Raw genomic sequence first — 60,948 nt, 5'->3', positions numbered from 1 at the left:
CATTATTTTGAACAATACTCCAATGCTCCTTGATTCTACCGCCATTGTATTCAGATTCCACTTCATCATCTGCTTCCGCCATATTCCCATTTCCCTCAACTCCAGTACAGTATCTGGCCGATCTCAACCAACTGACAGGTGCATATACCACAACCTATCACTCTCACATCCATTCCATTTCCTCAATAAATATTCTAAACCCATTTCGATGTCTGGTCCTTAAACTTGTGAATTATCCATTTTCTTTTCACAGCAATTTGTATATTTGTTTCCAACCCAATGTATCTACAACTAATGTGCATTTATTCAGATGAAATTACAGGAAAAGCAAGACTCTTTCCATTCAAACTGTGGTCTAGTCTCAGGCAAACTATTGATGTAGCTAGCTTGAGCAAGGGTGTTGCATGATTGCATATGCATTAGAGAAAACACTCATATTTCAATACTAACCTACTATCAGTTAAGTGACTGCATAATATGCTACGGTTCTGTCATCAACATGATTCAATTTTGACGAACAAGTGCGATAGGATATCCGGTTTGACCGGAAATCCTATATTTGGCGTTACTACTGAAAGATATGGCTGCATACATTGTATTAGCCTGCTAACTCGACGTTTACGTTTGACAGAAGCTTAATTCTTCGACCAACGTTTTGAAATTGTATGATAACAAGGAAGTTATATCGCTTCTGTCGACACAAAAAAATCCTTAACCATGCCAACAACGGCTTTCTGAGTTTTGTAAATCACGTTAGCTAGCAAGCTATACAAAGGATAAACCAGTTAGCCAGCTGCTAGCCTAGCTAGGTGGCTAGCTAGCTTAGCTCCTTACGAAGTGTTTACTGTTATTTTGTGACCAGCTAGATAAAAAAAAACATAGCTGGATACATTTGCTGGTGTTACAAAGAAAAAGCGCCTATCGGGTAACTCCGAGCCTCAATGCCCGAACAAGGCCCAAGGATGAATGGTTTTTCCCTCGGCGAACTATGCTGGCTATTCTGTTGCCCACCCTGTCCCAGTCGCATCGCGTCTAAACTAGCCTTTCTCCCACCCGAACCCACGTACTCCGTGCACACCGATGCTAACGGGACGAGTAGCCTGCATCTAACCGAGCGAGCAGACTGGCAGTACTCCCAACGTGAACTGGACGCTGTCGAGGTGTTCAACACCAGAACCAGTCGGGGAAACCGTGTGGGGTGCATGTTCGTACGATGCGCACCCAACAGCCGGTACACGCTGCTCTTTTCCCACGGTAACGCAGTGGACTTAGGCCAAATGTGTAGTTTCTACATCGGCCTCGGTTCGAGGATAAACTGCAACGTCTTCTCGTATGATTATTCGGGCTACGGTGTCAGCAGCGGGAAACCGTCAGAAAAGAATCTGTATGCGGACATCGAGGCTGCCTGGCAGGTGCTAAGGAACAAGTGAGTATAGCCTATACAGCTAGTGTCAACAAGCTCACATGCACGCTACCTAGCTAGTTGGGTTTATTGTCTTGGGCTTTGTTATTTAGCTAACGTTTGCTAGCTCGTCTATTTTTGCTAGCTACTGTACCCCATTTCCATGACAACCACTATAACATGCCTACACAGCTGAGAGCAGAGCATTAGCTATTCATTTATATGGCTGAGAGGACTAGAGACGTTAGATAGGTGGTAGCTAGTTGCATAGTGATTTGGTACTTAGCACCTATTCAATTGATTTTGTGACATGCTACTCTGAACATATCCAGGAGCTTCCATGTTTAAACTTTGATCTGTGCAGGCCAGACAACTCATCTTGACACCCACATTGGAACTTTAAACAGTATGCCCCTTCTACTTAATCAGGTAAAACCTGCTGAATGAGTCCAAAAACGTGCTGTGATTTATTTAGATCTTCCAGAAATCATGAAAACAGGTTTGACTGTCTACTAGCTGTGTCTCCTCTGTATGCCGAGGACAGAGAGCTTTAGTTATAGGCTAGCCATAGCAGATAATAAAATAAAAACAAATATGCCATTTAGCAGACGCTTTTATCCAAAGTGACTTACAGTCATGTGCGCATACATTTTTACGTATGGGTGGTCCTGGGGATCGAACCCACTACCCTGGCGTTACAAGCGCCATGCTCTACCAATTGAGCTACAGATGACACTAGCTTACTAGCCCAGCTATGAGATGCTTATGTCAGGGCAGGATCCAAACAAGGACGGCCTGGTGTGCTGTGTCATCTTAGTAGTTAGCTTACTGGAAATGATGCAGTGTATTAGGCTACAGATGAACTTCATAGGGTGGTGAAAGTGCCGGTGATCAGGTTGATGCTGCTTTCCAACAAATATCAAGGGACTTCTTCTAGGAACATGGTTGATGCTTGACTGCCGTTTGACCAAAAACAGTCTCGCTCTTAGTCTTATTCATAATCTCATCATGTAGACTAGCCTACCTGCGCAGTTTACCCGCACTATATCTGCCAACTGTTGGCTAGAGCGCACGTGCCAAGACCAGAGTAGGCACATTTGCAATTTAAGTCAACAGTATTCGTGACAACTATCAGTAGAGTTGAAAATACGATGGAAACACATTGAAATTTATCTTTAAAAGAATTGGTGCATGAAAACTAAAGCAAAAAACTACATAATCACATACTGATATTTATCAGCAAAAAGTCAGTTTGGTGGCTCACCACTGGTGGGAAAATGTGCATATTTGTCTAGCAAGGGGGATAGAGCGAGTGCAAAATTCAGGTAGAAGGAGCTAGGGAGAAAAGGAATTGGACAAATGAGTAGTATGTTGGAAACTGGGAACCTCTCCCACCATAACTGGACCACTGGGAACCTCTCCCACCATAACTGGACCACTGGGAACCTCTCCCACCATAACTGGACCACTGGGAACCTCTCCCACCATAACTGGACCACTCACACCAGGGGTTATGTTTATGAAGGAAAGAAGAACATCAGGAGACTGTGTGAAAGGTTGAGCAGTGAAGAAGTGTCTTAAAAGTTTCTCAGCTCTTAAGGATGTTTCCCTACTGGCTCCTTTCACATTGGGATAGGGTCAAGGCCAGGGATCAGTTTGGGCTGCGTTTCGTTTCAAAAAGATGTTCCCTCTTATCCCCTCTGCACTCGACCACTCCCCTTCATGGATCTGATTGGATAGATGAAAGTAACACGGTGACGTAGGTGGAGCTAAGCAGGCACGTGCACAGTTGGAGCCCTAGGGTTGCCAGAGCATCTGCCCTTTTTCCCCTCCTATAAAAGAAGTGCCCTTTTTGATTGGTGCCCTTTTTATAAATGAATTACTTTTTTTATAAAATGTTTTGCCTCTTTTCTCTCAACTTTAAATGTAACAAATTGCCTGTCAAACTAGATAATTTCTCATGAACTCATTAATCTTGATAAAAGTCACTTCACTTCTGCCACCGCGGGCTTGTCCTCATAGCATGCACCAGCTTCCCACCTGCGCCGCGCGGCGAGTTTGAAATGAATACTGCCTATAGGTTACTTTGGAACTGCTAGCATGTGTTGTCTGATTCATCTAGCCTACATGAGAAATGATCAGCTGATATAGTATACCCACCCCAGGAGTAGTTCTAACAAAGAAGTAGTGTTTCTAACTCCCTTTTTTAATCTGTGGTTCTAGCTTGCTTCGCAATTTTTTTGTTGTTGTAGAAAATAAAGGCCTATGTTAATAAAATCTATATGGTGAATTGGGCTACAGGAGCAGTAGAAAGGTATGAATGAGCACCTGCCCCATCAAAGGTCTGGAGCTAGACCTGTTGATTCCACCACTAAGGCCCTATTCCCTCATATCACATCTATGGAAGGGAGTGAATGAGAGCACTAGTGAGGTTACAGCTGTTTGGAATGGAATGCAGCCTGTGTACAGCAACAAATAGAAAACGACAGTCATTACTGCGCCAAGCTTAGTCAACATTAGATTGTTCTGCTAGTAGTCCAAGCATATAGTAAGATTAGGCTGGATAGACTTTGAATGCATAATGGTTTCACTAGCTGACCAATCTCACAATTTGATGTGTTACGCTCTTAAGAATACTTTTTCACCTTATCAGTTATTTTAATACATTACTTAGCATTTTCTTGGATCCATTAGTGTCCCTAAGAATGTTGAAATATTATAAACTGTGGTAATGCAACCGATTCATTCTATAGGCTACATTAACAGTGACTCCGGGCTTGATAACTCAAGTGAGAGTCTTTACCAGTTCAAAGCCAGGGAGAAAAGCCTTTCAAATCAAACCGTGATCCTTATTAGTTCGAGGAATAACCCCTTTGAAAAGCGTTGTAATTAATACAAGTTCCTCCAGCCGAGTACGAATAACTTTGTCCAGAGATGCAGCCTAATCTATTGCAAAGCAGTTTTAACCAATATCAATACCTGCCACATTTTATAGCCTGGGTTCTCTGAGAGTTCACCGACTAACAATCAATAGGTTTGAAGCTTTCTACAGTGGGGCTTTTGGCAGGCAGTGACACTATCAGGCAGGTGCACAGATAGGGGTATACCTCTGACCTGCCCCTCCCAATCGCCAAGTGCCATTTTGGGTGGTGGTATAATTGTATTTATTTTGTATACTGTTTTTTGCGTTGTTCTGCACCCATGTCGTCATGACGTCAAGTTGGACAGACCCCTACCCTGTCCGTTGATGCTGCCCTAACGTGCCTGGTTGTGCCTTTTTCCCCAGTCTGCCCTGTATGGAGATTGCGTGCTCTGTGTATCCAAACATGCACATGCAGCACCCCTGATAAATTAGAAATAAATTGGCAAAGTTATAGACGTACTGCTGTCTGATAAGAAGGAAATGAATTTCAGAATAGCCTCCTACACCTACAATGTAGCCACGGAGGATCAACAGCTTTAAAAAAAAAAAAGCCTAGCTGTCGATTGGATGTAGCCCAATAACAAGGCATAGCCTACAGTCAGAAACAGTCGGAATAGCTGTCAGTGAACAGCATGCAGAGAAAACAGGCCTTTTGTAATATTTCCAATACAGTCGCGGAAAACAACATGTTGGAAAGCAAATGGCTCCTGCTGAAAAGAGAAGACTAACCTGTCTGCTGTAGGCTACCAACATTTTATCAACTTCCAAATAGGTCTATTGGGTGAACATTGTTTTACAAAGTAAATCCAAAAGGTAGGCTTTTGGCACGAGCTCGTCGGCCATAGCAGGACGGTGAGCTGCGCGTCATGGGGTTAGTCAGTGAAACTGGGAAGGTTTTTCGGACACACACACAGTCTGGCAACCACTGGTCTAGACTCTAGCTAACCACCATATACTAAAATATCCACACTAGCCAGCCATATATCATGAGTTAGAAGATTATGACTATTAGTCTATATTATTAAAGTTATTATTTAAGTGCATTGAAGATAAATCACAACCAGTAAAAATATTATAGTGCTAGCTAACTATCATATTTACATTCATCGTCAACATCAATGACCAGTAGATAGCCTACCCTCTTTTCCCAACGTCAATCATGTCTTTAGGAGGCACTGGGCGGCAGGTAGCCTAGTGGTTAAGAGCATTGGTCCGGTAACAGAAAGGTCATTGGTTTGAATCACCGAGCGGACTAGGTGAAAAATCTGTCTGTGCCCTTGAGCAACCCCCTTAACCCCAATTTCTCCTGTAAGTTGCTCTGGATAAGAGCGTCTGCTAAGTGACTAAAATGTAAGTAACTAGTTTGCAATTTGTGATGAGTGAGTGTGTTGCATAAATAAATAGGCCTACAGTGGGGAAAAAAAGTATTTAGTCAGCCCCCAATTGTGCAAGTTCTCCCACTTAAAAAGATGAGAGGCCTGTCATTTTCATCATAGGTACACGTCAACTATGACAGACAAAAATAGATTTTTTTTCCAGAAAATCACATTAGGATTTTTAATGAATTTATTTGCAAATTATGGTGGAAAATAAGTATTTGATCACCTACAAACAAGCAAGATTTCTGGCTCTCACAGACCTGTAACTTCTTCTTTAAGAGGCTCCTCTGTCCTCCACTCGTTACCTGTATTAATGGCACCTGTTTGAACTTGTTATCAGTATAAAAGCCACCTGTCCACAACCTCAAACAGTCACACTCCAAACTCCACTATGGCCAAGACCAAAGAGCTGTCAAAGGACACCAGAAACAAAATTGTAGACCTGCACCAGGCTGGGAAGACTGAATCTGCAATAGGTAAGCAGCTTGGTTTGAAGAAATCAACTGTGGGAGCAATTATTAGGAAATGGAAGACATACAAGACCACTGATAATCTCCCTCGATCTGGGGCTCCACGCAAGATCTCACCCCGTGGGGTCAAAATGATCACAAGAACGGTGAGCAAAAATCCCAGAACCACACGGGGGGACCTAGTGAATGACCTGCAGAGAGCTGGGACCAAAGTAACAAAGCCTACCATCAGTAACACACTACACCGCTAGGGACTCAAATCCTGCAGTGCCAGACGTATCCCCCTGCTTAAGCCAGCCCTGCTGTCCAGGCCCGTCTGAAGTTTGCTAGAGTGCATTTGGATGATCCAGAAGAGGATTGGGAGAATGTCATATGGTCAGATGAAACCAAAATAGAACTTTTTTGTAAAAACTCAACTCGTCGTGTTTGGAGGACAAAGAATGCTGAGTTACATCCAAAGAACACCATACCTACTGTGAAGCATGGGGGTGGAAACATCATGCTTTGGGGCGGTTTTTCTGCAAAGGGACCAGGACGACTGATCCGTGTAAAGGAAAGAATGAATGGGGCCATGTATCGTGAGATTTTGAGTGAAAACCTCCTTCCATCAGCAAGGGCATTGAAGATGAAACGTGGCTGGGTCTTTCAGCATGACAATGATCCCAAACACACCGCCCGGGCAACGAAGGAGTGGCTTCGTAAGAAGCATTTCAAGGTCCTGGAGTGGCCTAGCCAGTCTCCAGATCTCAACCCCATAGAAAATCTTTGGAGGGAGTTGAAAGTCTGTGTTGCCTAGCGACAGCCCCAAAACATCACTGCTCTAGAGGAGATCTGCATGGAGGAATGGGCCAAAATACCAGCAACAGTGTGTGAAAACCTTGTGAAGACTTACAGAAAACGTTTGACCTGTGTCATTGCCAACAAAGGGTATATAACAAAGTATTGAGAAACTTTTGTTATTGAGCAAATACTTATTTTCCACCATAATTTGCAAATAAATTCATAAAAAATCCTACAATGTGATTTTCTGGATTTTTTTTCTTCTAATTTTGTCTGTCATAGTTGACGTGTACCTATGATGAAAATTACAGACCTCTCATCTTTTTAAGTGGGAGAACTTGCACAATTGGGGGCTGACTAAATACTTTTTTTCCCCCACTGTATGCAAAAAAATAAAAAAAATACATTGCTACAGAGGCAGTTTGTACAGTATGTTATACATTTAGAGATACGAAAGTAGATCTTTTTATTTTATGGTGCTTTTTTTATTTTTAGCACCTGCCCCCTGAAAGGTCTGTGCACGGCCCTGCACACTATCAAGGTGTTCTACAAAGGAATACGGGCCTTGGCCTAGCTCCCTTGTTATTTCCAACAGTTTTCAGGCTACCTTTTCTTATTGGGCTATTGTCGCTTGGCAGCAGTTCCCATGCAAAGTGGTGTCAAACTGTTTTTATCTGGGCTTGTTCGACACAATCAGCCTTTCAGGAGAATGTCAGCTGTAATTGAGTGAGCAAATGAATGGCTCTATCAAGTGGGCTGCTGCTGCCCTGAGATGTGCTTCAGGAGAAGCCGGTGTGACACGTTGAAAGCCTGCCTGCAGCGCCTGGTGAGAAAGCCCCCTTCAGTCACAATGGCCTGGTGAGAAAGCCCCCTAGTGTGGGAATGCACGTGTGTGTGTTTGATAATAGACAGTACTGTGCAGCCGTCTTCATCGACCTGGCCAAGGCTTTCGACTAGCCCTTCATTGGACACTGTGTTAACAAACCTCCAAACGAGCTTCAATGCCATACAACACTCCTTCAGTAGCCTCCAACTGCTCTTAAACACTAGTAAAACTAAATGCATGCTTTTCAATCGAACGCTGCTGGCACCCGCCCACCCGACTAGAATCACCACTCTCGACGGGTCTGACCTAGAGTATGTGGACAACTACAAATACCTAGGTGTCTGGTTAGACTGTAAACTCAACTTCCAGACTCACATAAAGAATCTCCAATCCAAAGTTAAATCTAGAATCGGCTTCCTATTTCGCAACAAAGCCTCCTTCACTCATGCTGCCAAACATGCCCTCGTAAAACTGACTATCCTACCGATCCTTGACTTCGGCGATGTCATTTACAAAATAGCCTCCAACACTCTACTCAGCAAATTGGATGTAGTCTATCACAGTGCCATCCGTTTTGTCTCCAAAGCCCCATACACTACCCACCACTGTGACCTGTACACTCTTGTTGGCTGGTCCTCACTACATGTTCGTCGTCAAACCCACTGGCTCCAGGCCATCTATAAATCACTGCTAGGCAAATCCCGCCTTATCTTAGCTCATTGGTCACCATAGCAGCACCCACCCGTAGTCTGCGCTCCAGCAGGTATATCTCACTGGTCATTCCCAAAGCCAACACCTCCTTTGGCCGCCATTCCTTCCAGTTCTCTGCTGCCAATGACTGGAACGAATTGCAAAAATCTCTGAAGCTGGAGACTCTTATCTCCCTCACTAACTTTAAGCATCAGTTGTCAGAGCACCTTACCGATCACTGCACCTGTACACAGCCCATCTGAAATTAGCCCACCCAACTACCTCATCCCTATATTGTTATTTATTTTGCTCTTTTGCACCCCAGTATCTCTATTTGCACATAATCTCTTGCACATCTAGCATTCCAGTGTTAATACTATTGTAATTATTTTGCACTATAGCCTATTTATTGCCTTACCTCCATAACTTGCTACATTTGCACACACTGTATATATATTTTCTGTTGTATTTTTGACTTTATGTTTTTTTACCCCATATGTAACTCTGTGTTGTTTTTATCGCACTGCTTTGCTTTATCTTGGCCAGGTCGCAGTTGTAAATGAGAACCTGTTCTCAACTGGCTTACCTGGTTAAATAAAGGTTAAATAAAAAAATAAAATAAAAATTGTGTAAGCCTTTCACTCATTCCTCTTTAAACCGCAGTTTGAGTGAAACATGATTGCCTGCCTGTCTCCAAGAATGTATAACTTCCGACCACTATTTCAACTAGTTTCCATTTGCATTCTATTCCGCTGCCTTCCGATGGGTATATGCAGGAGCTTCTCCACCATAAACCTCACAGCCATCCTGTCTTGGGGATCTGCCACCATGTTTGTTATTCGTGTCAGTTAAGCGCAACCGTTGCATCTTTACCAGTGTTGCAGCCAACTTCATGTCATTCAGTGCTCTGTGAGCTTTTTTTGGCCTTATTTTTTATACAGCTATGATTACAGAAGAACAAATTACTTACACGTGGTATTTCATTTTGTGTTTGCTCACTGTCACACACTGATCAATAATCCTGGCGCTGAACCTCTTCCCTCAAATGAACATGAATGAAAAATAGGATCACAGAAGAATAACACCTGCTCAACCAGGCCATCTCATCTCCCATTCCAAACATGTCTCTAATTAAAAATGGATTTGACAGATTGTCTGAATGCCATTGAAGGGAGAGCCTTTAACAACTCTTCCTTTTGTGCATTAAACATTTCATTATGCCCTGACCCTCCTGAGCTGCCTGCCCATGCATGAAAACACTGTTAATCATTTCTCCGCTCTTTGGGGGGGGGCAGGAGTACCTGCGGAGAAGATTTATGTTTATTCAATATCTTTTTAATCACATTTGGTGGGAAACCATTAAGATTGTGCCTAGAAACAAACGCACGCACGCATTAGGCCTACCTCGGGCTGCTCTCTTGAATTGGACAAAGTTGACTAGTGTTCAGTTACTGAGATAGTGAGCAGTATTGATGTAGCTGACGGCTCACTTGATGCAGTGTGTGTGTGTCCATTACCTTGCAGGTAATGACTGTCTCAATCCTGTTGAGTGGTTGTAAAGCGGTAACGTGTGTTGTCAATAGACAAGCCTCAGCGGAGGAGAGCTCGTATCTCCCAGAGCCTTCAACACAACCACCCTGCCTGTAACAACATACTGACTTCACATCCCTCGGATGCTGTTGATTTTAAAGGGAGAGTTAACCCAAAATATCAGTCTGTCTGCCGGTTTTAGGCTTAAAGGGGTCTGTTGTGTCGATCCCACTATATGCGTTCAGAGAAATCCGCAAGCCTCAATCCCAGATGAATTGGATAAATTGGCAGTGGCACCATATTATTCCATTTCATTAAATGGTGCCTATATTTTCCACTGTTTTGTTGTTGTTGGTATACATGAAGGCATCTGTCATTCTTTGATACAGGGGTGGGTGGTGAAGTAGGCCCTTGAAGCAGGGTGCACGTTTTGGTTTTTGCCCCTGCACTACACAGCTGATTCAAATAACCAATTCATCATCAAGCTTTGATTATTTGAATCAGCTGTGTATTGTTAGGGCAAAAACCAAAACGTGCAGTTCGGGAAACCCTGCCTTGAAGTATGCCATGCAATTAGTAGGCCCTATTGTATAGGCTAGGCCTAGGTTAGCCTACATCATGAGACCCATATACTAGAGCTGGATGGTATACCGTATTTTACTATATACCGGCATTGATGCACGGACCAGTTTGGGTATTTACTTTACTTTCTATAACGCTATTTCAATGTTTGGTTTGTTAAATGTGATACGCCACTCCGTTGTTATAGTTTACTCTGCTACTTGAGTCGTCTCTCTCCCTCTCGCTCACCAAGCCCCGCCCCCTGTCACTCAAGGAGTGCAGTTGTTGCTCGACCACAAGATAATTTGCTGACTGTTCACTCTTCAGTCTGCATGATCAATGCAGCAGATGCAACAATATGTCGATGACAACGATACTGCATTTCCACTTTGTTTCTTAATATAAATCCACAAATGCATTCTATAATGACACTAATAGTTTGTGTATCTTACTGTCTGCAAACAGTTTGTTTTTGCTTATCAAGTTGTGGCTAAAATAAATCGTGTTAGCCGCTAATGCTAATCTCTAGTTGGATCAAATGTACTGAGTCGGCGAAAACGTAGCTAGCTAATACAGCCTGATACCTGTGATGGTGTAGGCCTAAATCGGCATGTTTGTGCAACTATATTCTAAATCAGAGAGGAGTAGGCAAAGCATGAATATGTTAACTACATGAAGTAAGAGAACATTTTAATGTAACCAAAGATTATAGGGTCCCACTCCCCTGGGAAACATTGACCAACATTTAGGTTCTTACCCTGTCACAATAACGCCTCCATAGAGAACTTATTAGTATTCTAATTCCTAATTCTATGAACGCCTCCCTGGCTTTTTCATTCCTTGTCATGTCAAACAACACCGTATTCAAAGTACCCACTATTACATTTTAACTATAGAATTGGAATATTTACATTTAAGTCATTTAGCAGACGCTCTTATCCAGATCAACTTACAAATTGGTGCATTCAACTTAGGATAGCCAGTGGGACAACCACTCCTTTTTTTTAATGTGGGGGGTAGAAGTATTACTGTTATACTGTTATACTATATATAATCATTCTATTTCCATGATTCCAACAGTTCACCCAAGTATATTGATCTAAATCGCAAGTCAAATTGCAATTGCAATATTTGGTTAAAAATAAGGTCTAGTTTTCTTTTGCCCTGCCATATACAGTGCTTTCAGAAAGCATTCACACCCCTTTTTCCACATTTTGTTGTTACAAAGTGGGATTAAAATGTATTTAATTGTAATTTTTTCTCAACGATCTACACAAAATACTTAAATGTCAAAGTGGAAGAAAAGTTCTCACATTTTGAAAAATAAAATATGAAAAATAAAACTCTAATATATCTTGACTAGATAAGTATTCAACCCTCTGAGTCAATACTTGTTAGAATTAGAAGCTGTGAGTCTTGCTGGGTAAGTCTCTAAGAGCTTTCCACACCTGAATTGTGCAACATATGCCTGTTATTCTTTTCAAAATTCTTCAAGATCTGTCAAATTGGTTTGTTGATCATTGCTTTGACAACCATTTTCAGGTCTTGCCATAGATTTTCAAGCAGATTTGGGTCAAAACTGTAACTCCGCCACGCAGAAACATTCACTGTCTTCTTGGTAAGCAACTCCAGTGTAGATTTGGCCTTGTGTTTTAGGTTATTGTCATGCTGAAAGGTGAATTCGTCTCCCAGTGTCTGGTGGAAAGCAGAATGAACCAGGTTTTTCTCTAAGATATTGCCTGTGCTTAGCTCCATTCATTTATTTTTTATCCTGAAAAACTCCCCAGTAGTTAATGATTACAAGCATACCCATAACATGATGTAGCCACCACTATGCTTGAAAATATGGAGAGTGGTACTCCGTAATGTATTGGATTTGCCCCAAATGTAATACTTTGTATTCAGGACAAAACGTTAATTGCTTTGCCACATTCTTTGCGGTATTACTTTACTGCCTTGCTCCAAACAGGATGAATGTTTTGGAATATGTTTATTCTTTACAGGCTTCCTTCTTTTCACTCTGTCAATTAGGTTAGTATTGTGGAGTAACTACAATGTTGTTGATCCATCCAACAAAATGTGGAAAAAGTCAAGGGGTGTGAATACTTTCTGAAGGCACTGTACATATGACTTGGGGTGACGCCAGGTTTCCAGAGACTGAGAAGGATTCTCCAGGATATTTCAAAGTAATGAGACGAGCCTGATGCTGCTCACCGGGATTTTCTCTCCAAGCTACATTCATATTAATGTTGTATCAGTTGTTTGAATAGAGATGTGCAGGCCTCTGTCCTCGTGCATTATACGGTTATTTTCAACACAGCTTATGGCAGCCACAGAAAGTTAAGGGACAGATTCCTCGAATGTCATCGCTATCAGATTAAAATGAAAAGAAAGCAGAAAACCCTCCTTTATTGGTTTCATTCTTTTATTACTTCTAGTCTTTTTCGCTACCATCCCTCACTGTTGCCGGGGTAGCGCTGGCGGGAGTGGACGCGTGCCCTGGCATAGATGAAGTGTGATTTTCCCCGTGCCCTGAGACAAGATTACCGCCCTATTTAGAGGAGATGGGCTGATGGCTAGGGAAGGGCCAGGCACAATATCCCCAAGCTTACAGAAATGATTTGATCCGTTATAATACCCTACCTGTATAATCTATTCAAATCCTACCTTATGTAGGCCTTCTGCTACTGAACATGGATCTATAGGGGTTTGCCAACTGAACATGCAGGTCACTCAGTGCATTAAAAGTACTGATAAGAAAAGTGAGGATGAAGTTTTCATGATGTCAGATCATACACCAGAAGTCCACAACATGGCCTTAATGTATTTTTTGTGGGGGGGGCAGGACAGAGTTTGAGAAACCCTGGGCTAGTACACTACTTTGGTTTTGGCCGGTGTCGCTTGGTGCTCTGCCCAAACGAGTGCACTATAGGGAATGAGGTGCCATTTCAGACTTGCCTGCTAATATAGGCCTTCTGATTTAGACTGGTCTACCTAGCTAGCACAAGATGGGCTACCCCAACTCCCCTAGCCTTGGTAATGTTCTGCAGGCAGGTGTATGTTTGCCCGGATTACCACAGGTGCTGCTTTGTAAACAAGGTCACCCTCCGCATTAATCTACCCTCAGGTACAGTACTATAAATCCTGTGGCTGCCCTACCCTGCCTAGTAACACACCGGCTGCATTTAATTCCAAACAGGTTTTTCCCCTTGCCCTCGCTTGCTCAATGTTTCCGAGATGGTCGTGCCATGTTATTGTCATTTTCAATTGCGTTATGTCATAAGTATGTTGAAATAGTGGTGATGAGACACTTGACGTACACCATGACACGGAGTTGTAGTCATGACTCACTTGTTGTTGTGCTCTGCCTGACCCCCTCAGGTCAGGTTAGAGGGAGACAGACTTTACAGCGCTCGTTACACGCCGTGTTGGCCTTCTGCTTTATGGGCTTGTAGTACACGTCTGTAGGCAGTAAATCTCCTTCTGTATCATCACACCCCGACTCACCATCACCCCTGGCACTGTCTCTGTAGGACAGGTTGGGGATGGGAGAGAAGGGAGTGTGTTACACTGGTTAACTCCTGGGATTAAAGCAAAAATCGGCATGGTTTAGGCCTAACTCAGACGCCAATACACTCAAAGCCTAGGCCTACAGCTTAACCACAAACAAATGACTCTCTTTAGAGACAAGTTGGATGTTTTATCAGTGTATCCTGATAACCCATTGATCCTGTGCTTGTCGATGTACGCCATTGTGATGTCAGTGTTATTAGACTTTTGTAGCAGATCAGAGGAGGATGTAGATCTCCCAGGTTCTTTCAGGACCTCCCATAATCCACTGCTCAATTCATGGAATCACCAGGAGGTGCCCTGAAAGGTCAGCGTGCTTTAGCCTGAAATATTGGCCTGTGTGTCATGGTTAGGTCTGGCTACCTGTTAATGACGCTGTTGCTTGACAGAGGGACATGTCTCTCCCCAAAAGGTATGCTTATAAACCATTAGTAGGTTTTCTTTTAACCTTCATTTGGTCTTATTTATTTGGCCTACTTTAGTGAATGTCCTGAAGTCACTACACCTAAAGTGCATTTGGAAAGTATTCAGACCCCTTGACTTTTTCCACATTTTGTTACGTTAGTTTTATTCTAAAATTGATTAAATCATTTTTTCCTCATCAATCTACACACAATACCCCATAATGACAAAGCAAAAACTGGTTTTTAGAAATGTTTGCAAAAGTATTAAAAATAAAAAGGACATTCAGAGACTTGTCCTGAAGCCACTCCTGCATTGTATTGGCTGTGTGCTTGGGGTCGTTGTCCTGTTGGAAGGTGAACCTTCGCCCCAGTCTGAGGTCCTGAGCGCACTGAAGCAGGTTTTCATCAAGGATCTCTCTGTACTTTACTCTGTTCATCTTTCCCTCGATCCTGACTAGTCTCCCAGTCCCTGCCGCTGAAAAACATCCCCACAGCATGATGCTGCCACCACCATTCTTCACGGTAGGGAAGGTATTGGACAGGTGATGAGCGGTGCCTGTTTACCTCCAGATGTGATGCTTGGCATTCAGGTCTAACAGTTCGATCTTGGTTTCGTCAGACCAGAGAATCTTGTTTCTCATGGTCTGAGAGTCCTTTAGGTGCCTTTTGGCAAACTCCAAGCGGCCCGTCATGTGCCTTTTACTGAGGAGTGGCTTCCTTTTGGCCACTCTACCATAAAGGCCTGATTGGTGGAGTGCTGCAGAGATGGTTGTCCTTCTGGAAGGTTCTCCCATCTTCACAGACGAACTCTGGAGCTCTGTCAGAGTGACCATCGGGTTCTTGGTCACCTCCCTGACCAAGGCCCTTCTCCCACGATTGCTCAGTTTGGCCGGGCTGCCAGCTCTAGGAAGATTCTTGGTGGTTCCAAACTTCTTCCATTTAAGAATGATGGAGGCCACTGTGTTCTTTGGGACCTTCATTGCTGCAGAATTGTTTTGGTACCCTTCCCCAGATCTGTGCCTCGACACACCTTATACAGACAGGTGTGTGCCTTTCCAAATCATGTCCAATCAATTGAATTTACCACAGGTGGACTCCAATGAAGTTGTAGAAACATCTCAAGGATGATCAATGGAAACAGGATTCACCTGAGCTCAATTTCGAGTATCATAGCAAAGGGTCTGATTACTTATATAAATTAAGGTATTTCAGTGTTTTATTTTTAATACATTTGCAAAAATTTCAAAAAAACTGTTTTTGCTTTGTCATTATGGGGTATTGTGTGTAGATTGAGGATGTTTTATTTATTTAATCCATTTTATGATAAGGCTAACGTAACAAAAAGGGGTCTGAATACTTTCCGAATGCATTGTACATAGCTAACTCAGTTACACACCGACTCGTACTGGTACTCCCTGTATATAGCCATGTTATTGTTATTCACTGTGCATTTATTCCTTGTGTCACTATTTTATTTTTATCTTTAACTCTGCATTGTTGGAAAAGGACCCGTAAGTAAGCATTTCACTGTTAGTCTACACCTGTTGTTTACGAAGCATGTGACAAATAGAATTTGATTTGGTGTCCTATTGAGAGCTTGACAAATAACCTTCCTTCTTGTTGCTATGCTACATGCTGTAAACTAAGTATAGGCTTAGATATTTGACCTTATTTCTTTTCCAGTTTGAATCCCTGTAATAAATCATATACAACAGGCCGTTAATTGTTGCAAATAAATGAAAATGATGAATAAGCAGAACTTCAAATCACTCCTACTCACAACTTCACCTGGCCATGCACATCTTTGCTACTCAAGCTCTGTCAGAACCCTCCTTCTTTCAGAACATACACAATGCACATCAATAAACAACGCTCATTACAGTTCTCACACAGCCCCATCATTTAGGCTTAGCCCCATGCTGCACGGCTGTTTACGTGCTGCTAATAACATTGCACTAAATTATTCATTGGCGGGAGGCTTAGCTTTATCAATCCCGCTGAATTAATTTGACAATTTTCCCCACCCATAGAGCACGTGAACGTTGAACCGTATCCACGAGGGGATTCAGTCATTACGGCAAAATAATTGAAAACTATTTAGAAAAGGAAGGGGTCTGGAATGTACGTTGTGCCAGTTTCTAATCCCCCACAGCTGTCGACATGTTAGGGGGATTTGGGACAAGGATCAATCACACTCACTGTCATGTTCACAGTGTCTTCTCAGAACCCCTCAGTGGTGTTTTATCATCCCTATGTGCTCCAGGGACTACGGACTTGACATAGCATAGTCCGTTTGTTTCCTCGAGAGGGGATGTGCTTTTTAATGCTCCTTTTTATAGAAGCGTTAAGGCTTTTTAACACCTGGGTCCCTTTGTGTTTTCAGGCAAGTAGGGTCAACATGCCAAATAGTTACTATGTGGGTCAAGTGCACCAGAGTACTCCATAAACCCTTAGTCTGTACCCTTGGCCCAACTGCTCCCTCAGGATGCTCATCCTGTCTCTTCTATGTTCCCTTCCCACCGTGGCGTGGTCTAGCTAGCCTCAAAGCTGTGGCTGGTGCTCTGTGGGAGAAGTGGATTCTAGTATGGACAAGACACTAGAGTACAGGCCAAGGGAAAGAGAGGCTGAGTTACAGTTCATGGTAATGCGCCCACATCCAGCAGACTTTCCAGGTGCAGGCTGTAGGCTACTCGGACCTGGAGTTTTTCCAGACCATATGACCTGACAAGAGAGAACTCCAGGCCCTGGCTTTGCAAAGAAAGGAAAAGACCTTCACACTGTAGATGCTTTGAGATTCAACGCAGCACCCTTCCGCCCCACAGTGGTGGAGTATAATTTGAGCCTAGATGTTGATGTGCCTTCGTGCCCCGTTTCTCTGTACTCTCCACAGCCTGTGGCGAGTTGTCAGAGCTGTCTAGGTGGTCTCTGCGAGGCTATGTTTTCCAGTGAATCCTTTGAATCGTGACAGGAGAGAAGACCTCACACTCCAGTGATGGCCTTCTCTTCTCTCTCACCTCCCCTCAGGCTGTCCATTCCAATGCCTCAGGCATCCATGGACATATGACCTGACCAGTTCTGAACCCCCCCTGTCCTAAAATACTACCTACTCATGCTGTTTAACAAGTTGTTAATGGAAGTCTTTAACCCAGCATGTATTCATTCCTATGTGATAAATAATAATCATTCTTAAATACAAGACATGACAGGGACATTGAATGACAATTGGTGCATAACAAGATGATGATGTAGCTAGATGGAAACAGGTTAATAAGATGAAACGTGACTAAAACCCAGATACAGAAAATAAAGAATCAAATAAAAACCCAATTACGACAACACAAAGAAAAGACAAACAGCCAATATCCAGGGAAGGACAAAATGGTAGGAAATGAAAAAACAAAAATCTCTCGTATTCATTATTAATGCATTGAGAACGTCGAATGGGCTTGTAGAATGCCAAGGCTAGGTCTCGCTAAATGTCATCAGAAGTTCAAATTAAATTGTCTGTTTCGCTGAATACCCGAGGCCCTTGCCCCTTTGTCCTCTCCACGTAGCTTACATCCTTGGAAATGTCCTCTCAACACATTTGCACATAGGCTGCACCATGGTTTAAAGTGGCTTCCTCTCCTAGTCTTCTCCTTCGTCTGACAATTGGGGGTTGAAAGTGTTGTTGGTAGTGTCTACTTGGGATTTTCCTTCACCAGTCCAGTTAATTCACGAGTACAGATGAAGGCAAGGAGATGAGAAAGCGAGAGGAACCTACTTCACACTTGAGATGCACATCTGGAGTTTGAGAAATTCCTAGACAGGATGCTCTGAATAACAACCAATCTTCAAACAAACCTCTCTCTTCAAACAAAAGTGCTCAACGCCGACTATTTCTAACAAACTATTCTTCCAATTAAACGTATTACGATTTATTGTGATAGGAAACACCAAAGAAATCCACCAGGACGGGTGAGCTGGCATTTGCAGTCATATTTCCACAACAAGATTGGTTTCGTGAGGTGTCAAGTCTGAGGATCTAATTCACCTCTAGAGAACTGAGGTATTTTCAGGGTAAACTGTAAACACTGACAACTGGAGGGAAGTTTCTGCCTGAAAACATCTGCAAATGTTTGTTTTGGCTCCCACAAGCCGTTTCACAAAACTGAGACTACTGTATAAGGCCCATTATCTCGCGAACACCCTTCTCTAGCGACACAAAACATTATTTTAGTTTCTGTCCAAGGCACTATTTCTGCTACCTCTTAACTCGCGCTATTTTTCTGGTTCTAGTGAATGCTCTTGAGTGAACTCGGTGCTGGCTTTGACTTCAAGGTTAAGGAAGGTTGATTTAAGTATTTATATTTAGCATGCTATGATGATTAGCCTACTATTATAAGGATTCAGCAGCCCACAAGAAGTGTAAGAACTTTTGAGTGAGTGCTTGTTAGCATTTTCTTGACTTGACAAGGTTTCCCTGTACAACTGCTTTCATTCTTACTCTGCTGCCTCAGTCTAACTGTTTCTCACTCTTCATTTATGGTCAAAAGTAGTGCAATGTATGGGGGGGGGAAAGGTGTCATTTGAGATGCAAACCTAGCCTATATATTGGGCTACATTTAGTTTGTTATGTAGTGGACTTTTTGAGGTCGATTCAGTGCTGGCCTGGACGTCAAGGTTGCCCTGTCGTGCTAGCCCCACTTTCTTTTCCGTTGAACCTCACCACTGGATGTTTGTCTAGGCCTGTTCTCAATGCCACAAGTTTGTGTATGGAAACGCTGGGCTTGGCTACTCTTTCGAGTATCTCTCTCTTTTCCTCTCGAGTAGTTCCCCCTCTCACTCTCACACACATTCTGTAGCTTTCCATTCAGTCCCTCTGGTGTTTGGACAAGTCTTTTCACTAAACACTTTCTCTTTTTCATCCTCACTCCACATAATGTCACTGCTTCTCCAAGCGGTGGGTTATGATCAATTCCCTGATTAGCATGGAATGAGAGAATGGTCTTGTTTTGTCGGACTTCAAACGCAATTAGATTTTTCCCGTCCATTTTTCTCACTCGCACGAACAGCCCTTTTTCCAATCACACTTTGGCAGTGGGATGTCTTTCTTTAATTCCACATCTGAAATCAAAACGTGTGACTCAATGTGACTTTTTGACATATTTTTCTCTCAATGCCTGACCTTTACCCTGGTCAGGGCTCATTATTCCTGAAGCTGGAGACCCACATGGTTTGTTTGCAGGCATTTTGATTTTCTTCTAGCCCGTACTAATATACCTCATTCAACTAGGTTTGAATGTTCACTACATTGGTGTTAGAAGTGGGATGGCGTCTGATGTTCTTGAATGTTAATACTGGGCTGGAACAAAATCCTGTACACCTTGTTGCTTTCTCCAGAACTGGGATTGATGGAGAACACTGCCTTAGGGACTACAATAACAGCTGTGTCTGCAAACAAAGATGTCCAGCCTGTGATGCCTTAGCAGGGGAAATTTAAAGGGAAGTGGACTTGTCTCTTCCTTTTAAACATCCCTGGTTAATAAATGCCTGCAGCATACTTAAAGCGGCAATCAGCAGTTGAAATGATAACTAAATCATTTCAGGGGGATGGAGCTGGAGAAATGGAACCACTCTCAAATTCATAGACGGCGCTATGGATGCAAGGACTGGCCATCCATGATATCACAATTAATAGTTTTAACCATGTTTTGATGTTATACAGTGTTTTTTGTTTACAAACATTGGAGTAAAACAAGCTTATATTTGGGGTTCTGATGGGGTACGACAGTTGAACTAAGCTAATGAGGCATTTATAAGTTATATTCTTTAAGAATCAGTGGGTACAGTGAGGGAAAAAAAAGTATTTGATCCCCTGCTGATTTTGTATGTTTGCCCACTGACAAAGAAATGATCAGTCTATAATTTTAATGGTAGGTTTATTTGAACAGTGAGAGACAGAATAACAACAAAAAAATCCAGAAAAAATGTTATAAATTGATTTGCATTTTAATGAGGAAAATAAGTATTTGACCCCTCTGCAAAACATTACTTAGTACTTGGTGGCAAAACCCTTGTTGGCAAGCACAGAGGTCAGACGTTTCTTGTAGTTGGCCACCAGGTTTGCACACATCTCAGGAGGGTTTTTGTCCGACTCCTCTTTGCAGATCTTCTCCAAGTCATTAAGGTTTCGAGGCTGACGTTTGGCAACTCGAACCTTCAGCTCCCTCCACAGATTTTCTATGGGATTAAGGTCTGGAGACTGGCTAGGCCACTCCAGGACCTTAATGTGCTTCTTCTTGAGCCACTCCTTTGTTGCCTTGGCCGTGTGTTTTGGGTCATTGTCATGCTGGAATACCCATCCACGACCCATTTTCAATGCCCTGGCTGAGGGAAGGAGGTTCTCACCCAAGATTTGACGGTACATGGCCCCGTCCATCGTCCCTTTGATGCGGTCAAGTTGTCCTGTCCCCTTAGCAGAAAAACACCCCCAAAGCATAATGTTTCCACCTCCATGTTTGACGGTGGGGATGGCGTTCTTGGGGTCATAGGCAGCATTCCTCCTCCTCCAAACACAGTGAGTTGAGTTGATGCCAAAGAGCTTGATTTTGGTCTCATCTGACCACAACACTTCACCCAGTTCTCCTCTGAATCATTCAGATGTTCACTGGCAAACTTCAGACGGGCCTGTATATGTGCTTTCTTGAGCAGGGGGACCTTGCGGGCGCTGCAGGATTTCAGTCCTTCACGGCGTAGTGTGTTACCAATTGTTTTCTTGGTGACTATGGTCCCAGCTGCCTTGAGATCATTGACAAGATCCTCCCGTGTAGTTCTGGGCTGATTCCTCACCATTCTCATGATTATTGCAACTCCACGAGGTGAGATCTTGCATGGAGCCCCAGGCCGAGGGAGATTGACAGTTATTTTGTGTTTCTTCCATTTGCGAATAATCACACCAACTGTTGTCACCTTCTCACCAAGCTGCTTGGCGATGGTCTTGTAGCCCATTCCAGCCTTGTGTAGGTCTACAATCTTGTCCCTGACATCCTTGGAGAGCTCTTTGGTCTTGGCCATGGTGGAGAGTTTGGAATCTGATTGATTGATTGCTTCTGTGGACAGGTGTCTTTTATACAGGTAACAAGCTGAGATTAGGAGCACTCCCTTTAAGTGTGCTCCTAATCTCAGCTCGTTACCTGTATAAAAGACACCTGGGAGCCAGAAATCTTTCTGATTGAGAGGGGGTCAAATACTTATTTCCCTCATTAAAATGCAAATCAATTTACAACATTTTTGAAATGCGTTTTTCTGGATTTTTTTGTTGTTATTCTGTCTCTCACTGTTCAAATAAACCTACCATTAAAATTATAGACTGATCATTTATTTGTCAGTGGGCAAACGTACAAAATCAGCAGGGGATAAAATACTTTTTTCCCTCACTGTACATATTATAAATGTATAAGTCACTTTTTTTTGTAGCTACTGTAGATTGCCTCTTTAAGGCCAAAACCATGAGATTTCCTCTTGGATGGAAAAGTTAGATTTGGCTCGGGATCATGTTATTAAAGCGCTCTTGGCTGACTGGCTGAAAAGCGAGGGGCACGTCGTTCACTCACTTCTCTGTTTCTGTGTTTATTTCTCAATTACACTATTTTCCTCACTCACCTTCTCTCTCTCTCTCTAGCTGCCTCTTTCAAACACACAAACATTGTAATTTGAACGATTGTGGGGTCGTGACTCGTGTCGTGTGATATACGTGGCTTATTGATAACGACTCTGTTTCCTACTGTAGGCAGTTGGCTGCCTAGTGATTGAAACATTAACTATCCGATGTGAATAGATGGCAACGATGTTTCATTTCCAAGTGCTTCTGAATAAGCTCAACTGAAATGCACCCATTACGCATGATCCACATCATTACTCTACTCTACTCTAGTCTATCAATCCATTCCAAATCTTTATTCTAGACATGACACGGGCCTCGGGCGGCAGCAGAACTGCTAGGACCAGGCCTGACTAACACAATCATTTGCCTCTAATGTACTTGCGTTTGCGGTGGACCTCAGCCTGCTCAAAGTGAGCCGCTGCTGTTAGGAAGAGTCCAAACTGTCCAACTCCTTGGAGTAGCTTGATATGCATCAGCCTCGTTACTATGTCTTCAAGAAGGAGCGATCTGGAAGCCGTCAGCCTCGTTACTATGTCTTCAAGAAGGAGCGATCTGGACGCCATCAGCCTCGTTACAATGTCTTCAAGAAGGAGCGATCTGGAAGCCATCAGCCTCGTTACTATGTCTTCAAGAAGGAGCGATCTGGAAGCCATCAGCCTCGTTACTATATCTTCAAGAAGGCGCAATCTGGAAGCCATCTTTACTCTGTCCAGTTGGGGTACACTTAGCTGAAGTCCCTTATGAGGACCTGGTGTCTTTAACGTGAGTAAAAATAGAAACGCACATTAATGTCCCAGCAGTTTGAGGATCTATGAAGTATATTTGCCTTTGAAGTTGGAGCAAATCGACTGGCATTTCCATCAATGAATAAAAAGCATTATTTTGCAATGGATATTTTTTTCCTGCCGGATAATTTGGACGGCAAAAATTATCGGCTTTTCTTTTTTTTTATCAGCCAAAAGCTGGCATTTATCGGCTAACGGGGAACCCTGGCGCGCACACACACCCACAAAAACACACCCACCTAATCACGCACCTCCTTTAACCCTCAGTCTCCTTAGCTGTGCCTAATTGTACAGCGTCATTTCATGGGCAAATGTACATGTACCTACGCACCCTCCACATCCTTAGCCATGCCTAACTGTAAGGCGTGTTACATCTTTGCATGTAATAATAATATAATATGCCATTTAGCAGACGCTTTTATCCGAAGCGACTTACAGTCATGTGTGCATACATTTTTAGGTATGGGTGGTCCCGGGGATCGAACCCACTACCCTGGCGTTACAAGCGCCATGCTCTACCAATTGAGCTACAGAGAGTTCTGTGGAGAGTTCTGTATGCCTTTGATTCTCCCCTATGCGTTACACACTTTCTTGGAGTTCTCAGAGTTCATTCTGAAAAGGCCAACAAAGCAGAAGGTGACGTTGAGAGCAGTCTCAAGGTACACGATGTACAGCACTCCCTTCCCCTCTGCCTTGCCTGCCTTTGTACACACACACACACACACACACACACACACACACACACACACACACAGGGTTCACAGCTGTTTTGTCTCCCCGGCAACTTTCACCTTTCAAAGGCTAGTCCCCTTTGAAGGCCCAGCCTCTCATAAGGTCACGTATCAAATGTGTTTCCATTTTGTCGGGCGACCTCACCGCATACCTGAGACACAGCGCCCCGAGGATCGGGTTCCTTGGGGTTTGCTCTCGCCATGGGAAAGCCTGCCAAGACAGGAGGAGGAGAATGAAATGTAGGCAGAGACGTAGGCCTGTCCTCTCGCTCCCTCTCTCTGTCCTCCACCCATCACTCCCTTATTTTATCTCCTCAGTGCTCTAGCTTGAGCACTTATAGGGCAGAACTGATGCCTGCAATCTGTGTGTCAGTGTACTGGGCAGACAGCTGCCCTGGCCGCGGCACTGGCAGCCAGGCTTTAAAGTGTCAAATGATCCTCCCCTAGTGTGACTGCTGCCTCCCCACCACGAGCCTACAGACTTATCTACATAGTGTGTATATAAGTATAGCTCTGCAAGTCTGGATTTAACTACACAGCTCTCCTTTCACTGTGTAAACTCATCTCAACTCTAACTTATGTGCTGATAAGAGTAGATGATGTTTAATGTCACAGTCGGATTTGGTAAGGGTTAAGTGTATCAGTGTTTGGTAAATACGAGTTAAGTCTCTAGAAGCTTATTGCATGACATCCTCTGTAGCTCAGTTGGTAGAGCATGGCGCTTGCAACGCCAAGATAGTAGGTTAAATTACCGGAACCACCCATACATAAAATGTATGCATGCATGACTCTAGGTCGCTTTGGCTAAAAGCCTCTGCTAAATGACATTATTATATTGCATTGTTTACTTATTACATCTGTTATGGCCTGTTCTTGTTGTACAGTGATGTTAGAAGGGGGAGATATCGTCTCCTTGTTGTACAGTGATGTCATGTCTGGTTAGATGGGGGGGGATATCATCTTGTTGTACAGTGATGTCATCTCTCCCCTCTCTCCTAACCTCTCCCCATCTTCTCTCTCCTACTTTCTCTCCCCTCTCTCCTAACCTCTCCCCATCTTCTCTCTCCCATCCTCCCCATCTTCTCTCTCCTAACCTCCCCCCATCTCCTCTCTCCCATCTTCTCTCTCCCATCCTCCCCATCTTCTCTCTCCCACCCTCCCCCATCTTCTCTCCCACCCTCCCTCATCTTCTCTCTCCTAACCTCTCCCCCATCGTCTCTCTCCTAACCTCTCCCCCATCGTCTCTCTCCTAACCTCTCCCCCCATCTTCGCTCTCCTAACCTCTCCCCCCATCTTCTCTCTCCTAACCTCTCCCCATCTTCTCTCTCCTAACCTCTCCCCCATCTTCTCTCTCCTAACCTCTCCCCCATCTTCTCTCTCCTAACCTCTCCCCCCATCTTCTCTCTCCTAACCTCTCCCCCCATCTTCTCTCTCCTAACCTCTCCCCCCCATCTTCTCTCTCCTAACCTCTCCCCCCATCTTCTCTCTCCTAACCTCTCCCCCCATCTTCTCTCTCCTAACCTCTCCCCCATCTTCTCTCTCCTAACCTCTCCCCATCTTCTCTCTCCTAACCTCTCTCCCCATCTTCTCTCTCCTAACCTCTCCCCCCATCTTCTCTCTCCTAACCTCTCCCCCCATCTTCTCTCCTAACCTCTCCCCCATCTTCTCTCCTAACCTCTCCCCATCTTCTCTCTCCTAACCTCTCCCCATCTTCTCTCTCCCATCCTCCCTCATCTTCTCTCTCCTAACCTGCCCCCATCTTCTCTCTCCTAACCTCTCTCCCACCTTCTCTCTCCTAACCTCTCTCTCCCCCACTCCCTCTCTTCTCACCTTCTCCCTCTCTTCTCACCCTCTTCCCTCTCTCCTCTCCAGGTATGGAGTGACCCCAGAGAACATCATCCTGTACGGCCAGAGCATCGGCACGGTGCCCACGGTGGATCTGGCGGCGCGCTACGAGTGTGCTGCGGTCATCCTGCACTCACCACTTATGTCCGGCCTGCGTGTGGCCTTCCCCGACACGCGCAAGACCTACTGCTTCGACGCCTTCCCCAGGTGAGTTATTATGGGGTGAGATAGTGGGTTGGTGGAAGTAGATGGAGCCTAGGGACAGGGCGATGGGATGTTGGATGTGTTAGCTCTCCTGGCCTGCTGTCTTTGACTGACTGACTGACTGACGGTTGAAATATAGCCGTGTGCCACAGCCCTGATTTGGATAGGTAGTGTTATCTCTCTCCTGCAGGGTGCTGAGGGGATGTTCAGGTGCAGCGGTAGGCAGGCAGGCAGGTAGGTAGTAACTCACAGGACAGGGGAGGGTAGGAGATGGTAGTAACTCACAGGACAGGGGAGGGTAGGAGATGGTAGTAACTCACAGGACAGGGGAGGGTAGGAGATGGTAGTAACTCACAGGGGAGGGGAGGGTAGGAGATGGTAGTAACTCACAGGACATGGGAGGGTAGGAGATGGTAGTAACTCACAGGACAGGGGAGGGTAGGAGATGGTAGTAACTCACAGGACAGGGGAGGGTAGGAGATGGTAGTAACTCACAGGACAGGGGAGGGTAGGAGATGGTAGTAACTCACAGGGGAGGGGAGGAGATGGTAGTAACTCACAGGACAGGGGAGGACAGGACAGGGGAGGGGAGGAGATGGTAGTAACTCACAGGGGAGGGGAGGAGATGGTAGTAACTCACAGGACAGGGGAGGACAGGGGAGGGGAGGAGATGGTAGTAACTCACAGGGGAGGGGAGGAGATGGTAGTAACTCACAGGACAGTGGAGGGGAGGAGATGGTAGTAACTCACAGGACAGGGGAGGGGAGGGTAGGAGATGATAGTTTATTTTTATTTCACCTTTATTTAACCAGGTAAGCCAGTTGAGAACAAGTTCTCATTTACAACTGCGACCTGGCCAAGATAAAGCAAAGCAGTGCGATTTAAAAACAACAACACAGAGTTACATATGGGGTAAAAAAAACAAAGTCAAAAAATACAACAGAAAATATATATACAGTGTGTGCAAATGTAGCAAGTTATGGAGGTAAGGCAATAAATAGGCTATAGTGCAAAATAATTACAATTAGTATTAACACTGGAATGCTAGATGTGCAAGAGATTATGTGCAAATGGAGATACTGGTGTGCAAAAGAGCAAAATAAATAACAATATAGGGATGAGGTAGTTGGGTGGGCTAATTTCAGATGGGCTGTGTACATGTGCAGTGATCGGTAAGCTGCTCTGACAACTGATGCTTAAAGTTAGTGAGGGAGATAAGAGTCTCCAGCTTCAGAGATTTTTGCAATTCGTTCCAGTCATTGGCAGCAGAGAACTGGAAGGAATGGCGGCCAAAGGAGGTGTTGGCTTTGGGAATGACCAGTGAGATATACCTGCTGGAGCGCAGACTACGGGTGGGTGCTGCTATGGTGACCAATGAGCTAAGATAAGGCGGGGATTTGCCTAGCAGTGATTTATAGATGGCCTGGAGCCAGTGGGTTTGACGACGAACATGTAGTGAGGACCAGCCAACAAGAGCGTACAGGTCACAGTGGTGGGTAGTGTATGGGGCTTTGGAGACAAAACGGATGGCACTGTGATAGACTACATCCAATTTGCTGAGTAGAGTGTTGGAGGCTATTTTGTAAATGACATCGCCGAAGTCAAGGATCGGTAGGATAGTCAGTTTTACGAGGGCATGTTTGGCAGCATGAGTGAAGGAGGCTTTGTTGAGAAATAGGAAGCCGATTCTAGATTTAACTTTGGATTGGAGATTCTTAATGTGAGTCTGGAAGAAGAGTTTACAGTCTAACCAGACACCTAGGTATTTGTAGTTGTCCACATACTCTAGGTCAGACCCGTCGAGAGTGGTGATTCTAGTCGGGTGGGCGGGTGCCAGCAGCGTTCGATTGAAGAGCATGCATTTAGTTTTACTAGTGTTTAAGAGCAGTTGGAGGCTACTGAAGGAGTGTTGTATGGCATTGAAGCTCGTTTGGAGGTTTGTTAACACAGTGTCCAATGAAGGGCCAGATGTATACAAAATGGTGTCGTCTGCGTAGAGGTGGATCTGAGAGTCACCAGCAGCAAGAGCGACATCATTGATATACACGGAGAAAAGAGTCGGCCCAAGAATTGAACCCTGTGGCACCCCCATAGAGACTGCCATAGGTCCAGACAACAGGCCCTCCGATTTGACACATTGAACTCTATCTGAGAAGTAGTTGGTGAACCAGGCGAGGCAGTCATTTGAGAAACCAAGGCTATTTAGTCTGCCAATAAGAATGCGGTGGTTGACAGTCGAAAGCCTTGGCCAGGTCGATGAAGACTGCTGCACAGTACTGTCTATTATCGATCGCGGTTATAATTTGTGGTCCTCTGTAGCTCAGCTGGTAGAGCACGGCGCTTGTAACGCTAAGGTAGTGGGTTCGATCCCCGGGACCACCCATACACAAAAAAAAATAAATAAAAATGTATGCACGCATGACTGTAAGTCGCTTTGGATAAAAGCGTCTGCTAAATGGCATATTATTATTATTATTTATTATTATAATATCTAATGCAGTACGCCACAGTTTTTGTGCTGGTCAAGGGCAGTCAAGTCTGAGGAGAACCAGGGGCTATATCTGTTCTTAGTTCTGTATTTTTTGAATGGGGCATGTTTATTTAAGATTGAGAGGAAATTACTTTTAAAGAACAACCAGGCATCCTCTACTGATGGAATGAGATCTATATCCATCCAGGATACCTGGGCCAGGTCAATTAGGAAGGCCTGCTCGCTAAAGTGTTTTAGGGAGCGTTTGACAGTGATGAGGGGTGGTCGTTTGACCGCGGACCCGTTACGGACGCAGGCAATAAGGCAGTGATCGCTGAGATCCTGGTTGAAGACAGCGGAGGTGTATTTAGAGGGTAAATTAGTCAGGATGATATCTATGAGGGCACCCATGTTTACGGATTTAGGGTTGTACCTGGTAGGTTCGTTGATAATTTGTGTGAGATTGAGGGCATCTAGTTTGGATTGTAGGATGGCCGGGGTGTTAAGCATATCCCAATTTAGGTCACCAAGCAGTACGAACTCTGAGGATAAATGGGGGGCAATCAATTCACATATGGTGTCCAGGGCACAGCTGGGGGCTGAGGGGGGTCTGTAGCAAGCGGCAACAGTGAGAGACTTATTTCTGGAAAGGTGGATTTTTAGAAGTAGAAGCTCAAACTGTTTGGGCACAGACCTGGATAGTATGATAGAGCTCTGCAGGCTATCTCTACAGTAGATTGCAACTCCACCCCCTTTGGCAGTTCTATCTAGACGGAAAATGTTATAGTTGGGGATGGACATTTCAGTATTTTTGGTGGCCTTCCTAAGCCAGGATTCAGACACTGCTAGAACATCAGGGTTGGCGGAGTGTGCTAACGCAGTGAATAACTCAAACTTAGGAAGTAGACTTCTGATATTTACGTGCAAGAAACCAAGACTTTTGCGATTACAGAAGTCAGCAAATGATAGCGCCTGGGGAGTAGGAGTGATACTGAGGGCTGCAGGGCCTGGGTTAGCCTCTACATCACCAGAGGAACAGAGGAGGACTAGAATAAGGAAAAGGCTAGAAAAGGCTTTAAGAACTGGTCTTCTAGTGCGTTGGGTACATAGAATAAAGGGGGCAGATTTCCGGGCGTTGTAGAAAAGATTCAGGGCATTATGTACAGACAAGGATATGGAAAGATATGAGTAAAGTGGAGGTAAACCTAAGCGTTGGGTAACAATGAAAGAGATAGCATCACTGGAGGCACCAATTGAGTCGGTCTCCGCGTGTATGGGGGGTGGGACAAAGGAGCTATCTAAGGCAGGTTTAGCTGGGCTGGGGGATCTACAGTGAAATAGTACAATTAGAAATAACCGAAACAACAATAAGCTAACCATATTGACAAGGGAGAGAGGCATAAAGCAATCACAGGTGTAATTTGAGAGAGCTAAGACAACAGCTGGTAATGACGACACAGTTTGGGCTGAGGCTAAACATAAACAGGATGCAGTACCGTGAAAAGGAACAGTCCAGCAGACATCAGCTGTATAGCTGAGTTATCATAAGGTCCGGTGAACAGCAATAGGATAGTTCGGAGGTAGTTCGGGGGCTGCTAAAGCACTAGCGAGCAAGAGGCCACGGCTAGCGTGTGCTAGCGGGCCGGGGCTAGCAGATGGAATCTTCGTGGTCGACGTCGTAACGGGAAGCCTGTTGTAACCACATCAGATGATTTCGTCGGCAGACCAGTCGTGTAGGATCGGCGGGACTCCGTGTCAACACTAGGTGGTCCCGTCCGGTTGACAGAGAGGTAGATAGCCGGGAGATGGGAGATGGGAGATGGGCCTAGCTCAGGATGATTAGCCAGACCACAACGCCCATTTTGTTGCTGGTAGCGATGAATCCGGAGTTAAAGGTCCAGTGATTCAGTGATTCCGGCAGAAAAACTGATATGTTCTGGGTCGATAACGCGCTGTGCAGACAGTGCAGACTGGCCGAATAATAGTCCAGGCTAGAGCTGGCTGGTAGGTGGTGCAGGCCACGGACAATGGTGAAAAACCGCTAACGGTAGCTGATAGCAAGTAGCTAGTTAGCTGGCTACTCCCGTCCGGTAGACCTAGAGGTAGATAGCCGGGATATGAGCCTGGCTCTATGCTAGCTCGAGGCTAACTGGTGCTTGCATCGGGGGCAGTGGTGATTAGCCAAACAGCAACATCCATTCGGTTGCGGCTAGCTAGTTGCGATCCGGTGAGTAACTCACCATGTTAGCTAGCTATGGAAGGATGGGGGCTGGGCGCACAGACCTAGTGAAATATAGGACTCCCAGGTCTCGGTCTCTCTTGCTGGCCTCTGTCCAGTGTATGTAGTAGTTATCCATAGAGTTTGTATTGTGTGTGCCCCTAGTCATATTCCATAAGCAGCTACTTCCTGTACTGTGCTGCTTTTTTCTAAAAGGTGGGCAAACTAGAAAATACGTGTTTATCAGATGGAGAACAAGCTATTAGGATGAGAAATACTGGAGATTTGGCGCAGGTGGGAGGAACACATAGCATCAAACTGGTATCAGCCCTCAGCCCTGACACCTGTGGAACAGATGGCATCAAACTGTTATCAGCCCTCAGCCCTGACACCCGTGGAACAGATGGCATCAAACTGTTATCAGCCCTCAGCCCTGACACCTGTGGAACAGATGGCATCAAACTGGTATCAGCCCTCAGCCCTGACACCTGTGGAACAGATGGCATCAAACTGGTATCAGCCCTCAGCCCTGACACCTGTGGAACAGATGGCATCAAACTGTTATCAGCCCTCAGCCCTGACACCTGTGGAACAGATGGCATCAAACTGGTATCAGCCCTCAGCCCTGACACCTGTGGAACAGATGGCATCAAACTGTTATCAGCCCTCAGCCCTGACACCTGTGGAACAGATGGCATCAAACTGTTATCAGCCCTCAGCCCTGACACCCGTGGAACAGATGGCATCAAACTGGTATCATCTCTGACACCTGTGGGAGAGCGGGCAGAAGAGGGGGAGCAAAAGAGAGGGGGAGAAGTAGAATCTGGCTCTCCTAAGCTGGTGCTTGTACTGCTGTGGAGGACCTCCTGTATAGACCTGCAAGTAACTGCTAAAATAATGTAAACACCTGAGTAAATTAAGGGTTCTGGCATCTCTGTTATGGTGTTAGGTGCATTATCCTGGCATGGTTTAGGTCCACTCAAGCCCTTACATGCTGACCACACCACTCGCGTCGCGTGTGCGAGCGTTGCAAAATAAATATACACATACATGTTCTTCAATCATTGCATCCAAACTGCTCGCGCGCGTCAACGAGCGTCTGCGTAGCCAGGTGCTAAAATAGAACTTGGTTCTATTTGTGACGCTTGTCGCGCTGCAAGTCCCGCCTCATCTCCTCATTGGTTTTTAGGAGCATATACCCACAAGGGTGATTAAAAGATGAATTGAGGTCCCCGCTCCAGTCCAGTTGGTGGTGGTAATGCACCTTAAAGTTGGTTGCCAACCGCCAAATAAAGTCCAAAGAAGAAGCCTGAAGGAGGAGAGATTACTGTGGATTAATTGTCGGAGTAGAGGACTTTGTGCATTTCATGTAAAATACAGCATGCTAGCTAGAGAAATTGCCATAAATGTTGAATGCTTTTCGACCTGTCCCCAAATTAATATAGTAGGTTCAGATTTAGTTTGGATATTTCAACCTGCGTGTCCTGATCACATCTGGTGTGGGTGGACAAAATCAACATGCGCACGATGGCGCACGCACGGTCTGGTCAGCATGTTAGAGGGCAATGTAAACTGCAATATATGCATGCCTGTGTGTGCGTGCCTGTGTTCTTGAACCCCTTGAGATTATAGTCTTATTGCACCTGGAATGTGATGATCATGCTTTAAAGGGCCAATGCAGCCATTTTTACCTCAACATCAAATCATTTCTGGGGAACAATTCAGTACCTTACTGTGATTGTTTTCAATTACAATGGTAAAAAATAGCGTAGCAAAGAGCAATTTCTGAAGCAAGAATTCTGCTAGCACTGTCGGTGGTGTGAGTGGGGAGGGGAAAACTGAAAACTAGCTGTAATTGGGAAAGAGGTTTGGACTTTCTTATTGGTCTATTAACACATTTACCACCTGGTGATGTCACCATTCAGGCAAAACTCCAGCTCGTACACTAAAAGGGCATTAGCCACAATTTCACTGTATTATTCCAACCTCATAGTGTGTGTGTGCATGCATACATACAGTGCTATGAAAAAGTATTTGCCCCCTTCAAATGTTCTCTACTTTTGCATATTTGTGATACTGAATGTTATCAAATCTTCAACCAAAACCTAATATTAGATAAAGGGAACATAAGTGAACAAATAACACAACAATTACATATTTCATTTATTTCATAAACAAAGTTATGCAACACCCAATTCCCCTGTGTGAAAAAGGAATTGCCCCCTTACACTCAATAACTGGTTGTGCCACCTTTAGCTGCAATGACTCCAACCAAATGCTTGCTGTAGTTGTTGATCAGTCTCTCACGTCGCTGTGGAGGAAGTTTGGCCCACTCTTCCATGCAGAACTGCTTTAACTCAGTGACGTGTGGGTTTTCAAGCATGAACTGCTCGTTTCAAGTCCTGCCACAACATCTCAATTGGGATTAGGTCTGGACTTTGACTAGGCCATTCCAAAACTTCAAATTTGTTGCTTTTTAGCAATTTTCATGTAGACTTGATTGTGCGTTTTGGATCATTGTCTTGCTGCATGACCCAGCTGCGCTTCAGCTTCAGCTCACAAACGGATGGTCTGACATTCTCCTGTAGAATTCTCTGATACAGAGCAGAATTCATGGTTCCTTCTATTAAAGCAAGTCGTCCAGGTCCTGAGGCAGCAAAGCATCCCCAAACCATCACACCACCACCACCATGCTTGACCTTTGGTATGATGTTCTTACTGTGGAATGCAGAGTTTGGTTTTCGCCAGGCATTACTGGAACAATGTCGTCCAAAAAGTTATACTTTTGAATCATCTGTCCATAGAACGTTCTTCCAAGAGAGAGTCTTGATGATCATCCAGGTGCTTTTTGGCAAACTTGAGTCAACTTTTTGGGTCATGCATGGTGGCGGTGAGCCGTTGAGCCGTTGTTGCTCCTAGACGTTTACACTTCACAATAACAAGGCTTATGGTTGACCGGGCCAACTCTAGCAGGGCAGAAAATTGACGAACTGACTTGTTGGAAAGGTGGCATCCTATGACGGTGCCACGTTGAAAGTCACAGCTCTTCAGTAAGAATATTCTACTGCCAATGTTTGTCTATGGAGATTGCATGGCTGTGTGCTCGATTTTATACTTCTGTCAGCAATGGGTGTGGCTGAAATAGCCAAATCTACTAATTTGAAGTGGTGTCCACATACTTTTGTGTATGTACATTTGAAGTTGGAAGTTTACATACACCTAGGTTGGAGTCATTAAAACTAGTTTTTAATAATAATAAAATAATATAATATGCCATTTAGCAGACGCTTTTATCCAAAGCGACTTACAGTCGTGCGTGCATACATTTTTGTGTATGGGTGGTCCCGGGGATCGAACCCACTACCTTGGCGTTACAAGCGCCGTGCTCTACCAGCTGAGCTACAGAGGACCACTCCACACATTTCTTGTTAACAAACTATAGTTTTGGCAAGTCGGTTAGGACGTCTACTTTGTGCATGACACAAGTAATTTTTCCAACAATTGTTTACAGACAGATTATTTAACTTATATTTCACTGTATCACAATTCCAGTGGGTCAGAAGTTTACATACACTAAGTTGACTGTGCCTTTAAACAGCTTGGAAAATTCCAGAAAATGATGTCTTGGCTTTAGAAGCTTCTGATAGGCTAATTGACATAATTTTAGTCAATTGGAGGTGTACCTGTGGATGTATTTCAAGGCCTACCTTCAAACTCAGTGCCTCTTTGCTTGACATCATGGGAAAATCAAAAGAAATCAGCCAAGACCTCAGAAAAACAATTGTAGACCTCCACAAGTCTGGTTCATCCTTGGGAGCAATTTCCAAACGCCTGATGGTACCACGTTCATCTGTACAAACAATAGCACGCAAGTATAAACACCATGGGACCACGCAGCCGTCATACCGCTCAGGAAGGAGACGCCTTCTGTCTCCTAGAGATGAACGTACTTTGGTGCAAAAAGTGCAAATCAATCCCAGAACAACAGCAAAGGACCTTGTGAAGATGCTGGTAGAAACAGGTACAAAAGTATCTATATCCACAGTAAAACGAGTCCTATATCGACATAACCTGAAAGGCCTCTCTGCAAGGAAGAAGCCACTGCTCCAAAACCACCATAAAAAAGCCAGACTACAGTTTGCAACTGCACATGGGGACAAAGATCGTACTTTTTGGAGAAATGTTCTCTGGTCTGATGAAACAAAAATAGAACTGTTTGGCCATAATGACCATCGTTATGTTTGGAGGAAAAAGGGGATGGCTTGCAAGCCGAAGAACACCATCCCAACCGTGAAGCACGGGGGTGGCAGCATCATGCTGTGGGGGTGCTTTGCTGCAGGAGGGACTGGCGCACTTCACAAAATAGATGGCATCATGAGGAAGGAAAATTATGTGGATATATTGAAGCAACATCTCAAGACATCAGTCAGGAAGTTAAAGATTGGTCGCAAATGGGTCTTCCAAATGGTCAATGACCCCAAGCATACTTCAAAAGTTGTGGCAAAATGGCTTAAGGACAACAAAGTCAAGGTATTCGAGTGGCCATCACAAAGCCCTGACCTCAATCCTATAGAACATTTATGTGCATAACTGAAAAAGCGTGTGTGAGCAAGGAGGCCTACAAACCTGACTCAGTTACACCAGCTCTGTCAGGAAGAATGGGCCAAAATTCACCCAACTTATTGTGGGAAGCTTGTGGAAGGCTACCCAAAATGTTTGACCGAAGTTAAACAATTTAAAGGGAATGCTAAATCATTCTCTCTACTATTATTCTGACATTTCACATTCTTAAAATGAAGTGGTGATCTTAACTGACCTAAGACAGGGAATTTTTTGTAGGATTAAATGTCAGAAATTGTGAAAAACAGAGTTTAAATGTATTTGGCTAAGGTGTATGTAAACTTCCGACTTCAACTGTATATCACAGGAAATCCATGTTTTTTTACAGCACTGGGCCTTTAACATGTTAATCTACCAATTTACTAGTCTGTCTGCCAGTTTCCCAAATGGCACCCTATTTAGTGCACTACTTTTATGGTACCATTTAGGAATAGGGTATGATTTCGGACAGTTTAAAAAGAGAACGGCAGGGACTGGGCTAAATCAATTTTTAGGCTTGTAGCGCTCGGCTATCATGTGCGACACACAGCAGGGTTATGTGTATATATAGCTTATGTAGTGCACATAAGGTGCGCCCACACACTCTGTATGATGTGCTGTTGTCTAGTTAATGGTTTGGCACCGTGCTGTGTGGAGTCCATTCTCTACACCCCTGCTGTTACTGCACCACTACAAGATGGATGGATGGGTAGATTACTAATCCCCCCCCAAGGGAGGTCCATTTGTCTTAATGGAGCTAAACACATTTGTCATAGAAAGTTTCTCTCTTCCGCGCTCTCTCTGTCTCTCGGGCGTGCTCTCTCCATCTCTGCGGCGCGCTCTCCATCTCTCTCTCTGTCTCTCTCTGTCTCTCTCTCTGTCTCTCTCTCTCTATCTCTTTCTCTGTTAAAGCATTGATAAAATGTAACCTCTCTGTCTCTCTCTCTCTGTCTCTCTCTCTGTCTCTCTCTGTCTCTCTCTCTCCATCTCTTTCTCTGTTAAAGCATTGATAAAATGTAACCTCTCTCTCTCTCTGTCTCTCTCTCTGTCTCTCTCTCTGTATCTGTCTCTCTCTCTCTCTGTTAAAGCATTGATAAAATGTAACCTGTGTCTCTCTCTCTCTCTCTCTCTCGCTCTCGCTCTCGCTCTCGCTCTCGCTCTCGCTCTCGCTCTCGCTCTCGCTCTCGCTCTCGCTCTCGCTCTCGCTCTCGCTCTCGCTCTCGCTCTCTCTCTGTTAAAGCATTGATAAAATGTAACCCTTCTCGTTCTCTACCCCTCTTTCTCATCCAGCATCGACAAGGTGTCCAAGGTGGCGTCGCCGGTGCTGGTGATCCACGGCACGGAGGATGAGGTGATCGACTTCTCGCACGGCCTGGCCATGTACGAGCGCTGCCCGCGTGCCGTGGAGCCCCTGTGGGTGGAGGGCGCCGGGCACAACGACATCGAGCTCTATGCCCAGTACCTGGAGCGACTCAAGCAGTTCATCTCCATCGAGCTGCCCTCCTCCTGATCTCCCTTGGCCTCCTCCACTAAAACCTAGAGGGGGGCTGCGTATCAATAGTCTAAAATGGCTTCCTTGATATTGTTTTCTGTTCTTGATCTGTGCTGAAAAGTGGATTGGTGGAAATTTGATACCTGAAATCCACCATATTGGTTTTTACTTAGAAGTTGTTTTGTAGATCAGTGCAGATGATGGAGAGGAGGGGAGGAAGTGTTGCGATGCACCCCCCAGGGCTTAACCAGGTCAGGCTGAGCTGAGCCAGGCATCCCAGGCGCTCATATGTGGACAGGTCCCAGGTCTCTGCCAGGAGCTAGGGCCCGCTCAGTATTTGCACTTGCTCTTCAATCTGGATCTCGATTTGATTCTTCTCTCTCTCTCTCTCTCTCTCTCTCTCTCTCTCTCTCTCTCTCTCTCTCTCTCTCTCTCTCTCTCTCTCTCTCTCTCTCTCTCTCTCTCTCTCTCTCTCTCTCTCTCTCTCTCTCTCTCTCTCTCTCTCTCTCTCTCTCTCTCTCTCTCTCTCTCTCTCTCTCTCTCTCTCTCTCTCTCTCTCTCTCTCTCTCTCTCTCTCTCTCTCTCTCTCTCTCTCTCTCTCTCTCTCTCTCTCTCTCTCTCTCTCTCTCTCTCTCTCTCTCTCTCTCTCTCTCTCTCTCTCTCTCTCTCTCTCTCTCTCTCTCTCTCTCTCTCTCTCTCTCTCTCTCTCTCTCTCTCTCTCTCTCTCTCTCTCTCTCTCTCTCTCTCTCTCTCTCTCTCTCTCTCTCTCTCTCATATATATATATATATGCTCATTATTGATTGATTCTGTATTCTTTTATACCTGATGAAGAACAATCTGTTTTGCACCTCAGATACATGATTGATGTTCTTGCTTGTTTGTTTAGTTTCAAATAGTTTTCTGTATATTTTTTTTCCTCTCCATTCAGGGTGAATTCAAACGAATGCACTTTTATTGTGCAGATATTTTCAGGTAATCATATTTGTTCTGATGTATGTTTTTTTAATTGTATGATCTTATTGGCATTCCATGATTTTTCTCACAGAGAAAAACCTTGTCCCTATCTTGTTTCAAGACCAGCGTGTGTGACCGTGTGAGAGAAAAACGTCATTACCCAGCCCACCCCTGGGTGTCTCACCTCTGTAGCAGTGCTCTTGTTAACTGGAGATCCTGTGGTAACTAGGGCCAGGTGTTTTTCCTCAACTTGGATTTTCCAGTGAGGAAAACCTCCTGACCATAATGATGACACTTTACCATGTATCAAATAAAAAACAAACCTACAATGTACTGTAATTTAACCTGTGTCCCAGGTCTGAATCAGTCCCTGACCTGGCGTTCTGGATTTGAACACCCCTATGCGGAACCCCAAATCAACCCCTAGCCAGTACTGTCTAGGCACCCCGTAGATCTGAAAGGAGCAGATTTAACAGTATTCTTGTTTTTTTGCCTTACAGTTGGGTGGATTTTCTTACCATATTGCTTAGACCTATCCGTTCATTTCAGATCTAGAGATATGCCTTGTGCGTAGGAGTTGATTTGGGATTCAGCACCACTGTAGATGTTTTCTTCCGAAGTGATCCGTGAAGCCGTTTGTTTGTCTGTTCAAAATTAGGATTGTGTTTAACGTAAATGCTTTGGGTTGCTGTTTGGCAGTATGTACCTGTTCGTTTCATTTCAACACTACAAATAAAGCCTTATGTCTGTGGACATTTCACCCTAACATTCCTGTCGACTCGAGTTGGGGCGTCTCATGGTCTGCAGGGGTACTGACTGCTGCTATCGGTTCGGTTGGAGGAATCTACCAATCACTGTGAAAATGATTTTTGGGGGTAATACTGAACAAAAAGGTACTTCACCAAATGCAATCTCAATGAGTCTTCACATGTAGATGAGATATTTGTGAGCCATCTCACCCCCATTTGCAGATTCTGGCTTCTGGCTGTAACCCTTTGCCTGGGGGGGGATGCCCCCCTAACAGAGACCCCCCTTCCCTACTCCCCATCTCGTTTCACTCCAAAGAACTCTGCAAGTGTCACCAAGACAACAACGTTTTGGAAGAAACACTGCATGCAAACTTTTCAAAAAGGACATTTTGAGTGTAGGAAGAGAAGTGAAGAAGGTTGGAGGTATTCTGCAAATGTTCTCAGCTGTAAAAAGAAAAAGAGAAGCACTACACCGAGAAACGTAGTGTCCTTTTCCAAGGAGGAGGTGTATTTGAAGGATATGTGCGTAGCAACTTGTGATTAACGTTTTGACTGATCAGTGTATTGCCGTGAGGTGATGGCTGTATTTTGCGGTCGTGGTTGGGTTTTCCTGTGATGAATGGAAGAGTCTAGTGTTTTCTCATCATAGCTTACTAAGGGGCCTATGTTTTGACACAACGAGCCCTTTAACTTAACATCTAGTTTTTTTCTGCTTCTCTTTTTAAAGAACGAAAAAACCTGCTTTAGTTCCATTTATTGTTTTGTTACTGACATTTTTACAAAGTTTTTTCCAGTAAATGTTGATAGATTTACACTGTCTCTCTAATGCTGGTTTGTAAGATAACCTAATGTAATCTATCTATATCTTCTCTATACATATTATAAAACATTGATTTAAGGGCTTTTCTAGCCTACTTGATTTTAACACTGGAGTCACAGTATGCAAATCTAATGCAGAAAAAAGACATTTGTTATTAGTGTTAAACTGACAAAGAAAAAGCCTTGTGTGCCGTGCTACAGATTGTCATTCATGTTGGCTGTGTTGCTTTCAGGCGACACTGGATGTTTTAATGCTTAATGGAATAAAGGATGCATGGAATTACGTAAAATTGTCTGTTCTATTGTTTTTAAACCTGTTATCTCGGTCTTCTACTGTGCTGAATGATTTCCTGTCAATGTTCTAGCATCCATGAAGGATAATTTTAATTATTTGACCTTTATTTTACAGTTGAGTAAATTAGGGAAGCAGGTGCTTCCACACAGGTGTGGTTCCTGAGTTAATTAAGCAATTAACATCCCATCATGTTTAGGGTTACGTATAAAAATGCCCAGTTGCTCATTATTTTGGCTACCATGGCTAGAAGAGATCTGTGACTTTGAAAGCGGGGTCTCAAATGAGCTTAGGGGGTTTAAAGGGTGTGCGTGTGTCACCAGATCTCAACCCAATTGAACACTTATGGGGTGCAACTCAATATTAGGAAGGTCTTAATGTTTTGTACACTCAGTGTATAAGTTCAACATTGAAGACATGTTCAACCCAAGGTCTAATGAAGAAGAGCTAATGGAGGTAGGCTGGAAACATGGAGGGGGACATTTTCATGGTGGCAAAAAGCATCGATCTATGCAAAAAAAGAAATCCAGAAAACCTCTTCTGGCAACATGATTTACTTTTAAACTTCAACGATGTGCCATAAGGAGGCGACTAGTCATCTGTTGCTCAGTTTACTAAACTCGTTGAATAATCGCCTCCGTGGTAGTCTGGGATAGTAGGCTTTATACACGACATGGCCAAAAGTATGTGGACCCTTACTTGTCGAACGTCTCATAACAAAATTAATATGGAGTTGGTCCCCCCTTTGCTGCTATAACAGCCTCCACTCTTCTGGGAAGGCTTTCCACTAGAAGTTGGAACATTGCTGTGGGGATTTGCTTCCATTCAGCCACGAGCATTAGTGAGGTCGGGCGCTGATTTTGGGCGATTAAGCCTGGCTCGCAGTCGGCGTTCCAATTCATCCCAAAGGTGTTCGATGGGGTTGAGGTCAGGGCTCTGTGCAGGCCAGTCAAGTTCTTCCACACCGATCTCGACAAACCATTTCTGTATGGACCTCGCTTTGTGCACGGGGGCATTGTCATGCTGAAACAGGAAAGGCCTTCCTCAAACTGTTTCCACAAAGTTGGAAGCACAGAATCGTCTAGAATGTAATTGTATGCTGTATCATTAAGATTTCCCCTAGCCCGAACCATGAAAAACAGCCCCTCCACCAAACGTTACAGTTTGCACTATGTATTGGGGCAGGTAGCGTTCTCCTGGCATCCGCCAAACCCAGATTTGTCCGTCAGACTGCCAGATGGTGAAGCGTGATTCATCACTCCAGAGAACATGTTTCCACTGCTCCAATGGCGGCGAGCTTGGCACTCCAGCCGACGCTTGGCATTGCGCATGGTGATCTTAGGCTTGTGTGCTGCTGCTCGGCCATGGAAACCCATTTCATGAAGCTCCCGACGAACAGTTCTTGTTGCTCCTAGACGTTTCCACTTAACAATAATAGCACTTACAGTTGACCGGGGCAGCTCTAGCAGGCCAGAAATTTGACGAACTGACTGGTTGGAAAGGTGGCATCCTATGACGGTGCATGTTGAAAGTCACTGAGCTCTTCAGTAAGGCTCTTCAGTGAACCCTAATTGCTCCTGTAAGTCGCTCTGGTTAAGAGCATCTACTAAAATGACTTAACATTTTAAATATAGGTTACTGTATGTTATAGGCAATACTCTTTCACAGTGTTAAGGAAATCACTATAGTCCAGGGATGGCGAGGAAAACTTGAAGCCTCTTCTGTGTGAGAGTATAGGAGCAGCGTGAATAGTGAGAGCGAGTGTACACTGGCCAGCTGCCAGGCTTAGGGGCTCCAGGCGTGGAAGGGAAGGAGGGGTTAGGGGGGAGAGGGAGGTGAGCCAGCAACCTGTTTTACATGTCTGTGTGCCTGCCTGGAGGCTGGGAGCTGTGGTCTGGTGCAGTGTACCAACAAAGATATGTGTTATTGAGGTGTTTACCTGATATGACTGTTGCCATCTGGGGTCTGAAGCCTTACGTAGTAGCCTACTATACAGTGCATATGAAGGATTGGTCCTTTGAGCCGAATAGCAGTGTTTTCCTCTAATTGAAGAGGCAGCAAGATTAGTATGACTATGTTGAGGCTACATACAGAGTATCTTATTTTTTGTTCAAAACGATCTTATTTTTGTGATGTTGTGGCAGCAAGCACGATTGAAAGTTTGATTGTCTTCTAACATTACAAGAACGACGAGTGAGTTTTCATATGAAAGTCCCAAGATGTGAGAATTCACCATAGAAAGTCAGGAATTCATTACATTTGCATTGGTGATGATGATCAAGCACGTTGACACTTGATCTGAGAAAACACTAGCAATCCATTGGAACCAAGCACTGCAACAACTACTCTCCCGACGTCCCGACTCATGGAAACCTTTGGACAAGGGCATTTGTTTTTGTTTAGTTTATTTATCTGAATACACATATGGGTAATTCCACGGTAACAGAGTGATGCTGAGACTCTGATTTTTCACTTTAAAATGTATGCCGAACAAAAACCAATGATTGTAAAGAACGATGCAAATGCAAAGTTTGGTAACAGAATGATGGCACCAACAGCACAAACCGTCATTCTCTCACCAAACTTTGCATCTGCACTGCTCTACGAGTAAATGTGTTTTTGTAAAATGTTCAGTCTAAGTTGTTAAAAGTCATCCTTGTGCATAGAGTTGTATGGTTTGTTTAACTTTGCAATCATTGGTTTTTGTTTGGCATGCATTTTAAAGTTAAAAATCGGAGTCTCAGCATCACTCTGTTTCCGTGGAATTACCCATATCTAAAGACAAGCTTTGTAGCTGCAGTGATCAATTGAAATGTCCCTACTACTACTATAGTAGTACTGCTCGCTCTCTCGCTCTCTCTCTCTCTCTCTCTCTCTCTCTCTCTCTCTCTCTCTCTCTCTCTCTCTCTCTCTCTCTCTCTCTCTCTCTCTCTCTCTCTCTCTCTATTCCCTTTATATTGCTATACCATCCCCAAACAACAGTAGCAGCAGCACTTTACACAAGCAATGGTGAGGCTCTCACTTTGCCCTGTGTATAAATGTATGATTAAACAAACAGATGCTATAACTGCATGCTAATTGAGCAATGGAATGAGGTAGTTTCATCATTGAGCTAGAGAGAGTAGGCATGTAAGATGTACAACCATTTTCATTACATTTCTTTAAGTTAAATGTAATCATCCCATGCAGATTTTACTGTGCAAGTCTTAGGATCAATTTATCATCCCCACATTGGAACTTTAATCTTAATAGGGCCAAACACAAAATTGACCTAAGACCAGTGTCTAGGAGCAAGGTCATCCTGCATTTGAGTTCATTTCTCTTAGAGGTCACGGGCTGGTCACATCCGTCTTGTACTGTACATGACGTGTGGGACGTGGAAATGGTCTGGATGTGTGGTAGGCTGATTAAGGTTCCCGTGAACCTTTTTTCCTGGTGCAAGACAATGAACCTGACTGGCTGTTTCCTCAGACCATCTTTCCTACTGGGAATTCTGCAATTCCCACACTCAGCTGGACAGAACACACATTACGCACACTTCCCTGTACACACAGACGCAAAGACATACACACTCACCTCCTGAGAGATTTACAGACACACACTTTCCACATACGTGCTCACACACACTCCCTGATTCACACACACATCCTGAAACAGACAAACCACAGCCCACCAAATCCCATGGGCATCCTCAACTAATAATGTGATGTCAAGCCTGAGCAGTGAGTTGTCCACTACCCTCAAGTCAAGTTTTATCTTCAGGGGAAATGTTATAGGCTTTCAGCCTGAGCATGTTACTCACCTTCATAGATCACCTTCATAGAAGAGTGAGTCTAATGATTAAACTGTAATGCTTGGGTTTCCTTTTGTTTTAGAAATCGAACATCTTTTTTTAGACATCCTATTGATTTATCTTATCTGTTTCTTTGAGTTTCTGCCGATTACCCTGAAACTTCTGAAGCAACATCGACCTAAGGTAGTGCACCAGCCAGCTTCCTGAGGAGATCTTGATGAGAAGGAGATGGATTGGCCACACCCTCTGAATGGCCCCTTCCATCACCACCAGGCAAGCTCTGTCCTGGAACCCACAAGGGAAACGGAACAGAGGACGCCCACGCAACTCTGTAGGTGGGAGCTTGAGGCAAGAGAGAAGCCTCGAGGCTGGAGAGGTACTTACTTTGTACCTAATCCTCTTTGTTCCTTTGTGGAACATAAGGCTTCCACGAGACAGAACCACTGCTGCCGATATTCTTCCTTTTTGGAGATTGTGTTCCATGACAGACCACAGTATTTAATCTCCTTCTCCACTCTTCTTTTTCAGGTTTCCTTTTAGGCTGGAGAAAACTACCCGAAAAAGAGTGGGATTAGGGTTGCCAAATTCCAGTAACTTTCCCCAAATTCCCAGATGTTCCAGAAATCCCAGTTGGAAGATAAGCAGGAAATCCGGAATCCTCTAACCAGAATTTCTGGAAAACCTAGGAATTTGTGAAAATTACATACATTATGCAACCCTACGCGGGATGGAGAGGAGTCATCGATGGAGTGATGAGCCTGTAAAGTAACTTAAATGTTCTTCCACTGTGTTGTATGTGCAGTAGTCAGATTTTTCCCAATAGCCTTATTTTAGCTTGTGGATTTAAATCCTATAACATATTGTTGATGTGGACAGTCTTTCCTAATGTCTTTAGTTATAACTCTACATACCAGCACGTGCTCTAGCGTACCTACCGAGAAACACGTTGGAAAAACTCAACTCTATCAATGAACAATGAGTGGTTCTTCCGCCTTGAAGTAGTTGTTCCATTGGTGTGAATGCCAGTGACACGTCTCACTGCTAAGCCATTCGTCTCTGCTCTCTTTCACTATGTCTTGCTTTCCTCTCTCTTATCTCACCCTTTCTCTCTCTCCTCTCTTTCCCTGTCTCACCCCTCCCTCTCTGTCTTCCCCTCCCCATTCTCTCTCTTTGTTGCAGCATTGATAACGTTTTCAGCCTTCCTTATCCTAATTCCTTACAATTCTGAAGATGGACCGCTACTGTCACACACACACACACACACACACACACACACACACACACACACACACACACACACATACCCCATGTCTCAGTGGATGGAGGTCATTGTAGAGGAAGTGGAAGCCCTCTCCTGGAACAGGCCTCACACTGGTGTTCCTGATAATTGTGGAACAGGTATCACACTGAGGGAGTTCCTGATAATTGTGGAACAGGAGGTCCCTGTCTGACATGTACTCCAAAAATGCACTCACTGACTCAGTCCTTCTCTATAACAACACAACACACTGCCAGAGGAGGGGGGTGGAAGGGGGGAAGGAGAGGGAGGAAGGGGTGGAAGGAGGGAAGGAAATGTGGTGGAAGGAGGGAAGAGGAGGTGGTGGAAGGAGGGAAGAGGAGGTGGTGGAAGGAGGGAAGAGGAGGTGGTGGAAGGAGGGAAGAGGAGGTGGTGGAAGGAGGGAAGAGGAGGTGGAAGGAGGGAAGAGGAGGTGGTGGAAGGAGGGAAGAGGAGGTAGTGGAAGAAGGGAATGAGGGAAGGAGAGGGAGGAGGGCGGTGGAAGGGAGAGGGGACACAGGGACCAGTGTTCCCTTGTAGTTCCTCTCTATCAGTAGCCTAAAGTAACTCTCTCTCGCTCTCTCACACACACAAACACACACATGAGGTGGTCAAAGTTGTGCAAATTGAGAGATGACATGGTGTTTTTTCTGTTATATATCTTTCCTTTGGATTGGCCATTTTCGAAACAATCTTGAGTGAAGAGTTATAATTGGACATACATTGACAGGTGGGTTAGTATTATTTATGTTTGCAGCTTTATTTTTAGGCTATTGGTTTATTTTTTACTGTTTTAACAGTAGGCTACCCATGCTGTATACACGTTATGCAAGTAACATCTTGGCCTTTTTGGGACGCTCTTTGACAACTGGCAGGTGTGCGTGCGCCAGTGGCGGGAGAGCCGCATAGTCCAGTAACTAGAAACCCTGGTCTAGTTGAACACCTGCATAGATAACATTCTGACACTGTAAATGCCTGGTGCTCAGCCCAGCCATGTGAACTCAAATGTCCTCTCACAACGACACAGGGAGAGAGCGAGGAGGAGGAGAGGGAGATATGTACCTTTCTCCTATTAGCCGGTGCGAGTGAAAGCCAACATTTCAGGGAGGATAATCCGTCTCCACAAACAACAAGGAGGCTAGGCCAAATCTGTGCGCCGTATTTAATGAGGACCTCTGACTGTGTGGAAATTACATTACTATAGTCTACTTCTGGATTGCGATAGTAGGCCTATTATGCATATATATATATATATATATTATGCATCGTTGTCTATACTGCGATACAGTATCTTCAGGCGGAGCGGGGAGCTGTCTAGCAGTGAGGAGCTAGATTTTATGCAAAGCGACTTTTTGGCATGCATGGCATTTTACACTTAATTAACTCGGAGCATGTTCACGGTGCCACAGTGTCCCGGTATTAGGTAAACATGACGGGGAGGGCAGCCAAAAGCCGGTGATAATTCCTCCAGCACTGTCCCTTGTTCTTGCTCGGAAGTTAGTGCTACTGTCACACACACACAGCGCTCTTTAGCTCTGGCGGGTTTCACTTTATTCACAGTTATTGATCAGGCAACGTTTCATAATCAACTGATTGAAAGTAGTTATATAGTTCATAGTCTATTCATAACTCTGTTTATAGCCTTGATCATTTAAACGGGAAACAGGCTAATTATTCAGTAGTGTTTAGCCTACTCATCCACCTCAGCCGTCCTATCTCGAAATATCCACCGCCTGTGTACAGTTTCATGGCTCAAATTCCATTTAACAGCGGCCCCTACGGATGAATACTGGGAAATATTTCCCAGTAGGCCTATTCATCCTGATAGCAGCTGTTTATAGGGCTAGGACAGCTCCAATGAGGTGGTCTTTCTGTAGCCTAAGGCTATGGCAGTACTCAGCGGGGATTTCTGAAGGCTAACTGGCCGGCTATCCAGACCTGATCCAGACTAACCTTTTTTTTGATTGACAGGTGGTTTTGATTTAAGCAGTGCCTAACCAGAAAGAGGTATGTTAACTTTGATATTGTCTATAGGCCTATGGAGGCCATATGTATGGGAAGCAGGAAGTTTCCGTTTGAAGGACTGATGTAGGTGCAAGCCTAATAGCCTACACTCTTAGAAAAAAAGGTTCTGGATAGAACATCCCCAACAATTGTATTGCTTGCTTCATAAATGGCACAGCTAAAGGTTCAATATGGAACACTTTTGTAGGGTTCTTTGATTAGAACCCCAGGGTTTCTTTTTCACTGAACCAAAATTGGTTCCAAAAGTGTTCCATATTGGTTCTCCTGAGTGGCGCAGTGGTCTAAGGCACTGCATCGCAGTGCAAAACTGTGCCACTAGAGATCCTGGTTCGAATCCAGGCTCTGTCGCAGCCGGCCGCGACCGGGAGACTCATGGGCGGCGCACAATTGGCCCAGCGTCGTCCAGGGTAGGGGAGGGAATGGCCGGCAGGGATGTAGCTCAGTTGATAGAGCATGGCATTTGCAATGCCAGGGTTGTGGGTTCGATTCCCACGGGGGGCCAGTATAAAAAAAATAAAAAATAAATGTATTCACTGACTGTAAGTCGCTCTGGATAAGAGCGTCTGCTAAATGACTAAAATGTAAATGTAAATGTTCCAAATAGAGTCCTTGGGTTCCATATAGCAGCCTGGTCTCATAGACTAGACTTAACATAGTAAATGTAAATCCTGAGCACTCAAATTAGTATGATATGTTACTTTTGGTATGGTTACATAAGACAGAAGGTTACTTAAAGAAAAGGAGGGTGGTTAGGGTTAGGGGAAGGGTTAGTTAAAAGGGTTAAAGTTAGGGTTAGGGGAAGGGTTAGCTAACATGCTAAGTATACTGAACAACTATATAAACGCAACATGTAAGGTGTTGGTCCCATGTTTCATGAGCTGAAATAAAATATCCCAGAAATGTTTAATATGCACAAAAAGCTTATTTGTCTAAAATGTTGTGCACACATTTGTTTACATCCCTGTTAGTGAGCATTTCTCCTTTGCCAAGATAATCCATCCACCTGACAGGTGTGGCATATCAAGAAGCTGATAAAACAGCATGATCATTACACAGGTGCACCTTGTGCTGGGGACAATAAAAGGTCACTCTAAAATGTGCAGTTTTGTCACACAACACAATGCCACAGATGTCTCAAGTTTTGAGGGAGCATGCAATTGGCATGCTGACTGCAGGAATGTCCACCAGAGCTGTTGCCAGAGAATGTAATGTTCATTTCTCTACCATAAGCCGCCTCCAAGGTTGTTTTAGAGAATTTGGCAGTACATCCAACCTGCCTCACAACTGCAGACCACATGTATGGCGAGCGGTTTGCTGATGTCAATGTTGTGAACAGAGTGACCAATGGTGGCGGTGGGGTTATGGTATGGGCAGGCATAAGTTATGGACAACGAACACAATTGCATTTTATTGATCGCAATTTGAATGCACAGAGATACCGTGACGAGATCCTGAGGCCCATTGTCGTGCCATTCATCCGCCGACATCGCCTCATGTTTCAGCATGATAATCGCAAGGATCTGTACACAATTCCTGGAAGCTGAAAATGTTTCAGTTCTTCCATGGCCTGCTTACTCACCAGACATGTCACCCATTGAGCATGTTTGGGATGCTCTGGATTGACGTGTACGACAGCGTGTTCCAGTTCCCGCCAATATCCAGCAACTTCACACAGCCTTTGAAGAGGAGTGGGACAACATTCCACAGGCCACAATCAACAGCCTTATCAACTCTATGCAAAGGAGTTAGTTGTGTCTCGCTGCATGAGGCAAATGGTGGTCACACCAGATACTGACTGGTTTTTCTGATCCACGCCCCTACCTTTTTCTTTAAGGTATCTGTGACTAACATATGCGTATCTGTATTCCCAGTCATGTGAAATCCATCGATTAGGGCCTAATACATTTATTTAAATTGACTGATTTCCTTATATGAACTGTAACTCTGTAAAATCGTTGAAATTTTTGCATGTTGCGTTTATATTTTTGTTCAGTATAGTTACAAAGTAGCTAAAAAGTAGTAAGTAGTTGAAAGATTGCTAATTAGCTAAAATGCAAACGTTTTCCATGGGTTGCTAGACTTTCGCGAATGTCTAGCAACCCAAAGGTTGTGTGTTCGAATCTCATCACAGAAAACGTTTGTATCTTAGCTAATTAGCAACTTTTCAACTACTTACTACTTTTTAGCTACTTTGCAATTACTTAGCATGTTAGCTAACCCTTCCTCTAACCTTAACCCTTTTAGCTAACCTGTCCCCATAACCCTAACCTTAACCCTTTAACCTAACTCCTAATCTTAACCCTAACCTTAACCCTAACCCTTAGCCTAGCTAACGTTAGCATTAGCCACAACAAATTGGAATTCGTAATACTTTTTGGATTTTCGTAACATATTGTATGTTTTGCAAATTCGTAACATATCATAGGAATTGTATTTTGTAACATATCATACGAAATGGATGATGGACATCCACAAATTAATACATACCATACGAAACATAAAATATCATACTAAATGCAGTGTCTCGGATTGATGTACAGAATAATACGAAATGCTCTGAGACCAGGTTGTGACCAACCATTTTCCCCTTAAGTAACCATTTGTCTTATGTAACCATACCAAACATATCACCCTAAATGGAGCATCTCGTATTTGCGTACATAATAATACGAAATGCTCTGAGACCAGGTTACAAGGGGTGCCATAAATGAAGCTAGCAGCACCCTTGTTGGTTCTATCCAGAACCTTTTTTTCTAAGAGTGTAAACAATCTAGCCTACTCTACAAGAGAAATCTATGTTTCAAAGTTCAATTTCATGGTTTCAACCTCCTCAAAAACATATGTTTCCAATGCCAATAAAGCCCCTTGAATTGAATTAATAATAATATAATATGCCATTTAGCAGACGCTTTTATCCAAAGCGACTTACAGTCATGTGCGCATACATTTTTACGTATGGGTGGTCCCGGGGATCGAACCCACTACCCTGGCGTTACAAGCGCCATGCTCTACCAATTGAGCTACAGAGATGGGAAGGGTGATAGGGAGAGAAAGAAAGGTGGAGAGGAATGCATAGAGATGGAGAGGGAGAGAGAGAGATGGGTGGGTGGGTAGTGAGAAAGATGGGTGGGTGGGTGGGTGGGTGGGTAGTGAGAAAGATGGGTGGGTGAGTGGGTGGGTAGTAAGAAAGAGTAAGTAAGTAAGAAAGAGGCTTGCGTCAATGGAATGATAGAAATGGCTTAGAAATGAACGAGTCCAATGAGTGCGCTGTGGGCGTGTCCTCCTGCCTCTGCTGGTGTAAACAGCATGTTCAGAAGCGCCAGGCTCGCGCGGAGCGGAGAGGAGATGAGTGTATAAATATCAGAGCGCCTCTTCTCTCCGCTATACCAGACCTGACACATGAACTCATTGTCCCTGTCACATCTCCTGTGTGTCCTCACCAAGACCGCACTTCCCAAAGGAGTCGACTAGACAACGGTTGGCTTATGCTACAGGTTGGTGCGTCTCTCGATCTCCGTGGAGTTTATAGGCAACTACTAAATATTTTGGGGATTTTAAAACAACTCCAGAACGCTGCGCGCCTCTCTTTTGCTCTTCGCTCCGCTCTTACTCGGGTGTCAAAGACAAAGCCACCGGTGTATCGGTAGTCTAGCCTGCTAATAGGAATATAACAGACTGTTTTGGGTCGTTGTGGACTGTACAGCCTACAGAAAGAAGCGGCCAGTGCCAGCTGTGGCTGTAAGGACCAGAGGTGTTTGTTTTCAAGGTGCGCCTTTTTGCGGTTCGTTCGAGCTCATCTCCTCCCGGTGTCATTGATCAGTGTCAAAACAAATCGGTCTGCTCGTGCCATTAGCTTTTAAACAAATATATTTGTATCCCTATATGTAATTAATGCAATTTACACAATGCCATCCTTATAGACTTTGACCGTGTATGACAGCAATACTGGTACCGTATCCGTGCATAGACGACTTTATCATGTGCCAACACGTTTCACCGCGAAAGCAAGCACAACTCGCGCAAGTGGTAGCATTGTTAAAATCACAAATTCTATTTATAGGGCTGTTTCGTGCATGATGTTGTATAATATGATACTGTGCAGCAAGGGTAGCCTATGTTGTGTATATTCACGCGCTCCGTTCGCATGTGCTACTGTCTCTTGCGCTTGCTTCTCGTAACGTGCGCGCCCGGAATCGCTGCTAGGAGGCATCAAGTGCACAGTCATCAGGTATGTGTTTTTTATATTCTTCCTACATTGCGTGATTTTCAACATGTCTATATATTATTCAAGTTGTATTATATGGTTTGCCTATAGTATTAGTGTTTTTTAGATTGATGCGCCCATATAGGAACCTATAGCTAATCGGTGATTTAATTGAACTCAGCCAGTATAGGGAGGTAAGAGCAGCGTTAGTTTAGTTTATACTAGCCTATGTAGCCTATATGTTAATTCATTATCAGGATATGTGGAATGAGTGATGAGCATGTGACAATTCAGGTTTGACTGATGCTGTAAGAGAATATTGATGATGAATGTAAGACATGCTTAGAATATGACAACATTTGAGCTTCGGCTGTTTAATAAGTGAATGGATTTCCTGCTGTAATTGAAGTCTTTAGAGGGCTTAGTGGTCAGTCAATAAGCAGTGTGTGTATATGTGTGTGTCAGATTTAAGAATGGGAAAACGTTAACCCTGTACTGCCCCCCCCCTTCTTTCAGTCGCTCTTGTAAAATATGCATAGCTAGCAGAGATGATGATGATGATGATGATGATGATGATGATGGTGGTATCAAATCTCAGGAAAGGAATGACTAAGACCGGATTTCAAGGACATAATTGACAAGAGCCCTGCATAAGAGAGAGAGGTGCGAGAGAGAGAGCAGTGAGAACAGCGAGAGAGAGACAGAGAGAGAGGGAGAGATGTTTAGAAGCAACAGAGGTCCACATTAGAGCCACAGAACAGGGATTGAAGTAGGAACACCTATTGGAACCATGTAATCAGTGCTGGGAATCTCAAAGCATCTCAGAGAAACAGCTACCTGTGTTTGACTGACAGCTAGAGATTTACAAACTAATTGGTATATTCAGAATCTACTCTGGTTTTCCACACATAACCCATAACTGAGGAGAGGAGAGGAGAGGAGAGGAGAGAGGACAAGAGTGGAGAAGAGAGGAGAGGAGGAGAAAGGACAGATGAAGAGAGGAGAGAAGAAGAGAGGAGAGGAGAAAGGACAGATGAAGAGAGGAGAGGAGAGAAGGAGAAAGGACAGATAAAGAGAAGAGAGGAGAGAAGAAGAGAGGGAAGTACCCAGAGTCTTGAGAAGAAAACAGGAATACAGCAGGTGAGTGCAACCTTTCCTTGTCTTCTTTTGACTTGCAAATATGACTGTGCATACATGGCCTAAGGGGCAGGTGTGTGTGTGTGTGTGTGTGATACCCTCTTACCAGGGTTACTCTTGAAGACATCTGTAGAATGAGCAGAATAACAGAGACAACCCCATTTGTCATGAAGTGTTTAAAATAGGCACTACAGTATATCATATGTCAGTGTGGTGGTGGATATCACATACTGTAGGTGTGGTGGTGGATATCACATACTGTAGGTGTGGTGGTGGATATCACATACTGTAGGTGTGGTGGTGGAGACACTTATAGATTAAGATGGGGGGAGGACGGAGAGATGCTGGGAGAGAGAAGGAGAAAGAGAGAGAGGGGAAGAGATGTCTGGAGAGGGAAGTGTAGAGAAAGAGAGAGGGGAAGAGATGTCTGGAGAGGGAAGTGTAGAGAGAAAGAGAGAGAGGGGAAGAGATGTCTGGAGAGGGAAGTGTAGAGAGAAAGAGAGAGGGGAAGAGATGTCTGGAGAGGGAAGTGTAGAGAGAAAGAGAGAGAGGGGAAGAGATGTCTGGAGAGGGAAGTGTAGAGAGAGAAAGAGAGAGAGGGGAAGAGATGTCTGGAGAGGGAAGTGTAGAGAAAGCGAGAGGGGAAGAGATGTCTGGAGAGGGAAGTGTAGAGAGAGAAAGAGAGAGAGGGGAAGAGATGTCTGGAGAGGGAAGTGTAGAGAAAGCGAGAGAGGGGAAGAGATGTCTGGAGAGGGAAGTGTAGAGAGAAAGAGAGAGGGGAAGAGATGTCTGGAGAGGGAAGTGTAGAGAAAGCGAGAGAGGGGAAGAGATGTCTGGAGAGGGAAGTGTAGAGAGAAAGAGAGAGGGGAAGAGATGTCTGGAGAGGGAAGTGTAGAGAGAGAAAGAGAGAGGGGAAGAGATGTCTGGAGAGGGAAGTGTAGAGAGAGAGAGAGAGGGGAAGAGATGTCTGGAGAGGGAAGTGTAGAGAAAGAGAGAGAGGGGAAGAGATGTCTGGAGAGGGAAGTGTAGAGAAAGCGAGAGGGGAAGAGATGTCTGGAGAGGGAAGTGTAGAGAGAGAAAGAGAGAGAGGGGAAGAGATGTCTGGAGAGGGAAGTGTAGAGAAAGCGAGAGAGGGGAAGAGATGTCTGGAGAGGGAAGTGTAGAGGGAGAAAGAGAGAGGGGAAGAGATGTCTGGAGAGGGAAGTGTAGAGAAAGCGAGAGAGGGGAAGAGATGTCTGGAGAGGGAAGTGTAGAGCGAGGGAAAGAGAGAGAGGGGAAGAGAGGCTGAGAGGGAAGTAGAGAGAGAGAGAAAGAGAGAGAGGGGAAGAGAGGCTGAGAGGGAAGTAGAGAGAGAGAGAAAGAGAGGCTGAGTGGGAGCAAGAAAGAGATTGAGGAGAGCTATAAAGAGAGATGGAGAGAGAGAGGCCTACAGTCTAATTATTACTCTGACAGCTACCAGTATCACTCCATCTATTTGAGCCTGTTCTGGGGTTTTCTTAGCATAGAAATATAATGACTATAAAGGACATTCCATTCATGTTCTTGTGGCTCATAGTGGCTGCAGCAATCAAAATGCTCAATGCATTGACTCATATCATATCCTCATCTCTCAGACTCTCATGGCCATTCTAAATGCTGTTTGCATGCAGCAATGTTTGTGTGTGTGTGTGCGCATGCAACGATATGTAGTGGACAAATCCAGTGAATTTCAGGCTGGTGGAACGCGAAGCAGCGTGCTACTCCTTTTTGTCACATCCCTTCTAACTTGTTAGCAGCTCGTCTGCATTTTTGTCTGAGCTATGTTCAATCTGCTAGGTCTGTTTCTATGTTCAATATGCCAAGTCTATTTCTATGTTAATTCTGCCAAGTATATTTCAATGTTCATTGTGCACGTTTTTTTATATGTACATTCTGACAAGTCCATTTCTATGTTAATTCTGCTAGGTGGTTTTCTATGTTAATTCTACTAGGTCTATTTCTATGTCCATTCTGCTAGGTCTATTTCTATGTCCATTCTGCTAGGTCTATTTCTATTTCCATTCTGCTAGGTCTATTTCTATGTCCATTCTGCTAGGTCTATTTCTATGTCCATTCTGCTAGGTCTGTTTCTATGTCCATTCTGCTAGGTCTGTTTCTATGTCCATTCTGCTAGGTCTATTTCTATGTCCATTCTGCTAGGTCTATTTCTATGTCCATTCTGCTAGGTCTATTTCTATGTCCATTCTGCTAGGTCTATTTCTATGTCCATTCTGCTAGGTCTATTTCTATGTCCATTCTGCTAGGTCTATTTCTATGTCCATTCTGCTAGGTCTATTTCTACTGTATGTGGGCGAGTCACTCTCTGAGACAGAGATTCAGGAGTTCTTGGCACACATCTGTTGTGGAACACTGGGGTGCACACACACACACACACACACACACACACTGCCACCGTGGATGAGTGGGCGAGCTGCCAGAGGTCACCATTTACTCCAGGAAACCACCAGGGCTCCAGCCCTTCCCTCTCTCATGTGCCTGTACAAGCCTTCTGGCTTGGCGAGTTGCTCTCTGCCTCCTCCTTAGGAAAATACCAGCTCTTCATATTATATTGTACAAGGTGCGCAGTCAGAAACCAAATGGCACCCTATTCCCTACATAGTGCACTACTTTTGAACAGGGCCCAATAGGGAATAGGGTGCCATTTGGGATGTATACCCTAGTAGTTTTGGCCTATCCATCATGCCCTTAATGGGGTGTGAAATTGATCCAAGTGGTTGTTGTCCCGCCTCGCCCTGCCAGCCTTGCAGCTAGTTCCCCCTGGCATGTATCTTAGGATTCATCCCAAATGGCACCCTATTCCTACAGTGTGCACCATTTTTGACCAGAGCCCTATGAGCCCTTGTCAAAAGGAGTTCAGTATGTAGGGAATACGGTGCCATTTGGGACGCAGCCTGAGGCTAAGGATTTAATTAATGAAATAAAACTGTGATAGGTCCAAGAAGTGGATAACATGGTGTAAATTGATACCCAGCGTTTCCTTGGCTTGGCTTAGCCTCTTGCTTTCTTCTCCTCCACTTGGGGTTATTTTGGTGTCCAGCTACATGTCTTTGTGTGTGTGTGTGTGTGTGTGTGTGTGTGTGTACATGCATGTGTGTGTTATTTTGGGTGGTTGTTTGAGGCCTATGGGCTGACTTGTCTAGCCCTAATGTGACCCGGCAGACAGACAGACAGGTGGACACTGACAGATCTCTCTCACTCTCACTCTGACCCTTCATAGTTCTCACAATATGTCACATTGATTTAGAAGTACACTCAGAAAGGCCCTTACAAGGACACGTTGTAGACACTTGGGCTAAAATCCTATCTTGAGGTCCTTGCATGTAACTCAAGATTTCCATACAAATCTATTGACATCAATGCATACCAGTGGTGGCTGGTGGCACTTTAAATTGGAGGACGTGCTCATAGTAATGTCTGGAACGGAATCTATGGAATGGTACCAAACACATGATACCATTCCATTCCATTCCATTTCAGACATTACTATGAGCCATCCTCCCCTCACCAGCCTCCACTGATGCATATAGTAAGTTATGCACACGTCTAAGTAAAGCACACACCACAGGAGGCTGGTGAGGGGAGGACGGCTCATAATAATGGCTGGAATGGAGTGGTATTCTGTTCCAGCCAGTACTATGAGCCTGTCCTCCCTAATTAAGGTGCCACCAGCCACCTGTGGCACACACATCACAAATGAGGTTTTTCACATTGTTTGACACAGGACTTACTGTACACTGTATAGCTACTTTGTATTGTAGTCTGAAAGAGGTTCCACTGTCCAAACAGAAATATCTAATTGGAACTGCGATAGTAGAGCTGTAGGCTTATACATTATTGAATAAGACTAGCTAGCGTAAACGTGTATGAATGATGACGTGTCCCATATGAAATCCTCACATGGATAAAACATTTAGAATTCAGATTTAATAGATAAACAGTATGCCTTAGACTGCGGGCTGCATTCAACAGTTAACTTCCTGTTATCCAAAATGCAAGCTAAGCTATCTAAGGCTCTCCAGTTGGAAAGGGGCCGTATGGATCCTTTTTCTCTGGTATTTGTTGTGTGCCTGTGTTTTTCATTTGTCAGTGTGTGTGTGTGTTTTGGTATCTTGATACAAGCCCTTAGAGGCTCGACATGATGGGCCAAGAATGCTTCATGTCTAATCAGGGTTTTCCTCAGCAGCCATTTGACCTGACATGGTTCTGTCAGACGAGATGCAGACGGGCCACTCTCCATACTGTCTAAACATCACACCACTGTCCTCATGTTCTTTACGGCTTATCCTGAGGAGACACACACACACACACACACACAAACACACACACACACACACATACACATACACATACACATACACATACACATACACATACACACACACACACACACACACAGTTGGGACACCTGGCTGTATATGCAAGCCCGACCTAGCCCGACCAAGAGATGTGCTTGGACAGGCTAGCCTCAATATCCTCATACAGGAGGACTGCAGTGTGTGTGGCAGGGTTGGGCTGGCGATGAGTAATAGAAGTGTAATGGAGAGCGGGGGTTAGGCCTGAAACCACGGGGGGATTGGATTTGGCAACAGGGTACATTTGGATGATTTATCATTAAGGGAGCATTGTGCATGGTAAATGTTAACATTAATGCCCTCAGAACAGTCTCAATTCGTTGGGGCGTGGACTCTACAAGTTGTCGAAAGCGTTCCACAGGGATGCTGGCCCATGTTGACTCCAATGCTTCCCACAGTTGTGTCAAGTTGGCTGGATGTCCTTTGGGTGGTGACCATTCTTGATATACACGGGAAACTGTTGAGCGTGAAAAACCCAGCAGTGTTGCAGTTCTTGACACAATCAAACCGGTGCGCCTGGCACCTACTACCATACCCCATTCAAAGGCACTTAAGCCTTCTGTCTTGCCCATAAGCCCTCTGAATGGCACACACACACAATCCTGTCTCAAGGCTTAAAAATCAGTCTTTAACCTGTCCTTCATCTACACTCATTGAAGTGGATTTAACAAGTGACATCAATAAGGGATTCATAGCTTTCAGCAGGTGTTCATAATGTTTTGTCCACACATGTCTACTCTCCTCTGGGATATGAGAGCCAGAATGTTACATATTCCTCTAATAAGGCATCAACCTCTAGAGTATTCATCTCTTACCCTACGAGGTCCGGAGCCTGCAGATTTTCTGTTCTACCTGATAATTATTGCACCCACCTGGTGTCGCAGGTTGAAATCAGTCCCTGATTAGAGGGGAAGAATGAAAAAAAGCTGTGGAACCGGCTTCAAGGGCCAGATTTGAATTTGACGGCACTAGTGTGTAGGTGTGTGTGTTGTAATGAATTAGAGGATGCGATGCACAGAGCCATATCTCTTGGAAGGAGAGTAATCCTTGTGGAGAATGGGGCAGGTTTGTCAAAGCTGACATCTGTCAGAACAGGAGGGAATAAACTACCTGTCACTACCTAGAGAGTATGGGGGGGTGATGGAATTGAGGGAGGGAGGGAGAGAGATAGAAGGGGATGGAGAGAGGGATGGTTTGGAGAGCGATTTGGTTTGACAGAAAGAAGGAGAGGAAGATGGGATTGGAGAAAGAGAGAGGGGGGTTGAGGACAGAGACAGAAAGAGAGAGAGAGAGATCCCATCATATTCCCTTGATGAAAAGAGGAAATGGATAGAGCTGGTAGAATACCAAACAAGTTACTGTCACATCTTGGAGGAGAAATAGGACTTTTTCCATCCAGCCTATCACAAATCATAGGAGACATTTTGTCACCACCAGGTTTCGACTGGTTTCATTTTGCAAAGAAAAACACATTTAACGCTTGAATCAATCTAATACAATCTGAGAATCAAGCTCTCAAGGAATAATATACTGTAAGAGAACAAACATCTAAGTAATGGGGGGAGAAAACATTTCATGTTATTCATTTTCTGGATTTCTTTCATGCAGGACTGAGTTGAATAGACAAAAAACCTAAATGTGACTTGTGATTTTCTCTGTGTTTCAGGAAGACTGTGGGAACAAGAGTGGATCCAGCCCGCTTGACTGTGGTGACAAGGTGAGTAAACACACACACACACACACACACACACACACACACACACACACACACATATACAAATATACACACACAGATAAAGCTGTGTAAGCGCTCCCCGACAGCTTGCTCCCCAGTGTTCTGCAAGGCACAGATTCCATCAGTCAATCCCCAGAACTGCATGTTGTTATCACAGTGTTTGTGTGTGCTTTTCTGTGAGTGTGTGTGTGCTTTTCTGTGAGTGTGTGTGTGTTCTTTTCTGTGAGTGTGTGTGTTCTTTTCTGTGAGTGTGTGTGTTCTTTTCTGTGAGTGTGTGTGTTCTTTTCTGTGAGTGTGTGTGTTCTTTTCTGTGAGTGTGTGTGTTCTTTTCTGTGAGTGTGTGTGTGTTCTTTTCTGTGAGTGTGTGTGTTCTTTTCTGTGAGTGTGTGTGTTCTTTTCTGTGAGTGTGTGTTTTCTGTGAGTGTGTGTGTTCTTTTCTGTGAGTGTGTGTGTTCTTTTCTGTGAGTGTGTGTGTTCTTCTCTGTGAGTGTGTGTGTTCTTCTCTGTGAGTGTGTGTGTTCTTCTCTGTGAGTGTGTGTGTTCATCTCTGTGAGTGTGTGTGTTCATCTCTGTGAGTGTGTGTGTTCTTCTCTGTGAGTGTGTGTTCTCGCCACACCGTGTAGTGTAGTGAATAATGGATGTGTGAAAGTGAGAGACCTCAGTAGAATGTGACTGCAGGGAGGATTGAAAAGAGGGCTGAGTCTTTCATCTGCTGCTACATGTCAATCTCATCTAGATGATGGCTGTCGTATGGCACACAGTTTATGTGTGTGTGTTTCTCTCTCTCTCTCTCTTTCTCTCTCTCTCTCTCTTTCTGTATATATCTCTATCCAAGGCCAGTTGCCGATGTCATTGTTGGGAGTCTGTCTGTCTGTCTGTCTGTCTGTCTGTCTGTCTGTCTGTCTGTCTGTCTGTCTGTCTGTCTGTCTGTCTGTCTGTCTGTCTGTCTCCCCAAGGCTTGTTTCTGATGTTAGATGGTTGGTTTAACCTAGTAATTCAGCAGTACCAGCCCCAGATTTGTGTCTCGTGTTCTGAATTAATGTAGGAAAACTGGAGAGGCAGAATTGATTACATCTTTTAATTTTGCTTAGCTCGGATGATAAGTCATGTTGAGGTGATTCCGACGATGCTAACGGCATGTGTAGTGTGTAGTGTGTAGTTGTTCACTTGAGCATGTATTACTTATTCAAGACTTATATAAGCTAACAAGATCTGTGTGTGTGTGTGCGTGCGTGCGTGCGTGTGTGTGTTAAATGAGACCCCAGGGATGTGTATGTCCTCCTGATGTAGTTTCTCCAGTCATTGGAGGTGAGTGTGCTTTTAATTTGTTTTTAGGCCAGGACCCATACAGAGTGTTTATCATAGCGTGGGCTCTTTCTTCCCTACAGGATGATGTTCAAAGGCACTTAAATCTTTTGTCTTGCTCATTCACCCTTTGAATGGCACACATACATAATCCATGTCTCAATTGTCTCAAGGCTTCGAAATCCTTCTTTAACCTGTCTCCTCCCCTTCATCTACCCTGATTTGAAGTGGTTTTAACAAGCAACATCAACAAGGGATAATAGCTTCCACATGGATTCACCTGGTCAGCCTATATAATGGAAAGTGCTCTTAATGTTTTGTACACTCACTGTACGTGTGGGTGAGTGTATGTCTGCTAAGGTGTGGAGAATCAGAGCAGGTGGTCAGTCCAGTTCAAGTGTTCAGCAGTCTGATGGCTTGTAGATAGAAATTGTCTCCGAGCCTGTTGGTATCAGACCTCATGCTCTGATACCGTCTGCCCGACGGTAAGGGAGTGAACAGCTGGTGGCGGGGGGGTGTGGGATCCTAGATGATGCTGCAGGCCTGCCTCAGGCATTGTTTCAAGTAGATGTCCTGGATGGGTCGGAGCACGGTCCCAGTGTGTGTGTGTGTGTGTGTGTGAGAGAGCATGTGGTTGTGTGCATATGTGTGTTTGCGTGCATCTGCCTGAGTGTGCGTGCATTCAAATCTGCTGTGTGTGTGTGTGTGTGTACATTTCAAGTTCCCCAGCACCCAGAGGGCTATGAGATGGGAGAACCCAACCCTCCCAGAACAAGAGCATGAATATAGATAGAATTTAAAAGCGAAGGAAAGAAAGCGTGAAAGAAGAAAATGGAAGAGAAAATATGTTCTTTTTTCTGTAAGGTTATTTTCCTGATATCTCATACCAACTGGGGAGTTCAGTCTAGATGTTTACAAGTCTTCCAGAAATTAATGAAAGGAGAGATTGTTGAACAACCATCACTTTGAAATTCAATGTATTTCAGTGATATACATTTTCAGAAGCACTCATTTTAATACGTATTTATTTCTATCCTAAAACTAAACTATTGTCAAGACATTATTTCTTGTGGATTGTTCCATGACAACTAGTTTGACAGGTAGACATATTCCATTGAGGAAGGGATTTCGTTTTGCACTAAATGGTAGAAGAAGAGGGTCTTCGTCTTCTCTCACTCTCCACTCTAACCATAGCTGAGACCAGTAATGCAGCTGTAGCATACGGACCTGAACTGAGTTTTTTTTATTGCTTTATATCTCTCCTCTCCGCCTCCCTCAGTTTCTAAGAACGCCTTTGTGTATTTTCAAAAAGGCACCTTCAATTGGAAGCTTGAAAGAGCTTGAATCACTAAGTTTTGTCTGGAATTTGCAGCGATGATACGTTATGACGTGTGATGTTTTCTGTGACTGTGTGTGTGAGTGTGTATGTTTGTTGTAAGAGGGTGTGGGTGTGTGCTGTGGTTTGGAAGAGAACAATGATAAACAGGTTTAGTGAATGAAAGCATCTTGTTGTTTTTAAAAGAAGCCCCAGTCCTTTGGATTGTTTTTGTTTGACTAAACAGAATTCCATAGCCTCTCACTACAGATCCAGATTGTGTTGTTGTTGCGATGTGTTATTGTGTTTTGTGCTGCAACATATTGCGTTGCTTTGTATTGTGTTGCATTATGTTTTGTAGTGTAGTATTGCATTATGTTGTGTTGCAATAGATTGTGATATTACAGATGTTGAGAGCACAGGAGGTG

General features: G+C 44.3%; 2 protein-coding genes across 2 annotated transcripts in view; both read left to right on the top strand.

Annotated features, from left to right (window-relative positions):
- Positions 1 to 549: 549 nt before the first annotated feature.
- On the top strand, positions 550 to 36,966 carry abhd17c (abhydrolase domain containing 17C, depalmitoylase). The gene is made up of 3 exons (XM_041899138.2): positions 550 to 1,426; positions 25,569 to 25,748; positions 36,323 to 36,966. Exons 1-3 carry the CDS (start codon positions 942 to 944, stop codon positions 36,540 to 36,542), a joined length of 885 nt encoding a protein of 294 aa, XP_041755072.1. The 5' UTR covers positions 550 to 941; the 3' UTR covers positions 36,543 to 36,966.
- Positions 36,967 to 49,782: 12,816 nt separating this feature from the next.
- LOC121582951 (cell migration-inducing and hyaluronan-binding protein-like) overlaps positions 49,783 to 60,948 on the top strand; it is a 127,907-nt gene continuing 116,741 nt past the window's right edge. Inside the window, exon 1 of the mRNA XM_045223996.1 lies at positions 49,783 to 49,927. The gene's annotated coding sequence lies outside the window, so the exon portion shown is untranslated. The remainder of the gene's footprint in view (positions 49,928 to 60,948) is intronic.

The sequence above is a fragment of the Coregonus clupeaformis genome, chromosome 12 (genome assembly GCF_020615455.1).
Source record: "Coregonus clupeaformis isolate EN_2021a chromosome 12, ASM2061545v1, whole genome shotgun sequence".
NCBI classification, from domain to species: domain Eukaryota; kingdom Metazoa; phylum Chordata; class Actinopteri; order Salmoniformes; family Salmonidae; genus Coregonus; species Coregonus clupeaformis.
This window is presented reverse-complemented; position numbering and strand designations above follow the sequence as displayed.

Coding starts and splice junctions, on each gene's coding strand:
- abhd17c (XM_041899138.2), top strand. CDS start 942: ATGCCCGAACAAGGCCCAAGGATGAATGGTTTTTCCCTCGGCGAACTA. Junction 1,427..25,568: donor TGGCAGGTGCTAAGGAACAA/GTGAGTATAGCC, acceptor TCTCCTCTCCAG/GTATGGAGTGACCCCAGAGA. Junction 25,749..36,322: donor TGCTTCGACGCCTTCCCCAG/GTGAGTTATTAT, acceptor TTTCTCATCCAG/CATCGACAAGGTGTCCAAGG.